The sequence below is a fragment of the Chiroxiphia lanceolata genome, chromosome 1, assembly GCF_009829145.1.
Source record: "Chiroxiphia lanceolata isolate bChiLan1 chromosome 1, bChiLan1.pri, whole genome shotgun sequence".
Lineage (NCBI taxonomy): Eukaryota > Metazoa > Chordata > Aves > Passeriformes > Pipridae > Chiroxiphia > Chiroxiphia lanceolata.
Genome location: NC_045637.1, coordinates 113,430,866 through 113,491,937, shown reverse-complemented (window position 1 = coordinate 113,491,937; position 61,072 = coordinate 113,430,866). Strand labels below are relative to the sequence as shown.

At 41.2% G+C, this 61,072-nt stretch overlaps 1 protein-coding gene across 1 annotated transcript; it reads right to left on the bottom strand.

Moving 5' to 3' along the window:
- Positions 1-6,035: 6,035 nt before the first annotated feature.
- On the bottom strand, positions 6,036-60,566 carry TRIM71 (tripartite motif containing 71). Its single transcript, XM_032698624.1, has 4 exons — positions 59,676-60,566; positions 19,283-19,450; positions 10,627-10,761; positions 6,036-7,899 (listed from the first exon to the last, which is right to left on the bottom strand). Exons 1-4 carry the CDS (start codon positions 60,564-60,566, stop codon positions 6,448-6,450), a joined length of 2,646 nt encoding a protein of 881 aa, XP_032554515.1. The 3' UTR covers positions 6,036-6,447.
- Positions 60,567-61,072: the final 506 nt, after the last annotated feature.

Below are 61,072 nucleotides of genomic sequence, written 5' to 3'. Positions count from 1 at the left end.
TTTTTTTTTTGTAACCCCACTTCAGTATTTTTCCCTCTCCCCTTTCAAAGCAGATGCTTCTGGTTAAAGTTTTCAGCAGTCACTATCTGGAGATAGCCAGGTTCAAATTTAGGCAGAGGTTTTTCTTTTTTGCATTCTGACAGAAGAGAAGGCTTTGTCTGGGTAATACTGAAACACACATACACAGATTTGCCAAGGAAAAAACCCCTCACATTTATTTGATTAAACAAAAATAAAATAAACTGCATAGGAACATTTTAAAGTCCAGAGAGACACTGACTTTGTTTTAAGGCTGCCAGTAGCTGATACATTGTCTCCTTGCTACATCCTTCAGCCTTCCCTATGGACCACAAAGATACATTCAGAAACCTCCATTAACACAAGGGTTCTAACAGTTTGCTCACTTATTCTACATAAAAGTTTGCACATAACCTGTCATGCTTTCTTTTCTGCAATACTCAACATCTGTCAACTAAAAATTATGTCACTTTTTGTCTAAGTGGAAATGTGATGCCCTGTTTGCAGCATAGTGGTTCTTGCCACAGCCTGTCTCATTTTCAATTAGATACAAAAGCTCTGAGAAGGTCATTAAAAGCAGAGCACTGTCTGTTCTCCTGAGATATTTTATTATTAGGAGAGCAGCATGATTAATCTACTAAGGCAGAAAAAATCCAACTGCAACAAAGGAGGAAACTACAAAACCAAATCAACTCAAGACATCCAGCATCCAAGGACTGACAAAATCATCCTGGATTCCAATGCAATCCTGCACCAAGGCAATGATTCTTATAAATAAGCAGTGAAAATTTTGTAAGATGGGGCCATACATCTACAGTCAATTAAATAAGGGGAGAAAATGCATGTTTTACATTGTTTTCATGTGGATGAGCTTTACTTTGTTCAAGGCTTCCAATTTCTATTTGAGTTAAATCACAGGCATGTGTTCAACACCCTCAACTACTGCAACAAACTGTGCAGGAACCAAGCAGTGCATGACAGGTAATGCACAGTACAAACAAAAGAGTCACATACATAAGAAACCCCCACCAACTCAGGTGACTACGCAAACCTTACAAACTAGTTAAAAACTTCTTAGTCATATTAGGAAAAAAACCTAAAAACAAAACCCAGAAACAGACATCTCTCCCTCTGAAGGAAAAACTACTACATTGTCTGAAAAGTACTCTACAAACCTATAAAAGGACTTTTTTTTAACTAGTCTGGTAGTTCAAAAGGAAGTTACTTAACTACATCAGTACACAGACACTTAACATTCAGTCAGTAAGGCTCTACAAAAAGAGCTTAACAAATTATCTACCTGAGTTTGTAAGTTGATACAATCATTAATAGAAGGTCTAAGACCATGCAGGTACACAAAGCATTTTTAGAACCATTACTGGTTGAACAATGATGGAAAAAGATGCCAGTCTGGCTTGTTAACCCGTAAGATCACTTAGAGACATCAATGTATATTTTCCACCACAACATTTACCAAACCCAGCACAGCCTATTGTTATTAGGGTACCCTGTACCCACTTTGCCACCCCTTAATGTGAACTGGGGAGGAAAAAGGATTTCCCCCCCTCAGTTGAGTAGTCTGAAAATGTACTTCTGCAACTCTACTCCACAGGTAAAACACAGGTTATGTTCCACATCACTACTAAAGTTGCATAAACCCCCCAAGACAGTGGTTTTAAACTGCCTCTCCTGAGTATGTTTGAACCTAAACTGCCCTCCTGGAATAGGAACTTGGTTGCTTTGTCATGGTGGAAAAAATTCCATTGAGTCAAGAAAGCTAATACAATCACCAAAGTCAATTAAAAAAAAAAAATCAGGATCTTATTCCCTTCAAGCATTTGGTACAGCATTGTGTTTACAGCAATCATAACACCAGTCTTTCCCAAGCAGGACACATCGGTAGGCATGCATAAGTTTTTCTCTTGTAGAGAGAAGACCTAAAGGTCTTACGGGCATAGGAACACTGCAAATGAACATGAAGTATGTCATGTCAGCTAGTAGTGTCATAATACTGAACAAAAGTTTACGCTTCCATGCCTCATAGTGAAACCAGAACAAACTTGGAAGTGTTTCGGGTCTCAGTCCAGTTTGCCTGAACATTTGGTTTTATTTACAGATTCTCTAGCAAGGGCAGCTTAATATCTCCATAGGCAGGCAGCAAAAACAAAAGCAAACAAAAGCAAGCAGTCACCACATAGTACACACTTAGCATCTCCATTTTAATTAAAATGCTTTTCCAGTAGGCAGGATGAATCCTTCCTCCAGGCAGATTATCAGCTCAAACCTGTCAGATGCTAAATTGAGGTAGATGATTTACTTCTGCTAAGTGAGGTAGAACTTCAAACAAAAGATAGTGGCATCTCTAGTTGTGCATTTTGTACCACAGCAAACTGGGTTTCAAACTCCCAAGGACTCAAAGACCAAAGGTACAATATTTGTCTAACTCAAGTACCAGTGTTCCTTTTTTATACAGTTCCAAACTGTTTGTTAAATATCTCTACTTTTAAATACCCTATTACCTTTTGGCACCATTTGGCTTACACTCCTTTAAAAAATAAACAAAACTTTGGCACAGTATTTTTTTAACCTAGAACTGAACAATGAAATCTTATGATCAAAGTTATGGCAAGATGAGTCTATAAACCTTCTCTCTTCAGAAATTAATTTTGGTTTAACTGTAACATAAACAGACTGGGCCCACTTTCCTGCAATTCCAAGGGAATGCCACATCCAAGTGCCTCGCTCTTTCTCCCAGCTTGATTATGTCTGGCCCCAACACATATTAATTTTCAGGTGTTGTCTTCCTTCCCTTGCTTTCTTTAAACATTTAAGGTTTATGGGCTTCCTTAAATAAGTTATATTTAAAAGGTACTAAATAAAAAGGAGTGAGTTATCTGAAGGACCTGTGTTATCAAGTACTGAATCGGCTTCAGTTTGCTACTGAAGTTCCTGCTTAAATAATTCTGAGAAAGGACAAGATTGCTCCTAGGCTGAACACCCAAACCAGCCATACTGACTGCCGATAACATTTTGTCAAACAAAAGGTTTACCTAGAGCCACTGGTTTAACCTGGCATAGTGAAAATCCTTTGGGAGTTCTAGCAGACAGCTCTGTCACCCACATTTGCTGTTCCCCAATGGAGAGGCACATGCTCACTTTAACCTTTCTCCAGGTTATTTCCCCTAGCTAAGAAGGTTACTCCGAATGCTTGTTTGGTTTGCAATCCAGCTTCCAAGCCTTACTTTTCCTTTCTGCATGTATGTTATGATACTTGGGCATTAACCTGAGAACATGCATGGAAAAGCACAGCAAGATTTGAATCTCATTTAAGTCCATTATTTTTTAAAGGCCCCTATGGGGCAGCTGATGTTGGCATTGTATATTAGCACTACTTCTTTTCATTGCATATAAACCACTCCATTTTATAAGCTACACTACCACTTTTCAATGAGACCAAGTGTGCTTAGCACTATCTATGACAAAGATAAGAAATGCTTTTTGGGTAGCTAAATAGTAGTGTTTTTAAAACGAAAAAGCTCCTCAATACATGAGGTCAAACACTTGAGGTTCAGTTTGCAAGCAAATCCCACTGAGTTAAATAGACAGCAACTTATAAAGAGTTCAAGTCACTTCTCTTCCTGACTGACCTGGACTGGGGGTTTGTGCGATGGCTCCATACAAAACAGCAAAGGGCAACTTAAGTGTCTGCCACCTTCTACGCTGTGCAGGCTGGACAGGGGCAAAGGGTTCCTCCAGTCCAACACAATCCCGACTGCATGCTTCTTTTTTCAATGTCTGGAAAAACAACTCCCTTCTAGCCCCAGAAAAGGGTGAACCTGACAAGCATTAAAGCACAAGAGCATTTCTACGACACTCCAACACTGGCAGCCACTCTGGTCAAAGTATTAAGAGACCTGGTATTTTCATTAAGACATGATAGGATAAATGTGAGGACACTGCAAACTATACATTAAAGCTTTTTTAACCAGTTTTCTTTGGTATCTAGATCTTGAAGGGTATTAGTTTTCTAAGCCCATATTGCTGAATTCTTGGGCTGAATAATACAAGACAAACATGGACATCTGTCACAGCTGTAGGCCACCTCCAGGAAGGGAGGCATGTTCACAAGCAGAACTTGTAAAAGTTGATGGTAAACTAGCTTTCTCTCATACACATATTTTGAGTGGCCACAGAAATTTAATGACAGACATCCACAAAAAACATCATCCTTTAAAGACTGTTTTTAAACCATGCCATCCTAAAATTAAGCCTAACTGAAACACACTGCTTTGAAGAGTTTGTTTCCCTGAGGCTTTGGCTGAAAGGTAGCACGGTTGTTTTATCTCATTTAATTTAGGTGTTTTTCCTCACCCTTCTTTTGAAAGGTTTTGCCATCTCATTAATCTTTGTCTCCTTCTGGTCCTTTAGTTTAAACCTCTTCTAAAGTGGCAGCTATATCTGTCTGCACACATCCTCAATATTTCTACAAAACCCAGAAAGTTAATGCTCCTTGGAGGGAAAAGCAGCAAGAAGGAAAGTGCACCTTGTGATTTCTCACAAACTTGTAAAGAGCCTTTCAATCTCAGGTCACTTTTGTGCAGGGTGGCTGGCAGAGAGATGAACCCTTTCCTTGGAGGATGGTTAAGGCTCTTCAGACTTTTTGACAATGACCATGTTTATGTTTCAGAGATCTCTTGCAAACAGTAAGGTAAATCCCGTGGCATTTCCAAGCCTTAAGAGTACTGATACAAGAGTTTTTCCACTGCAGAGAGAAAGAAGAGCCCTCTGTTCCCTACTTTAACCATTCTTGTTTGCCAACAGAAGGTGAAGCTACACATCTGTAGAGGTCGTATCTGCATTAACAGCTAAACTGGAATGCAAGAAATTGAAGAATAAAACCAAATCCTTCCGGGGACTCAGTCACATTTTGCTGAAGAGATTTCTATTTTCCCCAAAGGTTTCTGCTTTTCACAAAATGTGTTTTTATATTCCCAAAAGGGCAAACTTCCCGTGCCTCCAAGCTTTTAAGGATCATATACATGGATCTTACACAGAATTCTTTGGTACTGCCCTGGAAAAAAAGCAGCAAAGTTTCATCTTGATGCAGTTTGCCTTACGCTGGTACTGGTAACTCTTCACTTGGATCTGTAGCAAGAGATCCTGTAGCAGGGAGCTACAGGCCCACCCTAAAAGCTACAGCAGACATTCCCAAATTCTTCAGTCCAGCTCTTTGGGGAAGCCAGAATACAAAAAAAAAAAAAATATATTTTTGTCACTGATAGAGTTATTGCAATCCTCTTTAAACAACAACAACAAAAAACCTCGATCAGTTGACTTCTCCAAAACACACCCTGAATCTCCAAAGCTGTGCTTATTTCTTACTTTTGGAAAAAGGTACCACTTCTGTTCTAACAAATTCAAATGTTATTTCCCTTAAAGTCTCTCTATGGGGAGGGGCAAAAAAAGCTAGTAATTTCAAAGAAAGTAAATCAAAAGGGTTTTGATTTTCCCTGTTTCAATGCTCCTTGTAACCTCTTGTTACCCAGATTAGGTGCACTGATAAGAAACACTAACTTTTTTAAAACTCATTTAGCTTTCAGGTGAAAAGGAATAAAAAGAAATACTCAATGACAGAATACATTAAAGGAAGCCTTGTTTTTTATCTAACCTTTACAACAACAGCACTAAGTCACTAAAATGAACAATTTGGTTTAAACTTAAAGAATTTTTGTGCATTTTCATCAGCTTCACTTTGTGCTGTTATATTACTGTCTTTCAGAAAAAAAATATACAGAAATGCCAAAAAGATGCAAACTTGCTCTTCCCGGCGAGTGAATCGCACTCACTTTCACAAAACGTTCAAAGTCATCTGGGAACAAGATGCTGTGCTCGCCAGTAAATCAAACACACTGAGGTATAAAAAGGAGAACAGGAAAAAGTTCTCTGCTGCAGCAGCAATTCAAAAAAAAAACCCCAACAAAACAAAAGTTCTGCCCTCCCATATCCCCACCCACAGAACTGCAGTATGGTCAAAAAAAACAAATTCTCTACAAACACCTACTACCATTTTCTCCACTTAAAAACTTACATAGCGCCTTTTTTGGCTTAGTCTAACAGAACTCACCACACAAACCACCTAATGTGCACAGCAACACTTGTTTGTGCATGAAACCCCATTGGGGGGAAAAGAGGTAAAATGTTCTGAACTATGAGTGTGTGGGGATGGGGAGAGGGCGAGAAATTGGGGAGGGAAAGGAGGACGATGAGGTAGATAGAATTCATTTTTACAGGCTCACTCCCTGCAGAAAAGATAAGTACATTCATCTGTAAAAAAATTAAAGATGAGGTAGGTTTGAATTAATGTTGTATTTTTTCATTTTCTCTTAGAAGAATTTCCCTGAGACAGTTTCTTCCTAATTCAAACACAGATTAGAAGACGAGAATTCGATTGTTTCCAAAGTCGACCACAACAATCATGCCATCAGGGGTGACAGCTATACCTGAAGGACGGTCCATCTGACCAAAGCCGCTTCCCTGAGTGCCAAACTTGCATAAAAAGCTACCATTTGACTCAAATATCTGCACCCGGTGGTTTCTGGAGTCAGCCACGATGATGCGCCCTTCTTGATCCACCGCCACTCCCTGCGGGCGCAGGAACTGGCCATTCCCGGTGCCCTCCGAGCCCAGAAAGCGTGCTGACTGGCAATCTGGATGGATGACCAGAAGGCGATGGTTGTTGAAGTCTGTCACTACCAAGTGGCCCTCGTGATTGAAAGTCACACCTCTGGGGGAATCAAAGTGCTTCCAGAGTGCCCCTTCGAAGCCATACTTGTTAAGGAACACGCCGTCGGGCCCAAATAGCTGAATGCGATGGTTCCTCGTGTCAGAGACCAGAATCTTGCCCTCTGCGTTGACGGCCACATCCCATGGGTAATTGAATTGCCCGTTCTTCGTTCCTTTCTCCCCAAACTTCAGAATGAACTGCCCCTCAAACGTGAAGATCTGGATGCGATGATTGTCCTTGTCAGCCACAACGATCCTACGTGAAATGTCACAGGCCACGCCGGCAGGGCGATCGAACTGTCCTGGCCGGCAGCCCAGCGTGCCAAACTTGTGATGGAAGGTCCCACATGGCTTGAACACCTGGATGCGGTTATTACTGCGGTCGGCAACAATGATGTAGCCTTCTTTGTCGACGCTAACCCCCCAGGGGCGGCAAAGCTTGCCGTCGCTGTCTCCCTCGCTGCCAAAGGAGAGCCCCGGCAGCCCAATGCCTATGTAGCTGCGCCCAGACTTCACCACCACTTTGAAGGGGCTGTTCTCAATGTGTTGGTTGCACATCATCACGGACACCAGGTGCTCTCCCTCGAGCTGTGGACGGTAGCTGACTAGGTAGGTCCCATTTTGCTGATCGCTGACATCTGCCCCGAAAAGGTTTCCATCTGGGCCCATCACCACTGCAGAGATCATGTCGCCTCCTGAAAGGCGAGGCTCACCATCGTGGTCATAGCCGATCACGGTGAAAGAGGCCACTTTGCCCTGCAGCGCACGCTTGAGACCTTCCCCAGTGGCTTTGGTCAGAGGAGCAAAAGCCCCACTGCTGACAAAGCCCATTGATTTAATGGCCATATACAATGCCTGGTCAGGGGGAGTGAACATGATCCTGTCGTCTTCCTGTGGCTGGAGAAGGCCTCTCACATTCTTCAGCTCCTGCACCTGAGCCAGCATGCGGTCCCGAGCCAGAAGAATATCCATGGTACGACCCTCCTCCAGGACCTGCTGAACAGCACTAATGGTGTTATCCAGCTTGTTTAGGTTCTGACGTAACTTTTCAACTTGCAAGTAGAGTGACTTAGCCTTGACTTGACGAATCTTTTCCACCTTGCAGGGGACAGGGGAGAGAGAAAAGCACACTTACATTAGGAAAGACAGCCCACACCACAGACATTACCTAGTGTCACCCTTCTACATAAAAACAGCTGACCAGGTGTTAGAGCATGTTGACACACAGCTGCAGAACAAACCTCCAAAAGCCACAATGTAGACAAGTAGAAATGAGGAAAAGGAACTGATTATCCAAATTCAGGATTATTACTATTTCCTACCCTCCACACAAAACCATACACTCTTATCCTGCAGATCTGCCGCAGAGTGCCAGTTGAAAGGGAGAGTCACTTGCTTACTAATAAATATTTGCTTCCTCAAATGCTATTCTGTTTTCTAGTTGCAAGGTATTTGACAGATCAACTGAAAGCACATCTCATTTAGCCCCCAGGGAGAACAGAGGTTACTGCAGGCTCTCAAGAAGGAGCAGAGGCTGAGGCTTCGCTAACCAGAATTGAGACCAACCTCAGAAAGTGGGCTGTTATCACACAGAGCTGAGGCTCAGAGTCAGCATCAGCTAACGCATGTGGGCTCCTGTCATTCCCCTGCCCGCCAGCAACGTTTTCATCTGACTAGCAATACCAGACATCTATCTCCAGGGATTTTTAGGGTCCTGTTATTTTAATATTTTCTTGTAAATACTGGCAGTCATACTGAGCTCATGCTCTACAACGGGATGCTTTGTGTCACTTCAAATGACACAGAAGGTTGCTGCCAGTCCCTGTTTGGGGGACTGAAGTTTGTGCAAAAACGATTGGCTTGTAACTCCTTTATATAAGCCTCTGTTTATCTTTACTTGTGAAAAACCACTTTGGACCATCTGGCAAAGACACCTGCTTTGTGAAACTAATGAAATGCATTTGCTTTTTTGTTGCAAAAATACATTTCCTGATGTCTGAATACCTGCTTGGCTGCAGAACAATACCTGATATGTATTTTAATGAAGGAAGATTAAGAGTCTGAAGACTCTTTGGTTATGCACTGTCTAGATAACATATGTACAAGCATACTATTTCATTTAAAGTTGAGGTATGCAGGTTTTACCAAACTATTTAAAAAAAAATTAGAGAGGCTTCCTCCAAGAGATTTCCAAGACCAATTACTAATCTTAGGTCTCAGCTCAATCCTTAGACTCAGCTTTGGTATCTGAAATTGTTCATTAACACACTTGATACAAGGGCTTGGATAGCTTGTTTTGCTAGAATCATTTACCACCACCACCAAGTTTCCATCTTAAAATAATGTTTTATAACTTGAAGAAAACTTCTGTCAGTGCAGATATTACAATGAAGTGCATTTATACAACCTCTTGGGATAAAAATAGCTTAGGGGTAGCTCTTACTCCTCCTGTACTAGGAATACCTCAAAAGAGAAAGCTGCCAAGCTTCTTGGAGAAGGTTAATAGTGGAAAGTGAACTTGTCTCCCTCAATACAAAACCTCAGAAAAAGCAGTATTAGAAGTACAGTAACTCTATAAAGTGTATTTTTAATCTTGCCACTGACACTTATAAAAAGAACTGCAGAAAAACAAAACTTCTCCTGTAGGGGATTAGTCTCACTGTAGCTAGACCAGTTCCACACAATAAATTCTTACTAGACTAGATTAGCCATTTTGCTGACAACAGATATTAAACCAGAAAATTACTGTTTCAGTTAATGTTGATGGAGAAGAGGGGAGAAATGCTTTAGCAGGACGGCACTGCTTCTGGGCAGCATGTGCCTCATCAAGCACATGTACAAGCCATCCTGCCTGGCCCTGCTAGTACAGACAGCAGCCACACAGCACCTGGTTTCCAGCCACACTATGTGATGTGACTGGAGCATTCTCAGTTTACTCATAAACCTCTCCCATCTTGACCACATGTTTTTTGCTCCCCTTTAATAGTCCTAGCAATCATGTGGGTCACAGGACAAGTCAGCTTGATTCACTTATCTAAGAGTCCTAATCCTACAGTAAAGAATGTTTCTGTTCAGTTCTGCAAGTGGGACCCACAGGGCCTATCCAAGCTAATTTGTGCTAAACAAGCAGAGAAGAGCCACGACCACTAAGTTACCTTTCCAGAATAAGGAACTTGGCTGTTACTTCCTTTCCTCCTCTCAAAATACCACACATGGATCATGGTTGAAATTAGGCCATGAGCTTGGGATTGTGCAGATACTCTTGCTGGAAAGTATTCTTTTGTTATATTAGTTTAAAAAAATAATCAGAGAGAAGACACTACCTTGATTAAGAGTAAAGGTTTGTAGCTATGGGCACAATGAAAGTTAGTCTCACAGAATTTCTACTAGTCTTTTTTTTAAAAAAAAGGACAACATACACAGCTTTGCTCCTGTCCTTTATGAGAAGTGGACTGGAAAACTCAAACACTATATACCTAATTCTACAGCAACACATTAAAGATGTTTTGAAGAGTTTCTTTAAACATGGTGTTTAAAGAGGATCTCCTCCCTGGTCAGCTGCTGAGCCAGCAGGGGGAGTGCCCACCTCATGTGTGGGGCTGCTCTGAGGATACAGCAGCCTCTACAAAAACCTCCAGCACAATATCAACCAGGGCCAAAACCCAGCACCCTGCTACCTACAGAAAAAATAATTCATGGTAAATTGTAGTGTTTCGATTCAGTTTTCCTTGGATATCAGATTCTGACCATATACTAGTTTAAGTACTTTTTCAGTTTGAAAAGGCACTTGTCAGCAGTACAAGCCACAAATGTAAGGGTGCATACCTTCCAGAGCAGCTCACACTCCCGCTCTTCCAAGGCCTTCTTATGTCTAGTAGTCACGACTTTGACTTCAGACTGTACCACCTTCGCTTTCATCTCAACCTGCTCCGCCACAGCCTGGGCCTGTTCAATACTCAGCTGTGGAGAAAAAAAAGACAAACACACTTAAGGCTCAACCAAACCAATTAAAAATGCATCAGAAGACTGCTGCTTACATTTCACTACACCTTCAAGTGAAGGCATAAAGTGACAACTCTTACTTTCTTATCAGGCCTTCACCTTTGTCATACACTGGAGCCTAAAGACTGACATAATTTTTTAAATACATCTATTACATGGAGTTTACACCTTCGATGTATCATGGATCAACACCCTAGGACTAAATTCCCTGTGCAATTCCAGCAAGCAGCTAGTATGGCAAACAAGAGAATGGCACAGAAATTCATACTAATGTTTTACTACATATAGAGAACCCAGTTTGTCTATTCCCTCCAAATAGTTTAGACTCTCACTGTGTGATGGGTCTGCTTCCAGTAAGAAATTACACTGTAGGGGAACAGACTATGTTGTCTATGTATCTGAAATACCCGTAACAGAACCTGAAGTTAATCAATTTTAAAAGAAAAAACAAAGATCAGACGGTTATCATTAAAAAGCAGTTATACAGTTGTTTACAACTGAGAGACCAAATTCTTTCTAGTGTAACCTCACAATACTAGTATTTGAAAAACATTCTGTAGTAGTATTTTGCAAATATGCATAATGCGCCTGAAAGGAATACATCTCTCTTCTCCTCTCAAACTAAGAACTGTTTCCTCAAAAAATCCTTCCCAAACTACTCCCAGTTTCATAGAATATTACAGAAAGTGGCATAAAATCAAATAAAAAAGCAGGCAAATCCTATCTTTTTCTTACTCATCTGAGGAATTAGTCCATTTCATAACTAGAGGTAGACCTCAACCTGCCTTCTCACAGTTTCTGGCAGGCAAATTTGACTTAATATTTAAAGTTGACAAAAAATTAAAATCTCATCACACATTTAGCAAATGAAGTCAGAAATGGCCCCAGATTAAGGCTTTGTAAGAGCCAGTAAGACTCAGGCCTAGCTGGAAGAGTCCACATGTAAGAACACTGTGCCTCTATCACCTCTGCTTTGCCATTCAAATACAGAACCTGCTTTTACTGCAGGGAAAAGGTATGCACTTCTTCCAAAACAGACCTGGATTCCCATCAAGTAGGGCAAAATCTCCCCATTCTCTTACAAAGAGAAAGATGCATCTCCTTGAGAAGTGTTGTGCTATCCAGTCATATTCCAGTTCTAACAAGAATGTCTGTGAAAGCATGAAAGTCTGGGTTACTTATTTGTGCTTTGTGTATAGCAGTACCCATTAGAACCATGATCTGTGTATATGCTTCCTTCATACCTTACAGATAAGAGCAATCCCAACTTCCCTTGTGATTCTCTACTAAAACCAGAGTCCACCTTTCAAGAACTCCACCATAGCAGGAGAGGTAGCAATTCCCCATGGATGCTGCAATCTTTCAACTTTAGGAACCAGTTATGGGTAGGGCAAGTAGCTACACTCAATAGCACAAGGTTGTCCATCAACAATTCATCTCATCATCTGAATTTATTTTTACTTGCCCAAGTATGAACAGCTCAGATCAGTGAGAGATGCCCAAAATACTAAAGCTCTAATATTGTCCAGGATATTAGCAAAGTTTTGGTAAAATTCAGATGATTCTGGACTCTGCCCATTTAGGCTAGAACAGCCTAGGAAGGATGACCAGCTGACCAAATATGTAGAGGTATGGTGGGGGGAACAGCAATAGGTAAGTTATCTATATTTGAAGCAAAAGCCAAGAGCATTAAGTATAACTTTTGGGAGCCTACTTTACATGGAAATCCCTTGTTCACTTTGATTCCTGTAAGATGTCAGAGTTCTGCCACGAAAACTCACTCCTGCTGTTCTGCAGGCATTTCCTGTGTGGAACTTGTCTCAGAGAGGTCAACTTTTTAGGAAACAAGCTAAGCAGCAGTGTTTCTTGTTCTGGTTAAACACCACAGAATCTTTTTAATAACTTCTTGTAAAGAAAAACTGCTTTTATGATGCACTCTCCTCATGGCATGTCAGGATTTTTCCAGCGCTAGTGAATAAGATGGTCAACCAGTTCACATGCTTGGGAGATAGAAGGCAAGGCCTGTGTTTAGCCAAGAATTGTGCTGAGTTATTGAATCTGAGATGGAGAACAACTGCTTTGTTTATTGCTGTTGGCCAATACAGTAAATCGCCTATCTGCAGCTGTGCCTATTCACTTGTGGCTTCTCGGGGTTCCAAAGACAGCCAATACCACTCCTCATTTTGTTAGAGATGTCACCAGTGCCTTGTGTTTGTTAAAAACAAGTAAAACACTTCGCAATGTATCTTGTAGACTTTAGGGTTGAAAATGGTATTTCTAATTCCTCAGAGTAAAATTTAAGTAGCAACAGTGCTTATGCAGGTGATATGTTCCAGAGGGCCACAACACAAGGAAACTTCGCACACGGAGCTTCCGGTGGAGCCGACAAAACTGTTCTCGTGAAGGAAAGCAGTGTGGACATCCATTACTAGCTATTGCTACCAGCACATTTCAGTTTTGAGTAACAGGTGAAAGGCAAAGTTGTATTGGAACCCAGGCATCCTTTGCAAGCTCCCTTTAGGTGGGCACCTCTGTGAGATCCCCTTCATCTACATTTTTTTGCCTGAGGGAAACAGTAGTAATGATCTTACTACAGTGACTCTGACACAGCTATTGATGCTACAACACAAATCTATGAATAAACCAACTGCAAGAGTCAGAAGAAGAAAAGTAGCATTGTAGAACTTGGCTGCTCTTCTGGATGTCTGTCTGGGCTGACCACAGAAGGGACCAAATCAGGATTTGCCAGTCAGTTTTCACACTTCCTGTCTGCTGTTGGACATTAGGAAATGGACCCTCAAGTTACAAAAAACTTCCTACAATTTCATGTTAACTTCAACATTCCCATGGAATATTTAGTGTTCTAGAAATATCGCTGCTCCAAGTTTTTGCTACTGGTTCTTTAAATTAAAAATTATGATCAGAAACATATAACACTTCAGGAGAAGGAAAAAACTATTACAAAGCTTGTGCTCTGACAGACTACAAACAAGAACAGAGTGACTTTGAGGGTGCTGATGCTCTCACTGCATGGTTTCCACTGTCCAATACTCAAACTAAATCAGTACGTCCACAGTTACGTCCACATAGCACACAGTTATTTGAAGAGGCTACCTCAGGTCTCTGAAACAGCAGAGCCTGTTAATCCAGATGCTGAGCCATGATGATAGATTACATCAATTCAGTTCCGAAAATTATCCAACTGAACAAACTGCAGCACAACACGCCACTGTACCAGCACCGTGAGACATGTTAAGGCTGCTTACAGTAACTGTATTGCAATGCTGGCTTGCATGAACATTTTTGAAAAGGTCCCTAGGGTTTTTTTATTCCATCCATCTGGAGAAGGATGCATAATTTCTCACGCATGAATTCCTATATTTAAGTCTCCTATTTTAAGTTTTCCAGCAAAGGTGCAAACACTGGAGAGAAAATTCAAACTTAAAAGCAGATTTTGTTTTCTTCTGAGGAATTCTTCATTATTTCAGGGGTGAATGGACCACAGGTATTGGCTAAAGAATCTTAACTATACACTTCACTACATCACTAGGGAGGATTTACACTTCAAGGAATTTAAGACTAAGTTATCCCTGCTTAAGGGGGGAAAAAAGCTGAGATGCCTATTCATTAACAAACTCCTCTCTGGCTTTTAAAAGCACATTAAATAATAATAAAAAGAAAAAAAAAACCAAAACAAAGAACCAAACCACTCAAGGAAACCTTTTGGTATGTCTCAAGCTATCCCTCTTCCACCAAATGGAAGGTGTTCTAGCCATAAATGGTTTGTTTTCAGTTCCTTATGGTAACAAAAAGATACAATGGGCTTGTTTCACTAAGTTTCCAGTTACTTATCACTGTTTCAGAGCAGGGTAAAACCAGGACATAACAGCAGTCTTCCTTCAGCATCAAGAACTGGATATAAATTTCCTAATGTTCTTATACTAGAAAAATTAACTGGAAGATCCTACAGAGTATAGTTACAGTAAAGACACTAGTATTAACAAGTTTAGCAGTGCATTTGCAGTAATACTGGTGTAGATATAGCACAAATCACAGTAGCTGGACCAATTTACATGTTTCAGCCTAATAAGCATTAAACACTAAACCATTCTTAAAGTTCCCCACAAAGACAATTTTAAAAGAAGCTTTGATGGAGGGACAATCATTTTGGTTTGTATGGCAAGAACAGACTTTTTGCCTACAGTTTTAGGCAGAACAGTAGTTTGGACAGTGAAACACATCAAATTCATCTTCCCCGATAACCATCTGCTCATATGCTGCACTAAGGAACCCACTGAAATATAACACAAAACAATAACTAGAAGTACGAAGAAATTCAGCCTCTATTGATAAAAATCCCAGATTTAGAAAAGCACAATTGACTCCATTTTGTTTACAAAGTTTCATTTCAGATTCTCAAACCCGCAAACCTGACTTCAAAGCCACACACAAGGGGGCCTGAGCTAACTCAAAGTGACAACCCAAAAACGATCTCTTGCAGCACAGCAGTGCCATCCTTCTCAGGTATCGACCTCCCAGCAGCACAAATCCATATGGCAACCCACAGGGAAGCTTCCACTGAAGGGCAGAGGCTCAAGGCAACAGATCAGCTTCCTCTTCTGGCTGGCTGAGTTTCTTACAGTATCCCCTCGCCCCCCATAAAGACATTAATCTATTTCATACCACCTCCTCCACAATTTGGGAGGGAAGAGGCATTGCCTTAATGTCTGACCTGCCTTACCACCCGCTCCTAAGCTTTTCATGACGGTAGATAAGAGAGTAGCTCCCACTATGTTCTGCACATGACCAGTCTCACTGGTCAGTGAGAAGCTTGCACTGTCAAACATCCCAGCAAAACCAATTATAGGCTCAGCTATAAAGGAATTTGCTTGTTTTCCAACAAAACCACTTTTAAGACAACTGAGATGAATAAATCAGATCTTACTGTAATATGTTCACCTGGAAAATTAACCCTAAATGGGAGTGAGTACTCAGTGCTTTACTGTTAGGCAAGTGCATTAGATTACACGCATACATACATACATATATACAGTTACACATGTATAGATGTATTTTAAGAACGTGACATTTTGAAGAAGCCATCTATCTTTCATCATAACAGATTTACGTTCAGTTTGTGACCTAGTCCTTGGAAAAAAATCTGAAAGAAGACAGCTAAGTGTGCACTTTCATGAGGTAAAACAAGGCAGCAGGACATGCTCCCTGCACAGAAAGGCAGCAAGCAGTCCTGATTCCTCCCACCTCATTAATCCAATGTCAGCTTTGGCTTTCATATCATCCTATGAATCCATCTGAGTCTCTGAAAAGGCTGGAAAAGTATCCCAGCAAGGAGGATAGTTTTCCACTGAGATAAGAAAGAGGTCCTACAAGCAACTGAGTTGGGTGTTTCTGCTTCATTCCCTGGCACCATCAACAGTCCTTGTAGCACTACTGTGAATCAGCCAGGGGGCTGAACCAGCCAAAAATTAATCCCACGGAAAGGTTACCCATTCAGCTGGATCAACTCACCACACAGGCACACAACCACAAATTCTTGTGTTAGGGACAGGCTTAGAAATGCATGATTCTGACCATCGTGGTACAGGGAAGCAGAGAAAGCTTTCCATTGCTACAGAATTTCACTGAGAAAAAAAAAGAGCAAGGCACTTGCTATCAAGGCTTGCTATTTCTTACAGAGGACTTCAACTCCTTTGAAAAGTGAGGTTTGGACTTTTCTGGAGTGACAGACTACATCAGGCTTCAGTGGATCAAGAGGCTGAAATGTATCCCAACTCACAGCAAATTTTTTAAGTCTGAAAAACAATCTTTCCTCCAAAGCCACAGGAAGAGTTTAAATAAACATTTCTTCCTAAAAGCCTTCAACTTTGGTTAACCAGATACTCTCCAGCCAGTTGACTCATGGCTTGATTTCCTCTCTCCTGCAACGCCCTTCAAATTCCACCTTTTCCCCTTTACTCTCAACTACCCCTCCTCATCCATCCTCAACATCTCATGTCAGGGGAGCTATCACTTTCAGAGCCTATTAAGAGTTTCTAGTATAGCATTATGAATCAGTCAAACTAAGAAGTGTTACTACAACATATTACTTTTCAAGCCTCTTAGAGCTCCAGTCTAAGAGGAGCTCTAAAGTAATATGTTCCTCATATTACAGCTTGTACTGGCATTTAATTCTCTGTTGACTATTTCCATGCTTTAAGAAAACCACACAAGCCAATTTCTTTTAATTTAGAGTCTAGTTAACTTCAGAGTTTGTTTCAAATTCATGTTGACATGCTGTCTTCCTCCCTAGGATAAACTTATAGATTCACAGTCCTGTTGTCCCAACAAGGAAAGTTCTGCTTTATGTAAACTTGATGCAGTTTCATTGCATCAACCCTTTGAATTGGGCACCCTTGATTTTAAGTCACATGCTCTTCTAGTTGCTGCTGATGTTGCTTCAGCAGTAGCTGTCTAGAACTGAACAATATTCCCATTCCTGCATATGCACATACAGATTACCACCCCCTCAAATTTATAATGATCTGTTTGCTGACTACCCTTCTTCTTTACAGTGATCCAGATTAAAAAGCCCACTAAACCAATAAAACAACTCAGCTCTTGAAAGCATGGTTCATTTTACAGATCTTTACAAGACGCCCATTTAACACTTCCAAGATAGCCTCTTCACCTGGATGGGCTGTAGTGACACCAGGGCAAAACTGTACAAACTTAAGTTCAGTAGAACTGCTTGTTCGAGTTACATGAACATAACCAGTACCTTTTATCTGCCCCATCAATGCAATAATCAGCTCACCACAATGGCAGGAGCCTCCACCATAAAAGCCAGAAGAAAATGGGGAAGGACTGTGCAAAGTAAACTCGGTAGGAAGGAAACCAGGCACAAGAGCATTCATGCAATACTAGCAGAGTGGTACTCAGTGCTATCCCTGCTCGTTTTTACTCCAAGGCACAGTCCCTTCTTCAGGGATTTAGCCTCACCTGTTAGATGATTATAAGCCCTGGAGGTCAAAAGCCATAATTTAATTACTAACAGACAAGCCCTTGTCTAGGACAGCCTGGAGAAATTCAGAACACTGCACCACTGCACTGAACGCTGATGGTCTTTAAACTAGCACAATCCCTTCCTTCTTGCTCATTTTGGGGACATGTGGGATATTTTGGGGACAGTATGGATACTGCTGGCGAGCCTTATGATTCAGATTAAAACAAATCTTGGAAGAAATTAAGTTTTGCAGGACTCTGCCTTAAGGTGGAGTTTTAAATTAACCACCCACCTGCAAAAACTTGGTGTTTACTGTTCTGTTGTAACAAGTTAACATTGCAAGCTAAATGGAGACACCAACAACTGTTTACTATCTATACCATCAAGTATTATTTCATTCCACAGAGGTAAAGACTAATGAGCAAAGTGTTAGCTGCTCCTGTCCCATGGAACAAGTTTACTTCCCTCATCTACTAGAAAGCAGTGGCAGGTGGACAGTGAGCTTTGGCCTGTTTTAATTATTGTTTATACCATGTATGTGCCAGGAAAGCACACCTAATTCAGAAAGTTAGTCTACTTCCTATCCATGACATTCTACAAATGTTTACTCAAAAAAATCTTATTAGTTAAAGCACATAAAACTGTTGAGTTTTGTTATATCCAGCTCAAGTTTAGAACATGAGATTCACAAAACTACAAGGCAGTAGGTATGAAGTTTCCCACTATGCTTTCCAGATCCAAAGTGTATCTATACAAAGAAAATTACTGCTAGTATCATAGTAGTTACTGCTAGGTATTACTCAGCAAAAGTTAGTATCTACACGCCACTGCAGTTTAATTCCCTGTGTAAATTCCTTTTCTAGTTTGAAGCACTATACTACTCTCATTCCAGATATTTATATTTGCATTATTAAACATAGTTGAGGTAGAATAGAATAACAGGCATGCTATGCGTCTGTGTGTGCAGAGTAATCCTTGAACGGAGATAGCTCTAGAGGGTCTCTGCACATGCAGGTTAGAAATTTCACACTAATTCCAACAGCTGATTAGTATTTCGTATTTGGTGGCAACACTTAAGACATAACCAGTCAAAGGTAGTTCAAGTGCTAGATGCTGTACAGGCAGGAAAGATGTTAAAAAGAAGTCTTCGTGCTAAAAACAAAACCAGGTTTGGCACCGCTATACAAGACCAGAGCTTTCTTCAAAATGCTTCACGGCCAAGTGCATTTGTACAGAGCTTCATATATATTGTGATTTACATGACAGGATTATGCTGCAAGAATGCAAAACTCATAACAGCACTTTATTTTCAGCTCCACCACCACTTCTGTCAGAGATCTGAGAAAACAGAAGGGGTGAGAAGACTGACAGCAGAAGCAGAGAGCTTTTTGCCTTGACACCTTGCCCTGTAACAGACAAGCTGTGGTGGGGGGAGAAGGAGGGGGAAATAAAGTACTCAAGTTGGGAGTATCTTACTTGAATAGCCTGTCGTCCTTGCTGAGCATCTGCCAGGAGCTGAATGGTGAGAGTCCTGGAATCCTGCAGGGCATCTTGGAGGTAGATAAAGCTGTGACCCACATGACGTCCCATGGTACATTCACGACATATGGGGACAGAACAGGTATCACAGTAGAAATGCAGTACCTGTAAGGAGGAAAAAAGAAATCTGTATCATTATTTAATGAAGAATTAAAAAGAAAACAGAACCAGAATGTAAAAAAATCCAAAAGCTCAACTATAAAGGGGATGGTTAGAGCCAGTAGCAATAGGCAAAGACCTCACAATAGTTCCTCCACAGAGGAAGAACTATCCTTCCCAGTAAACTCCAAATCATACCCTAACAGTTAGATGGAAGTATCCTTGTTTTCTTTGCAATACAATAGTAGGAAGAGTGTCCACAACAGCTCCACTTAAGAGCGGAAGCCATCTGCCAACACTTGCAGATTGGAGATGCCATCTAAGGCAAGTTTCAGGTGAAGACTTTTCCTGCATAAACAAACACCACAGTCTCTTAAGTGGGTCATTCAATAATCAATACACTGGAGAACCACAGCACCAGCACTCCCACTCCCCAAGAAAGAGAAAACAAAATCATGCATGCAGAAAACCATCCTCTGTGTTTTCAAAATATGCAAATCCCTTATGTCCAGGGCAGTGACAATATTAGGCAAAACTGCCCCCCTGCCACTCCCAACAGCAATGATGGTGTTTCCATGCTAGTGATGCTTCAAGATGCTCGAGTTGGAAGAGACTGGAACCTTAGCATGCCCATCATTTGAATGCCACAGTGAACTGTGGGTAACCACTAATACCCTATTCTATTCAAAAAGCATTTACAAACCCTACAGTCAAATTACAATGAAAGTCTTACACCAAGAATCCAGCCCAGAAAGCTGGATTCATTCATCAGCTATAACTGCTTCCATTCCATCCAGTAGAGGGAAGTAGCACACAGAATTAGCATCTTCCACGGACATGTATTTTCTTACAGGGGAGCAGAAGCCAGCTGTATTGTTTTTTGTTTTCAAAGATGCAAATGAACGAGTACAACACTTCAACATGAGAAAGTTCTGTATTGAAGTCTTGCCCTTAACTACATACACTGCTTTTCTCAACAGCGTAACGTCAGAAAATCTAGATTATCGTGGAAGAGTACAATGTTACAAGGTTTTGTTCTACAAACAGCTTTTCCATCACCAGATATTTCAAGTCCACCTCACAGAAAGGAGCAAGAGCAGAACAAAGATTGGACATGTGTTTGATATGCCTGTCTTCTCCCAGCTGTCATCCAGACACTCCCAATTCCAGCTAGCAGTTTGTGATATGGTGCATAACATCCCCCTTTCTGTTCTCCCTCAAAAGGAAGGGGAAGGACAGGACAGGTGATTCTCTTGGACTGCCTGTGCTGCATAAAGTGACATTTTAAGCTCCTGTAAGTGCAACAGCTGAAGTGGTATATGGATTAATTTCTCAAAGGGTTATGTGTGCGTTTGTGCACATATGTCAGATTTTACTAAAACTCCTTGTTTTTCTTAAAGTTAAGTTTTACTGTAGGGAAAAAGAAAGGACTTATGTTTTGCTTCTGTTCAAATAGTAAACCCTCAAGCAGTATCTCCGAATCTCTGACTTTACCAAGTAAAAAGTTGCCTTGGCTCCAAAATGCATTGCTCAAATGCATCATCTTCCTCAACTAGAGGCCTCCTTGTCTCTATGTGGCAGTTGTCTAAATCTGTGTACAATGTTCACTTGCACATGTAGTTCTGTAATTTTTCTGTTGAAATTACAGGGAACTTCTATTACATATGCCCAAATAACTCCACTTAGACAACTGAGAAGTTGAGAGAGAATGAAAACCAAGACAGGGTATCAAGTTAAAGTCATATGAATCTGATATACTTTAAAAACATACAGCAGGGATTTGGGGCCTCAGTCAAATAGAGCAGCTGAAAGGAAAATGGTGACCATATGATAGAAGACCAGAAGCAAATCAAATCTGTTATTAGTCCTCCACAATAGTCAATACCAGAAGCAAAAGCTTGGTCACTCCTGCTGCAAGGAGTCACACCAGGCACTCCTGCTGAAAGGTAACAGCATCCACTGGGACAAAGAAAAACCGAGTTTTTGCCTCTTGTCACCCACCAAAATGTGGTGGGAAATATTACTCTTAAATTTAGAATGAAGAGTGACAAGAGCCATAATCTCATTTCAGAAATATGTAGATTACATAGGACATGGCAGGGGAAGGTCTTGGGTAAATACTACAGAGCCATTGATAAAGCCTCACATTTGTTTCTTTGTAAAACAAAACCAGTAAAAACAACCTAGATTTAATCTAAGAGCAAAAGAGTTAACAGGCAAAAAGAAGCATACTGTGATGGATGGACCTCCATCATTACACTGTTACCTTAAACATACATAGGCGAAAGCACAAATGCGTTACCCCTACTGCTCTCAGTGGGGTAGGGAGCTAGTCACCAGAAGAGAATTTAAAGCCAGCCAGCTTCAAGATGAACTAGCAACTCCTCAGAAACTCCTTTCTGCACACAAAGACTACAACAGAATCCCCAAACTTGGCAGAGGTACAAGGGCAAGTCTCCTGTGGTCATCTCACATACTTGTCAGGAGCATCCAACATGCTGCACATCAGCTTTACCCAGCAAAGGGGGCACGCTCCCAGAGAATAAAACTGCGAAGTCCCCAGATGTGCAGGGTACAACAGGGAGGGAGATTTGTGCCAGCTGGGCTAAGGGGCTTGGGCACAGCATCCAGCTTGCCTGCGCTTCCAACCACAACCAGGCACTTACTGTTAAACTCAAGCCTGCTCACATCCCAGTCCCTAGGTCATGGCCACAAAGGTCACATACTGCTAGATTAAGTTTCTGCGCCTGTTTCTAAATGGGGGGAGGGGGAAGGGAAGAGGGAGGAGAGGAAGCCAAATCTCCCCCTTTACCCCCCACCCACCAAACAAGCAACTCCCTGTAAAAATCATACCAACAATATATGTAGGGCAATCCACAAATGTGTTCTCAGCTCAGATCTGATGCACGTACAGCGTACCTAAAATGTTGGCAGAGTTTCCCCTTCTTCCAATTTCAGCAATGTGAGAAGGCCACCCTACATTTCATTTGCACTGTTACTATAGCATCATCCTGCTCTTCCTATGCTCATTGTAAGACAAATAACAGGACTCATATTTAAGTGTGGATAGGCAGGAATAGTAGGAGGAAATGGAAGAGTAATACTAGGCCTTCCTTAGCAGACATCAACTTATAATACTCAGCTTTAAATAAAAAAAAAATAATCCCCAAATACCCTAAAAAAAAAAACCACAAACAAAAAACCAACCACCCAGAAAAGACAAAACAAACAAACCCCACATAACAGTACTTCAGAGGAAAGTCCTGTAAGTTCCCCCCTCCATATCTGAAGAGGTAAAGATGATACAAAACAAGAGATCTATCAAGCTGTAAATTAACTATTGTCCTGTTAATTTCACTATTTACCCAAACGTATGAAAAAATGGTTTATAAGCAAACACCTTCAAATAATGCTTGTTTTTCCAAACCATGCAAATGTTCTGATGGGCAGCAAGGAAAAAAAGGAGAAAGCAGAGACAGACTTCTCCTTTCAAAAAAATTAACAACAGTGTGAATTGCATTTCATGAATTCTTTCTTTCTGTAGTATTCTTAAGTAATTAAGTAAAAATATAATTAAGATAAAAACCGCTGCCTTTCCAACACCCATTTTGTTAACGATCCAGTAAGGTGAAGAAGATTAATAAGCAAGTTAAGTAGTTTTTTTTTTTTAAACTGCTCCACTACATTAATTAGTATTTTAGAATTTCCAACAGAATTAAATGAAGATAGAAGTCAGAAGGAAGAGGGGACTAGTTTTAGAGATAGTTAAAAGTGATTTATTTTAAAATAAATCAGCTGTGGGTTGATTACTTCCCAAACAGGAAATATTTCCTGAATTGGTGGCATACAATTTTAGACACAAAACAATAAAGGGAGCCTACTTCAATTTAAACAGAATCAGTGAACCATGTTACAGGGCTATTCATCTTTTACAGCCACAGCAGCCCAAGAAATACAACAGCAAGGCCATAAATGTGATTGCTTCAGGAAAGGCTGTACAGTGCACCGTAAAAACATTTTACAACAGCAGGAATTCCTGGGTGTCGCTCTCCCCATTTTTTGGTCCATCTGCTTTCAAAGGGGGCAGGGGGATGGGCGGAGATGTTGTTAAACGTCCCCCGGGACTGCACAGCAATCAATCATCATCTGATGAATGGCCACTAAAGTTAAACCCTGACCCCACTCCACAATTCCCACACCAGCCCTTCTCTCCTTACTGTTGACCAGCTTCCAGCATGCCCCTCCACCTTCCAGCCCTCACCAAAATTTCCCAAATACCAAGCCCAGACAAAAGCAATGGAATGTAGTAGGCACCATGACAGAGGAGAATTCAGCAGAAACAGCATCTGAGGAGGCTTATCCTTAACCTGTGTTTAAATAAGTGTTCTTTCAGCAATACTCACAGTGCCCTTCTCCTCCCAGCTAGAAAACACTTAATTTCTCTCATTTTCAGAGCTTGCATGCAACCAATCGACAGTAAAGCATGGGGAATCTAGTCACGTAAAAAACATTTGTTTCTGTCATGACTTTTCAGTGTCTTGCAAGGATTTTATTTAAGCCTACAGTGTTAAGAATTTGTGTAAGGCAACAACACATAAGGTCACATTACTTTTAAAATGCAAGTCTCATGCTCTAAAAAGCTACCCTGTAATCTTAACCAACAATAAAAAAAACCCTACAGACAAAACAGTGGCCTCTTGGTTTCTACTTCTGGAAAAGTTTCAGTATGGCACTTGTAGGTTAACTTAGTTTTATTTTATGATTCCCCCCCAAAAAAGAAGTCATACTTACCATAGCTGGTTTAAAGTTTTCCATTACTGAAGGTGTTTTATTATCAAGTTCCCTTGACAGTAACTCAAACACCAGTGGCTTTGTTAGGTAGTGTGTAAGGCTTAGATGACTGGGTTTAGTAAAAAGTAGTGTTCCAATGAATTCTGGTCCTACTTCCTTAGCACTTTGGGTGTTTTTCTGCTTCCCTCCCTGGAGAAAAAGCTGCTTCCCTGCATGCAGCAATTTTTTTTTTCCCCCCTAACAGCATATAAATGAACCAGTCATCCTGGGCCGCGTAGAGTTTGGTACAGATAATTGTTGCAGGTTTAAGTGAAAATAGGTAATATTTTCACTCTGTAGGAAGCTGGTCCTTAGCTTTCACTTTAAATGGTAATTTGTGACAATTAGCTTGCTTCACACCACAATGAGAGTAGTATTTTAGGAACCTTAACTTCTGCACTGATATAACTCTTGAAATTTTAATGCTAAATATAAAGACTAAAGAGATGAACAAGTAATGTGATACACATCACAGCTACAGGCTGTTTCCCAGTATACCTGAAACATGTGGTATCCAGAGATACCTAAAACCCTCACATTTCTGTGTACCAGTTAGTGATCAAATTGCTCTTAGAACTTGTATTTTAACTTGATGCTCTGGTGTAGAAGAGACTGGCTTAACACCAATCTTCCTCATTGCATCCAGTGGTAATGGGAAATGGTATACCATCTCCAGAAGGTCTCCACAGCAGACAAGAGAGTTACTTCTCCAATTCAGCTCAACATTCTAACACAATTTCTACAAAAATACAGGCACCTCGAAGCATTACAGCCCTACACTACACAGGGTATGCAGCATGCACAGAAAGTTGTACCAAGTGGGAATAGTGAAACTAGTTTACTATTACCTTCCTTTGCCACTTGGATGAACAGAGATGGGTTTCGGTCCATTTAGAAGTTCAAGTGCAAGAGGATCATTCAGCCCTCCCGTTAAATTCACCTTGATTTCCTTACCCCACCCAATAAAACAATAAAAGCCCAGGTAACAGATAAATAAGACTGTTTGTAGGAAATAAAGCTGTAATTCCACATGCTTTTTTTCCTCACCATAACCCTTCCTTCCCCACATGCTCCAGTGGGTTCTGTTCCTTGTTTCTCAGCCACATAGGTATTTCTTGGCCCAGCAAATGAAGGGGAAGGAAGCTCACAAATAAACCCCAAATGTGAAACCACACACAGCTCAAGGCTGTCCTTTCACTTCACAGTTAAACTGACAGCTGCTCTACAAGGAAGCCCTATACTTCCCCTGCCTTGCTCCTTGCCTCCCCTTTACTGCTCCTCCAGTCCCAGTGAATAGATTTGGGTATTATTATGAACAGTAGAAAATTAATTTTTGAATAAACTATTTTTAATCAGTTGAGCCTGGGATTAGAAGTTCAGTAGGACCAGCACAAGGAAGGAGGAAGAACCCATAATTAAGGCCACAGAGACATTTGATGACAACTATCTGGTACTTTGCCAACCTCACAGCTGGAAATCAGTGTAAATCTTTCACTGATAGCATTCGTCTCATGTTCTAACTGGAAGAATAGTATCTAACTGGAGCTGAGTTAAATAGGCTGTTAAATCAAACAGACTACTATGCTCTTAAAATTCTTAATTTTTACCTTCTTTAATCCTGCTGTGAGATCATGAATCCAGTAAAAACAGCTGCATATTTTAGAGTGGTGACAAGATTGGGTCAGTCTAGGTTAAAAGTAAAGTTTTTTGAGTGACACATAGTCCTATTAATCAAGTTTAGAAGACCCAATAGGTATTAACAGTCAGCTGGACATGGAACAGAGACCGTTTAAGCTGTCTTTGCCAATGCAAACAGCATTTGCAAATTCAAATGGATTTGGGTTAGAAGTGATAATTAAGATCCACTTCACTCTGAAGGCCAAAACATCACTGGAATGGTGCAACAACAGGCTGCTAACTGGGGCTGGGAGACAGGAAGTCACACCAGTGACAAAGGTGTTTTAAGGATCTGCTGGCTTCAGCCCACTGTAGAATTGCACCCTCTGTGTTTTAAGTTTAAAATCTTGTAAATAAAAATTCATGTTACAACAGTCGCTCCTGGTTATAGGCACCCACCTGGAATTGCAGCATCCCAAGAATTTCTCTCAGCAGCACCTCTGCACACCCTGTTCATCCACTCTGAATATGGGGAGGGACCGCCACAGCACTTGCCTGGACCTTGCCCATCCCATCCGCCAACTTTCTAAAAGCTCTTGGGTACAAGGTAACTTGGTCATCTCATCTAATGCACTACCTCAGAGATTCCAGTTACTAATGGACTGGAACAGACATCTCAAATACAATTTAACTCATTGGTCCAATTCTTCCTAAACACGGATAAGCAAGGCTTAATTTTCTTCTAATGTCAATACTGAAGAGATGCAGGTATAATTATCCCACTATGGGCTATCATTAAATTACTACATAACAGTAAATCTACATTTAGCAATTTTCTTTTAAATAGGTTGTTTGGGGTAAGAAAAAAATCTATATTTTGTTTTTAAAAACTCACAGCATCTGTTCCTTCACTGAAACAGGTAAAGTAGCCAGTTTACAGAAAGATGCAATGGTATCAGTAGCTAGTAGATTACTCAGCCCAAGATAAGTCACAGCTCTTTTATGGGATTTCAATAGGGGAGACCAGCCTGTGCTTCAACATGCAACTCATTAGCTGTTTAAATGCAGCTTCTGTGCCAAATCTGCATGACACGAGTAGCAGCAGGGTGGTCTTGGCACAGGGGACAGTGGGTGGATCTAAATATTCAACAGTTCAAGCATGCAAGCTAATAGTCTGCTGTGGAAGCAGACAGAGTGTGTCAGGACCCAGTTCTACTTTCAAGCCCATCTGTCTGAGTCACTGCTGTAAGTCCCTGCAAATCCTTCCCTGAGCTTTCCTAACTCTTCAGCTCTCTGAAAGCCAGAGTGTTTTAAAGTTCTCAGCCAAAGTTTGGCCATGACTTCAGTGATGCTGTAAATCAAAAAGGGTTGATAATTTCTTTGCTGTTGCACAAGGTGTTCGGTATTTTGCAGAGAATCAAACTTTAACAATTTCTACAAACTCCTTAGGTAACGTGTTTTCCCCTTTCCTGTACAGTTCAGCATAGAGCTTCTGAAATTTTTCCTTCTGTGCATAGGAAAGGTTAAGTCTAGGAGTCAGGGTACACTCAAGGCTCCTACATCCTCTCTGTGACTACAGGCCTCACTTTTTAAAATCCATATTCCTCAACTCCATGCTGTTCCTTCACCACGGTAGAGAACACTACATCCATTCAGGTCCTTGGTAATTGTTGAACTCTGCATGAAAATATGATGGCAAGGATGCCATTACACATTGCAATCAAATATCTATAAAACATTTTTCTCTCTGAATACACTGGAGACAAACCTTACTCTTTTTTTATTTGATGGGGGAAGGGAGTGGAAAGAGAAACAAACAACCCTAAAGTTCCCAGTTTTCACTCAAGGGCAGCTCGGCAGAAGACAAGCCAATTGTGAAACATCTTAAGCAGATGGGCTGTGTGCAGTTTGCCAGAGAGGTTCCCTGATCCCAACACAAACAGGTCTTTTGTAGGATTAATTTTCTTATACAGCTACTCTATAGTCAAAATACCACTACCTATGAAAATTCACTTTGGTGCAACCGATTTCCATTAATATTGTTAGAAGGCTTCTCTGTGTGTATTTGAAAACTCCCACAATTGAACCACCACATAAAAAACCTGTAACTCAAACTGCAGTAGCTAGAGAATACTGAAAAACTAAGTACCAGAAAACTAAGCAAGCATGAATTCTGAGTCCACTTTGCAGCTTTATTGTCTAATTGTTCCCACTTACTTAAGTGGCCGTTAACAGGGGAAAAGCAAAAGAACCCAGAGTCAAAACAACTAGTATAGAACAGCGCTCAAAAAATAATAACTTTCAGATAAAGATGATTTTATGTGGAAGTAACATGAACATAAAACCAGCAGTAAAAGGCAGCTCAACGTGTTTAATTTCTATCTTCAATGTATACGTTATTTGGGGAGAGTTGTCTCGGTACTGACTGTTTAAAATAATTTTAATAACAGTACATAATCCCTACAGAATTAAAAAAGCATCTCTTTATACATTTTAAAGGAATACTTCTGTTAGGATGAAAGAAAAAATATCAACTTCTAGACTAACGAAATCTCAAAGCCCTTTTACCAAAGAGGTTGTTAGCACACATTTAGCAAAACAAAGCAGTGCAGATATCTAACACCACGACTACTAGACTCGGGTAATTCCACTTTGAGTAACTACCTGGTAAGCAAAAATCAGTCCACTTGTACAAGACACTTTCCCTCCCCCTCTTTTCAGTATCAGGTCTTCCAGAGAGTTAGCTAGTATTATGCAAGTTAATATCACCACAGAGATAGCACAGCAATTACTCAAGAGGGATTGGGCTGCTTACTATGAGATTTGGAATTTTACATATACAAAACATTAAATACCTCTATCAGCTTTAAACTTAAACCATAGCAATCCTACAGCAGTTTCTATGTGGAATAAAAGAAAATAACAGCAAAGGAATTTCCCCATTAGGGCATAAGCTGATCAGTTGGGACACTTTAGGACAGAATTCCTCCTCCCCAATATGCATTTTCTCAGTGGGAAACTGCCCAGTTAGCCAAGTGTGTGAGGCAGACCCCAGAGAGGGGAGAAGTGCCATCCTTTTCTCTTCTTCTCCCCACATCACCCCAGTATCAGTCACTGGATACTGTTGCAGCCCACATATCTAATGGGGCAGCACAGTTCTGCTGTTCCTCCCATTTCTGCCTTGAATCTCTGTCCTCAGAGAAAAGCTGTAACAGGAACAGCCATGGTACTGAGCCCCCCACAGCAGGAAGTGTTAATTCTTCCTTCTTTAATTGTGAAACAATCCACTCCTATTAAACAAGTCCAGTTACTACCAGTACCATATGCACATCAAACTCATGTCAAAGCGAGTATGACCAACTATAGCCTTTTATTAGGAAATACAGCCAAGTCTGCTGTCTGGGAGAACTGACATATAAACGCACTGCAAGTGTTTTATACTGCAATGTTTTTAGTTACTGCTTATGTGGAACAGCTTTTGTGGAAAGCACAAAGGCAGCACTGAATTGACCCACTCTGTTCTTTGCCTTCCCTTCTTCTCTTAACTTACTCTGTCCCAAACACTATTTTTACAACAACTATATACCCACACACCAAACTCCTTCCAGAATAAGGCCTTTGATGGAACTTCGCTTCACCAAACCCCAAAAATGGCTAACGTGAACATTTGGAAGGTTATCTTCTCAAAAAGCGTTCAAGCTCTACCCCTTTAGCATCATCCTCTTAGACGCTCACACACCAAAAATATGCAAGTGTAAAATTTTTACTAGCTTAACTGCACATGTTTCAGAGCAGGAAGAAAAGTTACAACAGGTTGAGGTTTCATTTGGGATTCCCCATAAATGAGGAATCTTAATTAAGCAAAACCAAATTTGGATAGCATTGAAAGAAAAAACAAAATTGGTTTGCTCCAGATCCAAGCAGTAGTTTCTAAAAGTGTATTATATGCATACTGTATCAGGCTTCCTCAGCTAAGATCATCAAATTGTACTATCCACATCAAAAATAATCATTATCTGCTCCCAGCATAGGATTTGGCACATACACTGGAGTATCTTATTCAGAGAAACAATGTTGTCCTTGAGGAGCAGAGCTTTGCTGCTTGTAGTAGAATGTCAGACTACATTTGTCATATTAATATGCTTGTTATAATTCCTCTTAATTTTAAGGAGGATTATACAATCACATTTTATGAAAGATACCTCATTAAAGTGTTATCCTATGGGTGCTAGTGCACTATTACTTCCAACTGAACTCTAGTATTTAATGTTTATTTTGGAAGACCTAGCTGTCTTAAGAGCCACAGGGCATTTCAATAATCATATAACAAACACTACTGCAGGTTACTCTTTAATCCCTTGCGAGTGAATGAGTAAATTCTTGTCCATCTATCATATAATTACACAGCTCTGTAGTTACTGCCAGAAAGGAACTGTAAATCATAAAGACATTCAAGAATAAGAACTGTTCCAGGAAGTCGAAAGTGTTTACTCAGAATAATTTTTTTTTCCTCCATTACCATAAAAAAACAAGAACAACAGACACTTTTTGTTTACAAGCCATTAACAGAGAATGAGAGACATTTTTATTTACATATGAATATTTAAGCCAAGTCCTGGTGGACAATTTAAGTGTGCCTTCATTTATCTCTGTTTTCCTCTCTGTATGTTTCAGAACTCTAAATTAATCACTTGCCTCTCTCATACTTATTTCCAAATGGGTAAAATACAAGTACAAGCAAATTTAAAAGTCTGTCATTTCTCCTCACCCCCACCTTCCCGAGTGGTCTCTTGTTTGTGATTTTTTTTTTTTTTTTTTATTTTAACCTCTCAAAACATACTTTCTGCCCTTCCGTTGTAGATTTAAGAGTTGCACATAATAAACCCTTTTCTTCACAAAGAGGACTTAAGATTGCTTTTGAATTTGGGAAAGGTGGGAAGAGGTAAGCATTCCAGGATGAATATTCAATTAAGTGGAGACTGACAGCACAATTACTACTCTTTCAAACTGCAGGATAGATTTGAAGTGCTTACAGATAATAAGAAACTCTAATAACTTCACTTTGTCATTGTGCCATAGATGCTGTTATTGAGTAGTAGGTTCAGTTTTGGTAGAATGAGGATAATCTTCTATCCCAGTCAAGGTTTGAAGTTATGACTGATACACACTATTTTTAATCCATTCCATGGTGCTCCCGCAGGTCAAGTATATAGCATACACACTCATTCAGCCACCAAAAAGATCCTGTTGTAGAGCATTATAGCTTTGGTCTAACCAAACTACAGTGGTTTGATTCCACCCAGTCATGGTTCAGCAATACATTTCAAGGACCTTTCAAGAATTTAAAAGCATTCTTAATTTTTAGAATGCTTAAATGATTTGAATCCTTCAGTGAAAGCACCAGCCTTTTCCATAGCAGCATCCATCATTCTACATTACACTAGCTTTAGATTGCTTCTGCATTGTGCAGACAAGTTAGCCTTACCCAAAACTTTAACTGTAGCCTTGTTTAAGCTTTAAATCAGGGTAAATGTAAATACAGAAGACTTGCTCAATCATCAGTGAAGGGAAGAAAAGCTATCCAGGCTGAATTAGAGGGGAAGATTTAAATGTGACTCACTTTACCAAAGGAAGAAAAAAGAGGGTAGGGATGGCTAAGAAGGTTAAACCCTTGCCCAATTCTTGAAGAGAAAAATACCCATTAGTCTTAGGACAAAACAAACACCCCCCCCCAACCTTTTGCACTATCTTATTATATACAATTCTAAGGAAGAGACCATACTTAAATGGTCTTCATCATGAATATCTAAATTAGAAATAGGTCCCTTCTGACAAGGATCAGCAAGAGTTTGACTGCAGTGTAGGTATGTGAAGTAGCCAAAAGGACAGATTTACACAAGGTACGGTCTCACACACCACACACACATCCTGAGAGAGGAAGCAGGTAGGCAAGGCAGAAGAAATTTTATTATCTCTGCACAATCAGCAGGTTGTTTTCGTGAATACTCTTCTGTACACAAGTCTTGCATGTTATGCTATGATCATTAATTTTTTATGTATTGCCAAACAAGTCCTACACGTCCCTTGTCTGCTAAGAAGAAAGTCTGAGCAGGTTATAGATTAGATTTATTCTCTCGAAAGAGGAAAACTACTTTCTGCAATCCAAGCAGAAGAACAAAACACGCTTAACTAGATTTCTAAGCACAAGACAATTAACGTATTGAGTCAAGTCTGCTTGGTCAAACAACTTTCAATGGAGCTGTCTGCCTGCCTCTAGAAGATTCTTTTATTGTACTGTTTTCTCCCAAAGACAGTTATGCTTGATTAAAAAAGAGAATGGTCAGGCTCTTGGGCAGTGTCGTCATGTAATTCTCTCAGCAACTATGTACGCAGTGCTAAGCTGGTTTCCTATATAAGTTACAAGGTTAATTTACTTTAAGACAGAAATGAGTACTGGGACAGTACAATAGGCATGTGTGATCAAGAGTGCAAGGGAGAATTTAAACACCCTAAGTTAACACAATAAGGAGTTCAGGAAATGCTGCATTTCTACCTTTGTTCTCTACTAAAACGTTAACTTCTTGCACCCCACATACCACCTTTGCTATCAAAGTAAGGGAGCAGCTTTAAGAGCCACACACAGGCAAGTACCTCTGGTAGCTTACTGCCAAGACAGACCTACTGCATCAGGAACATCACTTCCTGTAACACTGCTTTCAAGTAATAACCAGACCCACTGATTCACTTAAGATTTAATGAGATTACAGCTTGAGGTGATTTGACTGGAAACCATAAAAGTTTTAGGAGCCCATCTGCTCTGCAAAACTAATCTCACACACAAGCCCGGGTACGAGCTGACCTTTGAGAGCTGCAGTGTAGTTAAGGCAGGAATCAAGTCCTGTGATGGGTGCACAGACCAGGCAAAACAAGAGATTTGCACTTTCAGGCAAAGAAGAGTTTTCATATGCATCACTACCCAAGGGGGAGCTTCCCAAACAATCAGCAGTCTTTTCATTATGAAAAGGAGAGCCACCTCAGGGTTCTTTCCTTGCCATTATCACACCATTAACAGCGAATGCAAACTGTACTGACAATGCTTGCAAAATTACCGGTATTGCAAAAACCTAATGCAATATTCACCTTGTGTATACACAAGAAATCCATGACAAAGTACTCTGGAGCAGTGCTTTTAAAAAAAAAAAAAAAAAAAAAAAAAGGAACTTCCTAATCACACTAAAAGGGTAAGTCACAGCTGCTTTCTAGCTCACTTAACACTTCTTCCAATTCCCCTACTCATGACAAGCACACACATTTTCAAGAACCAACTGGTTATTATTCTGATATTTCCCAGAATCAGAGCAAACACTGATTTTTCTTCCAAGGGAAAAAAAAAAAATACCTATTTTGAGAGACTGAGGGAAGAAGAAGGGGAAGGAGCTACTGTTTTAACTCTGTTACTTTTTACAGACCCGTAAAATAACAGCATTTCAGCGAGACTTCTGTTAACATACTTTAGGTCTAGATGTGAATATTTGTCCCAACATTCACATGTTGTTATTCTAAACCTGACCTTGCTAGCTGTACAAGAGTCGGTATCATTGGACAGCTGTATTTTGTTGAATAAAAAGTAGGTGCTGTTATTTTTCCTTCCCCTTGTAGGCTGAGATGTTTTGTTGTTTTGTTCTCACTTGAGTAACAGGCCTCAATATGCAAGTTACATCTGGAAACAGACAAAAGCCAACTGCCCAGCAGTATTGGAAAATTAAAACATTGGGTCAGACTCAAACGGACTAAGAAGCCAAAGGTCAAAGCAGCATTAAATCATTAGTTTCCCAGCTGCCACCAAGGCATGGAGTTGACCTTTGATTTTGTAAGAAGTGGTCCAAGCAATTTTCTGGTGGCAATATGGGCAATCTGGCACAGTGGAATATTATCCTTGAAAGGGGTGGGTGGGAAGGAAAGAGTTTAAAGTCTTGCAAGCAAAGATTAAACTAACTTTAATCTCTCTAAACCAAATTTACACTGTGAATCTGTAAGTGCAAATAATTCATATTAAATTATCAAGCTTTAAAGAAGAGATTCCAGCATTTGAATCATTGAAGTATCTTTCATTCATCCAACCGGGAGAGCAAGCAGAATTTAAGAACATAATGAATTCACTTAAAAGAACACTAGAATATTGTATTTCTTTCCTGGAACGAGTTAAATTTTCAGAAATTACACTGGAAAGCAGTTAACTTAGTTCTATCTTTAAAACAATACATCTGAGATAGAGCTCATGCTTCTTCAGATGAAAGACCAGAACACTGCTTAGTCCACCTGTATCCCCATTAATGATTACTTTTTTACATCGTTGAGGTAGCAAAGGCAGACAGAGTAAGAAACCGGCGTTTGCTTTCTTTTGCCTCCATGATCTTAAATGTCATCTGCTAGTGCCCTCTGGTAACAGTTCCCAACTGGTCCTTATAAACTGTTCTGCTGAATGTTTGCGTTGTGCATGCAGAATTCTGGTCTGGCTGCTTCCAAGTTCCTAGAAAGGGGTTGGTTTTACTGCTTGGCAAAGAGCAGCACAGGTATCAAAGGGGTTTCCGACACAACCAAGGTACATCTGAAGAGCACGTTTGATCCTCCATTAGCAGCTGAGCACATGCACACCCACTGAAAACCAGTTTGCATGTAATCAGCTGTTATTTCTACGTGGATTTAAGACACTTCTGTGAATATTTTTTAAGCAACTTCAAGTAATTTCTTTAGTCTAAAAGGGTCACACAAACCAGGCTTTAATGCAAGGGCAATAAAATTATAAGCTACTGTTTTACTTTGTGACAACAGCACAAGTTGTCCAAACAGAACATAAAGAGCTCCCCTCCCCTTCCTATGACAGTGTCCCAGAATTAGTCATACCAGATCTTCATGTGAGAAACCAACTTGTAGCAGTGACTTCAGGCATGGACTAAGTCATATATCCAACACCTCTGACAGGGAAGGGGGAGGAGGAGAAGTATTTTCAGAGAACCGTAATTAGGCATTAACCACTTCAGTAAAATACATTCCTGTGCTGCTAGCCACACGGATGTGTTGGCCAGGTTTTTTTACATACAATCACTATTTTCACCGGCATGGTAAAAAACACACTACCTTTAACACACACCTTAGAGAATAAGAATGAGCAGAAGAACCTCTCTTCTCAGACCCTTTCTTTCTAGGAAAGGTTCACCATCACATAGCCAACACAAACATAACACGTTCTGAACACATAGACTGTTAGATACAGGTCACAGAGCTAACCACAAGAAATAAGACTTTCAGAGAACCTAAAACTAGTGAAAGAATATTCTGCTTTAATAATAAATACTACCAATAGAACACAAAAAGACCACACTGGTAATTGCTTGGAGGAAGCAACTTCAAACTTTACGTAGTTTGAAATCAAAGAGATACAGATGGCACCAATCTCAATCCTTTCTGCAGGTACTCAATTCAGATAGAAGCAAAACAAGTAACCAGAAACCTTCTATTACAGTGACTTAAAAGACACACACTTTCTCATCAAGACCATTCTGAGAAAAATAACTCTTTTTTTTTTTTCTAGGTTAGTGTTCTGGTTTGCTCACATTAAGACAAGCTAAAATTCACTACTGAGACACCATGGAAGTATTACACACTCATTTCATGCAGCCTGCACATGCTCACTATTTCTTTCCTAGACAGAGGATAGGTTCTACCATTGCACACTTCCCTCTTACAGAGAAAGATCAAAGCCTGCATCAGGTCTGCAAGCTACAACTTAACTCTTACAGTTGTTACTGCACTACCCTTCTATGGTCCCAAGAAGGGTATAAGACATCACAGAATCATAAAATGGTTTGGGTTGGAAGGGACCTTAAAAATTATCTAGTTCCAGCCCCCCTGCCATGAGCAGGGACACCTTCCACTACATCAGGTTGCTCAGAGTCCCAGCCAAGCCAGCCTTGAACAGTTTCCTGGGATAGGGCATCCACAACTTCTCTGGGCAACTTGTTCCACTGCCTCACCACCCTCTGTGGTGTACAAAGATGTACAAAGCTAAAAAGAGGTCTCTCTAAAAATAGCTATTTCTCACATTTCTTGTTTTAAAAAATAGTTCTCATACAAACATGCCAGACATCAAATTATATTTGTTTCAGAGTGGATAATAAGGTTCTTTCTGGAATTGGATACTGCACTGACACAGCTCCTGCCACAAAAACTTATAAAATCCAGCTACCTGGATACCTTCTTTCCTGAAAAGATAGTTCTGTTTATTGTTTGAGCTAGAAATAAGACAGGACTATGCTCTAGAGTTCTTTGGGGATTCATATGTACTCTCTGGACTATAACTAGCCAAGTGCTGGCCTGGCACTGCAGGTAGTCACGTGCTCTTCAACAGAAGATGGCATGGGAGTAGAACAAGATACAAATCACACAAGTGACTGACTGACTGGCCCCGATCTTGCCTCAGTCCTATTCTGACTGCCATGTGAAACTGAAAAATCTCTTTTCTGCTTATACCAGAAAAAATATTTTCCATTAGACCTCAATTTTCATCTCTGTAAATGGACTAGTGCCAGAACTTTAAGTTTACAGTGGAAAGACAGCCTAAATCTTGAAACCATTCACAAGAAACTCTTGGAGAATCACTGCAAATTTTTTTTGCAGGCATCTAGTCTCACTGATTAAAACAAATTTATGTATGCCCACACAGCTAAAATTTGAACAAGTCAATAGACCTTTTTTTTTTCCTGATTGAGCAGGCTAGTAACTGCCAACACAGTCCATCAAGATAACACACAAAAAGAGTAAAGAGTATTATGCAACTGCCCCTTTCCACAGAGCAGCTGCACGGGCCCATTTGATATCAACCAATGACAGTAAGGGACCCTTGTAGCCTTCTACAGGAAGGCTTAGTGAAGAGGAAGACAGACCTCTGGGGGCTGGACCACGGGCAAATAAGAGGCCCCCGTCTGTGACTGCACAGTCCTCCTCATCTTTGCTACTGTGTCCCTTATCACTGGAGCCAGATGCTAGGGGAGACTGTGGAGAGCACAACAGCCAGCAGCAGCAGCCAGGGACAACAGCCTAGACATTCGGGTGTGGTGGCCAACAGCAGCTAAAAACAACTACTTAATGCAAAGTCTTGGGCATGGCTGAAAGCACCTCCACCCCACAGAGAGGACAAAGCAGGAAAGATGTGTGGCTCCCTGCACCTAGTGCCACCCCTCCCATGCACAATGCCAGAACTGTCAGCCTGAACCCTCCTTCAGTTTGTTTTACTTTGTATACTACCAAGCAGACAACAGGCCCACTTCCATCTCCATAGAGGTGTTCTTGTGAAAGATCTTGCCTACAAAAATTATGTTAGTAAAGACAAACATGGAGCTGTATCTACTAGGAGGCATCCTGTATTATCTCAGAATTCTTGCCTCCAAATCCTTTGTGATGCACACAACACAACAAAACGGTGTTTTGTGATGTGGCCTTTTTGCTAGGTCCTAACATGCGGCTCTGGGAAGTGAGAAGACATTACTAGCCATCATAGTTTTTTTACTGAGAGGACAATCCCAGAACACTATTTCAGGGCAGGAAACAATGGAATTTGGAGATTCCTCCAAAACCAGCAGTTAACAAAAGCTAGTAATTCTCACAGCTTCAAGAACAAAGAGCTATTGTGTATCATGCTCAGACTCCATGGGCTTAGTGGATGGGGTTTCTAAATCAGAGATCTCACTCCACAGGACTATGAATTTATTACTAGATAAACAGATAAGAGTTTCCAATCTGTTTCCTTTTGATTGGACAGCCACAACCAGTTTTACTTTCCAGTGCATGGTCTACTTCTAGCTTTGTCATTTCTGCTATTCAGTAATCTGTGCTCAGGTCTATGCATTGTCAGTCACATGGCTCGGTGCCCTTTGGAGCCATTCTGAGTCTCAACTGGGGTACAAAGATGAATCCCAGGTAGCCCAGAACAGCACAGAAGTACTCCTGGGAATGGGTACAGCCATTTAGCATTCCTCTGTTCTGAGCAAGGCCATTCACCTATAACAGTTTATCAGCCAGCACTACTGTCCAGAGATACAAAGCAGGTTAAATGATTTATTTCGAAGAGATGTTAAGTCTTACACATGGCCAAGAGTGGAAGACATGCAGCCTCACAGAAAGAGGTTCTACAAGAACAGGAAACAGATCTCTGCTTTTATCCCATAGGCTTTCTTCAGCTTAACTCTCTCCCTTGGAGCTGCTGTTAACACCTTAAAAAAAGGAAGCACAAGCCACAGCAGGCTTCTCAAAAGCCAGATCACACTTGCACACACTGTGTCAGAACAACCAAGGCAAAAGTGAAACTTGATGTTTAGAGAGGTCTGCTCCTGGGAAGTTTGGTTCAGCTGACAGTGACAGGTAGTAGGGGAATACAGGGACCCATGGGTAATTCGAACAGAACAAGTATTCCTTTCTGCTACTGATATAATCTGGGACTGGCTGGCAGCAGACCCTGGTACCTTAAAGTCAACAGCTCTCTTAAAGGCATAACAAAGATGTTGTCAGTGAAGACAAACACAGAGTTTTCTCTACTAGGAGGTACTCCATATGATCCCGTAAATACTTTCCTCTGCTAGCATTAAAAAAACTAGAGGGAAATTAAGAGTCACATGCAGTATTCTTGACACTGCCTTACTTATGATTTAAATACTGCAGATAAAGATTAATATAGTGCTCTAATCTGGCAGATCAGTAGCTGAAAACCTCAGCTAGGTAAAGCTTTAAATGTGACCCTTATAAGCAAAGCTGATTTTGCAGGAAGTCGCATGCCCCAAAAAAGGTAATTCCATTGAAACAGGCACTCAAGATGCTTGAGATCTGGAGCTAATACATACCAGGAAGGGATTTCTTTTCTTGGGAGAAGGGAGGAGCCAAGCAGGAAAAAAGGAATAAAGCTTACTAAGAATGTTAACAGCAGACATTATATCTAATTTCTTTGCATTCCTTCCCCCCTCCTTTTCCTCCCATTTTTAAAAAACAGGAGCAAACTTGTGAGTTAAGGATTCTGATCAATGCAACATGTTAGGAAAAGAGAGCAGGAGGTCAAGAGGAAATGATTAATCCTGTGCAGAAGACTGGCAGGATGGGTCCTGGAATGGCTTACCAGAACAATGCCCCCACTAATAAGCAGGTCAAAAGACCCTTACAGTGAACAGAAGCCCCAGTTACACTGTACATTAATATTCTTCCCTTAACACTAAGTTACATTTGTTCATTAAAGCCAGATTCAAAAAAAAAAAACCAAATACTGAATTAGAAGACAGGTGAAAAGTTGTGGTGCCAGACAAAAGCAGCAAATCTGACAGATAAAGGATTAAAACTTAAGAACTCCAAAAGTGTTAAGAGCCCCATTCTAAAATGGTATTTGCAGAAGGCTTTTGTAAACTGAGGGACAAGGCAAGATTTTACACTGACTTTGTGCTCAGCTCATGCAGCAGGCCAGTGCCTCTACTTGGTAAAGACTGCTCTTCTGTTAGCGGCATAGCTTAATGTGCTGAAAAAAAAAAAAGAGCAACTTCATTGTAGGCAATACTTTGGACTTGAAGGCACATATGGTTCAAGGTTTACTGCAAGAGATAGCTGTTAGTACTGTGGTTATGTGGTATCAAACAGAAGCTACGGAATCATGCGAGATTCTAAGTTTCAGGTAATTATCCCAATGCCACACCATTTCTCCCCTCTAGTTCAGTCAGCATTACAATCTCAGGACTGCACTGTGGATGCAATAAGGGGAAGCCAAAGATACTTTGCAAGTATTTATCTATTCCATGATGCAGCATCTTGTACAACCTCGCAGATTTGTGTTCACAAATACACAGTGGAGGTTTCACAACTGCTTGAAGCGGTTTCCTTGACTGGCCCAAGCAAACCCACCTTTTCCAGAACAGCCACCCCATCAGCATCCCCCCAGTTTAGACAACTCCCTCATGGAAGCATGAGCACTTTGTAGTGCCACCAGAGAACTCATATGAAGACTATAAAGAACGAAGTCATGAAGTCAGCTCAGTTGCCTAATAGAGCTTGTTGTACTGATGCTGGTGAAGTGACAGGAATACCGCTACAGGTGTAAAAGCTGGTGCTGATGCACAAGCTGTTGGGAAGAGCCACGCGGAGAGGGCCGGCGTGCCCCTCCTCCCCGGCGCAGCAGCAGCATCGCCCTTCGCTCGCCGGGGCCACCGCAGAAACACCGCCTGGAGGAGCCAAGCGGTGGGGAGGGAACGCCCTCCGGCAGCAGCAGCATCGCTGATTGCCTTTGTATCAGCAAACAGCCTCCATTTTGAGGAGCTGGAGGCGTTCTGGGCGGGCTGGAGAGGCCCTGAACTTCAGCTGCCAATGAGGAGGAATAAAAATGGCAGATTCGTATTAGCACTTTTTGGCACAGGGTATGGTTAATGCCCAGTGTTCCCCCCAGCTGTACACTACTCATGTAGTGAATATTTATCCTCCCACCCCATGCCAGAGGAACAGGGCTGCACACAGATCTACGTATAGGCCAAGTACAGGGTTTTGGCAGTGAGACCAATTCTCACAAGCATGATATGACAAACTCACAATCCCTCAGTTTCTACCAAATGAAAATTGAAGCAAGGGCTTATCATTAATATATTCATCTCCATCACTACCCTCTAGCACCCCGTTTTTTTGAAGGGGAAAGACATGGGATGTCAAACAAGACACAGGTTCCAAAACAGGGAGGCCTTTGGCATTAGCAGGTCGTTTCAGGCAGGAAAACCCACACCTCTCAAGAGCAGTCTAAAGACAAACCTACAGCTTAATCACAAGAGTGTTAGGACTCAGCTCTCTTGGTTAAGACAAAATCTTGATAGTGTACACGTCAGCTTGTGCCAGCACTGTTAACCCCACCTGTATAGGCACAGTTAAGCAGGCACAGCCCATTTCAGTTTGTGACCTCTCTCAGGTCTGCTGTGAATCAACAGACATTGGGCCACTATTTTTTATTAAATCAGTGAATTAAATTGAAATTTACTCCTTTAAGTCTGGAGGAAATGGAGTCAGTTATTAAATTCATTTTTTGCAAATCCCTATTTAATCCACTCTTTCACAGGGAAACACATTTTAAAAGCACTCCTTTAGTTTTAGGCCTAAGTTACCCGTTCTACAACAAATCCTGCAGCAGTATTAAGAGCCTGCCTTGAAGTAGAGACTGTCCCTGCAATGCATCCTAGACCCATGCTTCAGAATCTTTGTTCCCCCACACAGGTTGAAGTCATCTCAGGGCTGGGTATGGTTATACATCTCTGCACAGAATCATGAGCCAGTTTGCAGCAACACAAGGTTAATGGAAATTAAAGCTCCAGCAAGCTATGTTACTTCCTGCACCTTGTGCAGAAATACACAGGACAACCCCAGGTAGCTGGTTCAACATGCCAAATACAAGGATGTTAAAAAGCCAAATAATTGTTATCTGAAGCTCAGTGCACGTGCTGAGTTCAGCGCAAACATCCATTTTGCTCTGCCTCCCCACACAAAAGCCGGTAAAGTGGATTCCAAAGTTCAAGCACTGTTACTACAGAGGAAACACTGAAATGAAACCCAGAGAGTCTCATTCTAGCAACATTTCCACAAAATTTAAAGGGCAGAGTTCTTGGACACCCAAGTCACACCAATAACATGCCAACTATCCAGGTTGCATCTCCTACATACTTATTTTTTCCTTATTCCATGACTCTTTAAAATCATCACAGCAAACAGTAAAATAGAGGTCATACATGCATAATTGTTTACTGCCGTACAGGCCTATTAAAAACAAAACGGTCAATAAGTTCTTGAAACAATTAAAGTAGCAATAACCATTACTTAATCAAGGGGTAAAATGAACTAATAAAAGAACAATTTCTTCTGCTGCTATTTGTTTCTCCTCTGTTCCCTGAAGTTCATCACAAGAAGCATTTTCATGGGTGAGGGGTGGTAAAGGGATTACTAACTAAAAGTTAGCACCTCCACCTTAGACACACAGGTTGTGATGCAAAATCATCAGCATGTTCTCATGCATTAAGACAGTCTCCTCCTATTTTGTGTGTAACAAGATATTTTCACAAGGGCAAATCTATTTCAACTGTGGCTGAATTTTACAAACCAGGATCAAGTTGCATGGCTTCCCCCCACCCAGCTGATGAACCTTTAAAAAACAGAACCACCACCCCACAAGTTTATAACACAGTTCTTGAGTGGCATTGTTCCAGTCTTCATCCTGCACTTGAAAAATATTAGAAAATTCCCCCAAAAATAGGAACTACTTTGTCCTCCATCTGCCCCACATAATTACTCTTTCCTTGACAGTCATCATCTTTTTCACCCAATCGCCACAAAACATCAAGCACTGCTCAGGCCTAAAATCAGTTTTTAATGCTGTCCCTTTTAATGCAAGCACAAAAGCCCAGTCTGCTGTCAGTGCAAGCATTTTATGGAATTGCAAACCTCCAAATTCCACCCAGAGCCACAGTATCCTCTTTGAAACTTTTCCCAATAGCTGCCTCAAAGCAAGAGCCCATAAAGAGTTTATTTCATCAAACTGGAAGTTGTATGAAGGGAAACAGTCAGTGAACACCACCATATTAACTTGTTAGACTTTTCAAATGCTTTGGATTTTGACTATTTCAGGGAGGGAGGGAAGAGAAGGCATTTACCAGCACTAGCCATGATTGATTTAAAAACAGTTTAGAGAAACAGGCAGAAGCAAGTGCAGGGCTTCCTTTCAAATTTGAAAAGAAACATATCTTGTTGTTGGCCCTCCGGTCACATTCAGTGCTGTTTTTCCTTAGGACCATCTAAATAAGACAGATGTAGCCAGTATCCAGGCAGCAGCTGAAGCCTGAGCACTAGAAAGGCACTCTGGGGTGGGGGATGGAAGGGAAAAGAGGGAGAAGAGAAGGAGGAAGCCATTTGGCTATAAAAAGGATCTTTCTTTCCTGTTGAAATGCAATGGTAAAGAGTGTCAAAATGGCTTAAGGGTGGGGAGGTCAAACATGTTTTGAGATGTTAAAAACTCTAAAGCTTTGTCAAAAAGACTGAAAAAAATCCTCAAGGTAGAGGTTTTTGTTCTTCCATTCAAAATACTTAGCCATTATAATAGCTGCAAGCAATTCTGAAATTTCCATTATCTGTTCACTTTTATCACAAATTAGCCAAAACTATTAACATTTTATCCTAATGAATCTGCCACTAAAGAAACACTTCAAAAAATTATTGTTTTTCAGTAATTTTTAGATACACCATATTTGCCAATCCTTCCACCCTCCAGCAAGCCTCCATTTTAAAAATCAGTACTGCTTATACAGGATTACTGACTCTGCAATAACAAGGATGCTGAAAAATAGACACTAAACAGTGCCTATTAATGCCACAGCACCAGCACAATACACCTTTAATCTGTATGCCATCAAAACTAAACACAACACAGGGGATTTTTTTCTGCTGAACAAAAATATTTTAGTAACTTCCGGACTGTCCTATTACTTGCCATTTAAATCCAAGAATGAAATTTCAGCTGTTCTAAACCTTGATTCATGAAGCTAAACAACTAATGGTATTTACTACATGTCAAGAAATGAGAGAAGGCTTAATGTATAGTTAGTAACTTCCACCTTTTTCTATTTCCTCACTCTAAAATGCAAAAAGGAAGCACATACCTTGCACAGTGAAGCCTTATTTGCTATGGCTACAGAAGGTCTTAAAACAACTGCAGCTTATGTTCTAGGTTATACTGCAGTAATACAAGAGTCTAGGACCTCTTTTTTTTTTTTATTAAACTCATGATAAGGAATTTATTTACATGAAATAAAAGCCACTGCAACACAGACTGGCACCCCAAACCCCCCTCCTCTCCTAGGAAGCTTTGCTCTCTCTCTCTCTCGGGCCAGTCACTCAGGTTTTGTTCTATAAAACGTTGAACAGCTCCCACAAATGACTTTAAACCATTATCTCAGAAATTAGATTTAGAAGTTCATTCACAGGAAACTGGATTTACACCTGCCTCATTTTTGAGGCATGCATACAACAGGAATACAAAAGTGCAAAGCTCCACCATGACCTCCCACCCCCACACCTGAAGGGGCTGGGGTATGGGGTGTAAGAAAGAGACTACTTTTGGGAAAGGGTTTTGAGCTGCAACTTATAAACAGATGTTGGAAACCCAGATCCTCTATCATCATTATGGAGCTTAAGTTACACATCAAGAAATTAATTCCAGTTGCTAATACAGAAGTCAGGACATTGTTAGCATCCTGACAATCCCCACTCAACTGCTGAAGTCCTCTCATGTTCTGTACACACCTTTGTCAACTTTCTATGTTCCACTAAAACTTGCTGCTTGAGGTGGGGATTACCCTAGCTTCTACTACAGCCCTTTGGGATATGAGTGTCACTGCTTTGCACCAGAACTGTTCTATGGGAAAAGTCCTCTGAGAGGGGCACATCAGACTTCTCTCTCATTTGGGCAGGTTTAAGTAAGAATTCTTCTCAGTACTCATTGGATTGGTTTGTTAGAGTAAAAGCCAACATCATGGGTCTTCTTCAAGGCTCATTTCATATCTAGAAGGTTAACTGGGCTGAAGAAGTCACCCTTCTGTATATATTATTAAGAATAAAGTTCACTGCACAACCAGAAACATGTGACCAGCAAAACACTAGACAGTTATAGAAAAAGACAAGGCTGCTTACAGCAATAAAAGGTTTTTGGTTGGAAGCATAAACTTCCCTCTTAACTGGGAAGTGTTCTGGAATTAACAGTTAGTTACTATAACCCCATACGATAAAGGCAATCCTTAAAACTGCAACATTTTAAACTACTCAAGCCAACTTCACTAAAACTGTTATCAGAAACACAGCCAGAACCCAGCCTTCTTTCCCCAGCTCTGCAGAACTCGGCATTTGATCAACTAAAATCAAATAAACAAAGATCAGTAGAAAATACTTGGTCACTCCCTTTTAAGGGCATAAAAGTTGAATCCCTTTGTGCCAGACATTACTTTCAGATGCCAATACTGTTGCCAAATTGTCTGGTCAGCTAATCTAATAAGGGCAGAAGCCCATCTCAGCTCAGCATATTTTTAAGGAAGGTATACTCAAATGGGTAAGAGTTGAGAGCCACTCAATCTACTCAATGAGTGCTACTTGCACTCCATCTTCCTTTTGTTCCAGGCTACAATAAGTAAATAATTAAGATCTCCATGCAAATTCTTAAGTCTAAAGTATGTTATATTAAGACTTTCACTACACAACCACCTGTGTTATTCAAAAAACAGAGTCTCGGAAAACATCAAGAAATTACAAAATTGTTTAAAAAGGTCAGGTGAGTGAGTAGCCAAGAGGTGGCAGTGTTTCTATCTGGTAAACAAGAAATGGACTAATTGTTTATAGCGTTCTAGTAGAGTAGGAAGTCCAGAGACATCAAACAGCGATATACTGCAAGAGGCATAGTTTTAAACTGCTTCTCTCCCACTTTCAGCTGCAGCCCAGTTAAAGTGAACAGCCTTTTCAGGCACTACATCCAGCTCTTGGTTAAAGCAATTGCCTTAAAAATCAGTAGTAGTAGTATAGTAGTACAGACATTCAAACGAGGAGTTGTTGATGCTTCTAGACAAGAAGGTGGCAGTATTTTAATACCTTACTAGGCTTCCATAAATTAAAACACTATAAAAGAGTCTGAGGGCTTTTTAATTGATAAAGAATTTTCAGATTTACAATATAAATTGTAGCTTAGACTTACCAAAAAAAAAGAAAAAAAAAGGAAGAGTAACTGCATAAATCAGTACTTAAATTTCACTTGGCATTTAAGCTAGCCTAAGGAAGTCCCAAGACTGCCTCACCTCTGAATTTTTAACATGGTTATTGAACACTGGAAGATGAAGTTTCAGTTCACATGTTCAGTGCAAAGGTCACAAGCTCTGCAAGACCATGATCAGAAACATTCCAGGGCAGTGTTGCTTAATTCATGGCAACAGCTTTATTTAACAAAAGCACTCGAGGAATGGTTTCCCTCCATAACTCCATATGGGATCAAACATGAAACAAGTCAGCTTACTCCAAGAAGTGGCTTCTCTGACCACATGAGAGCTGGGTGTTTTGAGAATTTGTTTTGGCTGGTTTTGTCTCTTTTTGTTTGTTTAAACTTTGTAAATCAAAGTTCTTTCATTCTGAAAGCATTTCCACCTCATTGTAGCAGAAAAAGAGCCATGGAATACATATTTGGCAGGAACATCTCCCCTGCTTGGAGAAAAACAGATACATGAAATGGGGAAAAACAACCCACACACCACGATATTCTGACTGTCACTGATCTAGGAAAGTATCTTCCAAGAACAGCCATTTGCTCCTAGTGAACGGCTGGCAACAGTTTGCTTGGGTCAGACAGGGGTTTCTGAAGATGAGTTTCTTTTCTTAGATAATTAGTATTTTTTATCATTTCCCATCATGCTGCTCAAAAACTTGTGCTATTTCATATGTGCATCTAAAACAACTTACTAGATTTAGAGCTGTGGAAGTCACCTTGGATTATTTCCCTTCACTTCCCCCCTCCTTAAGCAAGGGACTACAGAGATATCTGTTGAAGTATCTCTGCCACAGAAGCCAAATGGAAAAAACTGCCCATCTATATCCAAAATGAGAATCCACTAATACAGGTGCTAAATATTTCTTTACACATACCTTAGGAAAATTCATACAGGAAGTTTTGGAGTAAAATCATAAGCCACAACATAGGAGGAGATAACTGTTCTCAAAGGGAGGAATAAACCAAATTCTGGTCATTTCCTCAAGAACTGACAACTAAAACACAGTTATAACGAGGATATACTCATCCTGAGTACTTTGTCTGATTTCCATCCCAAAGTAAACCATATACAAGTCCACCTGAATTCTGCAAGAAGGTTAATACCGTATTCTCATATACTGAGGAACACCTGGAAAAAACAAACAAGACTTCCAAGACAGCATTCCATTTCAGTGAGTCTCATCTGCTGACAGTACATTGGGATAGCAGACAGTAATTTCAGCTTTTTTATTCTGGTCTTTGTTTTAACATGCAACACTTCCTCTTTCCAATCCATGCCCTAGCTAATGAAAAGTGTTTCCTTTTACATTTCCCCCCTGGATGGTATCAAAACAAATTTAAAATTCAAGCAATAAAGATATTGATGAAAATACTGTTTTCTCCTCTAGACAAGATGATATTAAATTTCATGCATTATATGGTACTTTAAGTTGAGATCATGATTTTTTTCTGTTGCTTATATTAGTAAAGTAATATTAAAATAGCATAAGACAGGACATCATCAAGGCTTTCCCTGATAATTTTAAAATTAAAATGGAAGGATACCCTGGGGACCAGTTACTTTAAAAATATATACTAAACGGCTTTCCTTTTTTTTTTTTTCCAAAACAGCTGTATTGAACATTGGTAAAGACAAAACAGCAGTTCTGACAGGAAACTGGTTCAATACATTATTCCTAGATTGATTAACTGTCAAGATTTATCTTTCATTTAGGAAAAAAATAAGTCAGTCTTACTATGCTAGCCAAACCCTCATAAATACTATATAAAAGTGATGTTTACATACATATACTGACAATAAATAACAAAGACAAATGAATAGCAACAGACAAAAAAGCACATTACTGAACAGCTGAGAGACATAAACACTTTCCATGTTTACACAGTGACTTGCACTAGATGTTTAGTCACAAGAATGCTTTCTAATGAAAAGCTCAACTATGGCTTTAACCAAAAATTCATTCAAAGTACACATGTTGTTTAATTTCCCTTTCAAAGTTTTGGTTGTTCAGTGTAAGGCAGAGCTGGGGAAGGAAAAGAGATGAACAGGTTTGGAAGACAGAAAGGGAACTTCAGTGCTTTTTCTCCTTCCCTATAGCATCTTCAGCTGCAGGATTTTGCTACCTCCATTGTCCAATGACTTCAGTGAGCCTGGCACTGGCTTCTTTTCTCTTAGATTTGAGCCAGTTCACCCTGCTATTTGTTGCTGATCAATGCACAAAGGGATCAGATACAGAACACAAAACTTCCTGAAGAAGGCTGAAGCAGAAAAGAAATGCACATTTAGATAATAACTGATACCTGTGACAAAGCTAGTGAGACAACTAGCTGGGTTTTGTGCAAGCACTTTGCTTTGCCTGCATAGCAAACACTGTCACCTCTCTATGCCTATAATGAACACAGTTTTCTGTTCCTGTACCCCACTTGGGAGAGTCCACACCACTGAGGGGTTTCATCAACTTAAGCTCCTTAGCGGTCCTGTTCTTTGCTGAATGGCATAGGCTGGCATTAAGAACAAGTTTCAGAAGTGATATCATATACAGAATAAAAATGCTAACCTTGAATTGTATTTACAAGGATGTTAATTAAGAGGCATGACTTCACTGTAAGAAACCGGTTGCCAAATGAGCAGCTGAGTAAGTCTGCCACACTAAGTTTTTTCAGCTAGGCAAGCAAATGGGAAACCAATTAAAATAAAGCTATAAGTAGTTTAACAACCTAAATTACTTCTATAACTACAAAAATTATGGTACTCTCTGAAGATAAATACAATTCAATCGCTTGCAGTATCCAAAGACTGAGATACGAAAATGAAACTTAACTCAAAAAATGGCTCAAGGTGATTTGTGTTGCAGTTTGTAAAAGTAAGTTTCATGTTAACACCTGCACTTTTAAATTAAGGTTCTCTTATTTGTTCTCTCAGTGTATAAAAGTTGTGGGTTTTTTCATTTTTGACAAGAGACCAAGACAGGAGCACTAGTAAAAATTGTCAGTAATCATGTACTACTTGAACTCACTTCACTGACTCCGAGGTATACGAAAAGTGAGGAAAGGACTGACAAGGAAGTGTTCCAGTGAAAGAAGAGCCTTTAGATCTAAGCCAAGCCTGAGTGTATAGTATGCCACTACAAGCTTAAGTGGCCAGCCACAGAACCCAGCTACTCCAGTCTTTACAAAGACATGCTGACCTAACCTATATCCAAGTCAATGTTGAAGTCTCCTACAAGGGGAAATGAAAGTGTACACATTATAATAATTTTAACTGTGGTGCTTCAGAACTTCTAGCAAAATCTCTCTAGTAGTTCTGTAGAAGATCTACCTTCCTATATCATAAAGAATTTTTAATTCTAAAAACAATGGAAAAGTACATAACTTCCATGTAACGATACGTAACAACATATGCAATCAAAGCATACAATTGCTCCCTGAAAATATTATTTCAAGGATAAGCCACTTGGAATGAAAGGCCCACATGCACCCCTTCAGGTTCAGGTGAACATTGCCTTAGAAGTTTTCCACTTGTCTTTGTACAGAGACAAAGAAGCTAGACTAACACAGCTGCTACTGTTTAGCATAATAGTTCAGATTCAGAGGTTCTTACTGAACTACTTTTTGACAAGATGCAAAGATGGGATAAACATTACCTTTGCTAGAAAGGCAATAACATGCAGATTAGGTCTTTTGTTTTGACAAATCACAATCGTCTAAAACTTGTGAAGTTTATCAGATATGTATGCATTTGCATGCACTGGGAAAATGCATACAAATGGGAAAAGCACCTCTCAGGAGCTGCTGGAAATTTGGAGTGGACAGCTCTCCAGCAGCATGCCAGCTATGCAGAGAAAGTCACCTCAAGATCCTCCAAGTCTCGCTTCCGCTAACAGCAAGTCTGCTTAGACTGCCCACTAAACCCCCTATGAACCATCCTACCAACAACCCTGCAGGATAATTCCAGTAAGGGAGCTATGCTTCAGCAACAGGAAGCTCAAGGGTCATATGTTAATTATCTAGTAAGAGGCTCAGAGCTCATGAAAAAATTAGTAATGCTAGAAGAGAGGAAGAGCTACAATGAAATAATATTGTCAATCTAAATATATGTTGTCTAGAATGGAGAAGGCAGATAGCACCCAAGAAAGGGCATGTTGTTACCTTTTTGGACACTGTCAACAGCCATCATTTATAACTGTAATCCAATTCCTAATTTGAATCTTATCAATGCTTTCATGATATTGGGGGAAGGGGGATTATTACATCCCCTCCCTCACTTATAATTGTATCAAGTACAAGAGGGGAAGAAGCAAGGAGAGCATTAAGTCTTCCCCATTACCATTTTACTATATACAAAAGCAGAATTAGAAGCACTGGGACCTCAGTGTTCCAGAATCCACTCCAGAACACTGTTTAAGCTTTCTACTACCAATGTCTTTGTTATACTAATTTTTGGTAAGTTCTTTTTCCACAAACTGTCCCTCCTTTCTTCCCAAAATACTTGGCCATCCATTTAAAAGCCTTTAACAGAAGTTGACACCAAATACATTGTTATGGGGCACCGCTGCAGCACTTGTAGCTGCTTCTACAGTAACTAGATAGGGGAAGTTATTTGCCATTTTTTCAGACTAGCGTTCAGTCTATTCAACTAATTTGTCTGTTGTATCATTATCTGCATGATAGTCTCCACAACTTACATGCACTTCAGTGGGAGAATCACAATTTTCATTTTCCCCTATAAATAACCACTCCCCTGAAGGGAGACAGTTCTCACAACTTTAGCTGGCTTGCTTGTCAGTCAGTCATCAGCTCAAGAAAATCTGGTTTCCAATTTGCTCATCTAGCCACAAAAGCTGTGTTTGGGACATTCAGCCGGCTCATTTGGCAACCAGTTTCTTACAGAGAAGCTATGCCTTTCTCAAGTAACATCCTTGTATGGATCAAGTATTCCTGAAATTTGAGTGACTTTGTCTAGCAGCCTGCAGACCCCCTTCACGCTCCAACTTCAATGTATTAAATCTCCAGTGCCTTTGGGCACACCATATATAGCGGTGGGGGCGGGGTGTGCTGCAGGGGGGTGGAATTTAACCCTTTACCAGCACTGTTTTTTAAGGGGAAAAAAAGGCAGCTTGGAGGCATGATGCTCCTTCTTTCCACTCTCTAACAAGTTTTTCCTCAAAGTAACAGACCCACTCTGCCTTACATATACACGCACTTACTAAAGCATTTTAGAACTATATAGTTGACCTCCAAACCACAGAAAGACACAGAAGCAGCAAGACCCCAGGAGCTCCCTGATCGCTATCTCTTACACCCCCCACCACCTGACATGGCATTATTCAAGGTTACAGAGAATCAGGAATAGTAACCTTGTCAGACGACTAGTACCGACTCGCTCCCTGGCGATTCACAAACCACACTACCAACACTCACACAGGACAGCAGCATTTCTCCAGTCTCTGATGCAGCACTAGGTTGGATTACTAAGCTTAAGGGCACAGCCTTCAAGCTTTACTTGCACCCAATATTTAAGGTTAGGTTCTTTTTATTATGGATTAAGTGACAGTGTGAATGGCGGAGTGATAAGAACCACTGAAGTGAAGGGGGAGGGAAAAGGGGAGGATTTGAAGTTTGATAGCTGACATTTTCCCATAAATAATAGTTTGCCTTTTGTTAACCAAGAGCAGCTGAACAAAAGGCTGTATAAAATTAGTCTTGTAGCATATGCCTGCCACTCTGGACAGCAAGTATATAGACATGCAGACTGAACCCACAAAACCCCAGACAACATGGGAGATGGGGAAGATACAGCAACAAGCTCCAACATTACCATTGAGAATCCCATTGAGATTTGATTCCTGTATTTCAGGTCCCTGCCAGCCTTTTAATCCAGCCAAACACAGCATTTGGTAGTTCTGTACATTTACAATACCTTAATTAGCAAAAAGGTAGATGGTAGTTTATAACATTGGCTATCCACAAAAATATATGGGATGGACATGTAATACAAGCAAAGAAAAGATAAAATTTAGCAAACTTGACAGGACACCTTTAAATATTTTGGTAATACGTGGAGACCAACTAACAGTAAAGGGAAAATGACGCCACACAAGCTCAGCTATTACTTTTAGCCCACTAAAGGACCCTTCTCCCCTCCCAGCACTGAGATTCAAAGGCAAGCAGTTGCTATTCTGACAACCCTGGAAAGCAGTGGTATGAAAGCAGCCTAGGTTTGCATGTGCGATCTTAGCAGAGATTATACTATAGTAACAAACAGGAGTAAAACACAGGAGGTTACAACAGCAGCCTCCGGTTGGATTAATCTATTTCAGGAGCGAGTATAAGAAATTTCACATGTTCGTTTGTTCAGTAGAGTTCATTTCCACTACAGCATTCAAGACATACTTCACAGTCCCCAGAATTTTAAGTATTCAACTCTGAAGAGTGACCTGCATCCATTGCCGGTCCAACAAGTTTAGAAATTGCCTCCCTGGTGGTGGGAGGTGACCCATTTTCTCCAACTCGGCACCAGTGCAGAGGCATATAGCACAAAGCATGCAGAACTATAAAACAATAAATATTCGAAATTCCCAGCTCAAGTCTTAGTCACTTCAAAAATATTTCAACTATATATGTAGCGAAACTGCTGACTAGATATCATCCTATCCAACAAATTCACCATCTGAGGTTTTAAAAATGCATGTCATACAAGAAAATGAAATAACAGTAATGGAGATCTTGTTTCTTAGAGCTGAACATAGAAGTATTAATTTATTCTTATTAATAAATGTCAGTATTGCACACACGGGTACCAAGTCTTACTCCTTTTCTCATTACACTATAAAGCTGGAGCATTCAAAGCTGGCCAATAGACTCTATAGCTGAAAAATTATTTTGTTGAGGATTGACAGAAAGAGAGGAAGAAAGAAGTAGCTTAGTGACAAAAGAACTTTAGGAAAGAAGTACTACTCCTGTCTTAGCCACATACGCTTTCTTTTCTTCAAGATGGGAGGGCAAAGGTGAAAGAGAGAAAAAGTTGTCCAAGGTGACACTGGCATAGTAAAAAAGTTTTTGAACTCAAGTTAGAAAACAGTTAACAGATAGTGTAGCTCCAATTCCTTAGCACATTTTTTATCTCTTCCCATGACTTTCAAAACTGATTTGGATGCACAAGCCTAATTTGTTAGGACCAAACCCATCTCACCCACACAGCCCTTCTTCAAGCACAGACAGGGAAAGCAGAAAACCCATGGAAGGAGCTGCAGCTGAGCCCATGAGAACAGCTAAAACAAGGACATATGCTTAACATATTTTAGGAACAGGGACATCCATTCATTACATTAACCAGTACTTGCATTGCCAAGCAGTAGTCCCATTCCCATCCAGTATTTCTACACTTTAATTAAGACTTAGAATTATAGGGTAAAAGCATTAGTAAAAATTATGTACTACATAATTATGATCCAAGATTATATACGTAACTGCTCTATTGAAATTGGATTACAGCTGAAGACAATAAACCCCTTCTGTGAAATCTTATCTGTGGCAACATTAGTCTTGCATTCAGCGCATTGTTCGTGCAGCTTAAGATCTGTGCTCTCAACACATCGTGATTCTTTGTCTGATGGAAAGACACCAACAACTTTGCAGGAAGGAAGGGAGTATGGGAGGAAAACTAGGAAGAGACAGGGTCAAGACAGTATTGAAAGAGGAATGATACCTCCTTAACTTCAAAACAGAGGAACTAGGTAGTTTTCCTCTAAGGAAGCATGGTCTAGCAAGCATGTTTACATGCGCTGAAGATTTAGCTGAAAGGAGAAACTGCTACACATGATGCAGAAGTTCATCACTAAATTGAGGCAAAAATTCAGCCAGACCTTCTCTCCCAGTTATGAGATACACCTCAAGACATTGGTTTTAACAGAACTGTAGTTAAAAAAACTAAATTATGGGTATAGTTGACTAGTTTCATGCCTATTTGTTGTATGCACATTTCCAGTCATATTTTCTCAAGAAAGTTACTATAACCTCAGAGGTCTATGCTGCAGTCTGCAAGCATTAACACTCTTACACATAGTAATACTCTTGGTTTTTCAGAGACATGCTCTAAGTAAAAACAGTCCACAATAGTTGCCTGAACAGCCATGGCATTTCTGCTTCTTTCAATTTTTATTCACTGAAAACTGTCTGAAATCATGTTTAATTAATGTCGTATAATATATCAGATTATCACCAGCAGCAAAACCTGACAACTTTGCTGTATTTACCCTAAAATTTAGTGTGTCTTTCAGCATTAGTCAAAGCAAAGCAGAGGAGGTTTTGATTCTGTCCAGTGTGGTATTAAAGCCAAAAGTTTTCATTCTCTTACTAAAGAGAATCAATTAAATAAAAAAAAAAAAGACTTCTGCATGCAGGGAAGAGCCAGGAGCTAAAGAGGTGACTCAGCTAAAAGGAAGGTAAGGCAGAGTAAACCAAGAGGTAACTGTTTAGCACCAAATACCTGAACATTATTGTTAAGTTAAAAAATAGTGTGAAATTAAAGACTATTAAAACCCCTTATCATTCTGAAGATGTTAACTCCACATTACGTAGATCACATATGAACAAAATAACTTACTCCCTTGCTTTTTTCACCAGGAAAAAAAATAAAAAGGAAAATACAAGCATCAGTAACTTAATCTGAAGCATTGTCTTCAGATGGGCACCTGTATGTGCATTTGCATTTGATATCAGAAGTAAAGACACAGCAAGTATGACAAATGACAGGTGCATCAGTACAAAGCAGAATACAGGGTTTCTCACATATACTAGAAGGATGAATTCCTCTAGTTCATGCACATTCTCCTCTAAGGCTGAAGCTGTAGCAGTCACAGCACCAGCAACACAGTGAAGTATTGCATATTAAGACCAGGATACACTCCTAAAATTTTTAATCATTTTGTTAGGAGGCAAACCCCGTAATCATTAGAAAATGGAATAGCAAAAGCCTGCATCACATTTATATAACATGTTGCAGTTTCATATAAGTAGCCCTTGAGCAAGAGACACAGAACTGGGAACACAGGCATATTCCCTTTGCATTAGCCAACTGTTTTGGTGAGACGTGGGTGACTGGCATTAAGAGCACCATGGAGTAAAGCTCAGCATTTGGCAGGGACTGTAAGACATTACACAAAAGCAACCATGTTTAACCTACCATTCCTGCCTAACTACACTATTCCTTTTTCTCGTACCAGTTTAGCTTGGGCCAGATTCCTCTGCAATTAAAATAAACTTATACCAACACTAGAAGACGGGAGAAAAGTTTTCTGGTTTGTCATGTTAAGTGAGTTAAATTGGCTCAGAGAAGCATCTCCTGAGTGCACACAGCCAAGCTTGTGAGAGGAGGAACTGAGATCCCCTATTCTCTGAGTAGCCACGAGATGTTAGACAGCTTGCTCCCTCCTATTGTGAAACCAGAGCTTTACCCCACATTAGAGCAGCTTAGACATAAATTTAATCAGCAAATTTCTCCAAGGTACCAGATAAGTAGCTTTCCATTCAGCTGACAGTTATGCATTTGAATGCCTTCCCCCATACCTGCACATTCCTCTGAAAGTTGCATCTTTTACAGTGAGTAGGACAATAAGAAGGAATGCATTTCATTTGTAACCTAAAAAGACAAAGAATTCAAGAATATATGCAAATCCAGAATTCAATAAAGCAATCTAATTTAACAAGTCTTGTCTACATGCATTGACAGCCCTATGAACCACTGACATGCACTGATCTGGTAATAAACTTAGGAGTTTGTGAATTAATCTGATCGGTTAAGATCCTGACCTAAGACAGAACTGATGCAAGCAAAAGGAAGGAACAGAGTGGTTCAGAGCAAGCAGAAAAAGACCTTACAAATCCTTTCTTGCAGTGAAGGGAGCCATGGTGCTACAGGGTTATGCCTCTGTAGAGCAATACGAGAAGCAGAGGGTCACACACCATTAGGTTGACTGAATTTGGCAACTCCACGCTTTCCCTACAAAGTGTTAGAAGTCTGCTATTGAAGTGTTTTGACCATCCACCACTTATCACCAAATGATGCTAAAGCACACAGCAGCTGAGCCTTGGCATAATGCAGGCATTACTTAATCTGCAACTTGTCGTGTTTTCCACTTTCTGCAAACTCACTTGGATCCAGGTAGTTTATCTACACAACCCAAGTGCCCTACAGTTGTTTCAACGTTTTCTGAGATTATGGTTTAGTTTGCAGCCTATTGATATTTCTAAGAAAAGAAAAACAGGTGCTCTTTCAGTCTGAGAGATGAAACAATCAAGCACGTTCTGCATTTTTGACTTATCAGTTAGCATATTTTATTTAAATACGAGTATGACTACAGTAAAATCTTTTTCGAGATTAAAGCCCTATTCTAGTTGGGTTTATTACAGTAACATCTAGTTACTACTATAGCATTGACAGTTATGTCCACACAACAAACGCGGCCAGACAAAAGAAAAATCTCGGAGTTGCAACATTGTTACTTTTGTAGAATGCTTTGAAACAGAGCTGAAGCATTTCCCCTGCTGCCGTGGTAGGATTTTACCTCCGACAGTGAAGTTTAAAGTCGTGAGCAACCAGACTAGGTTTCAATAGCAGCTCTATGACAAAAAATTGGCTTTTGCTTCCCTCCTCCCACCTCCCCACAGCAATAGTTTAATCACTTACTTTCATGCATCGTTGTAGTATTTGCAGGCACTGCCACTCTGAAAGCAGTGTTCAGGGTTCCACTTTCTTTAATGTTTGCCACTACTGTAACAGTCAATATTCTCTGTTTTAGAGACTGTATGCGCTCAGAACACGAGGCAACAGCTCAACTGAGACCAGAACCAACTCGACTAAAAAGAGACTGCTCCAGACATCCCAGTTAAGATATGAAATCTGCATTTCTCGGCATTCAAAGGATGACCAACTATCCTGATCTTGTCTGGCAAATGTGGATATGTAGTCTTGTTCTGAGACTTGGAACACCCAGTAAGTAACCACCCACAGCGTTATTTCCCTTCTCACTTGACAGCATCACAAAATAGGAGTGGAATAAGGAAAAATGATGGGGAATGGACAGTGACTCCCAGGTGGAGAGGTGGAAAGACCAGAGACGAACAGGACCAAAGGTAACAAATCAGTAGTGGTGTTAGGACAGGAATATCATGTTCTAGGCAAGAACATAAGGGAGCCAGTAACTTTTGTTGATAAAAACCTCAGGGACAGGGTCAAACTCCTTATAACTCATCTCAAACAGGGTGAGGAGGATATATCCTGAGGAAGGAGAAACTGCATCCAAGAAAACTACTCTTTCAGCAGCTCACATATGAGATCTGCCTGTGCTCAAATTTTATCTGCATGACATTGGTCTGAGGGAATATCCTGCTCACCAGCTTTTCTCACTTACACATGGAGCAGAGACAGAGTTTCTAACTACTAATATTAAGCTTTCAGGCTACCATTCCTGTCTTGCATTTTAGGTTTGTTTTTACACTATTAGCCAAACAAAGTACTTAAGTGATGCACTAAGTACTCTTCTGGAAGGCTGCCTTTCTATTATCGTTGCTTTTATGAGGCTATAAATAGCATTCTTAGAATTAAACAAGCAATAACCCTCGCAGCTTTGCAGCCACCCTTTCTCAAAAAAAGTTGTTCACATCACCCATATTTTTAGCCGAAGTGAGAAAGATTACAGTGTAAACTGTTCCCTACAGTCAGTCTCTCCCAAACAATTTCCCCTTGAGTGAATAATAAGTACTTGCAAATACTCATCAGGTACACCTGCATTAAGGAACCACCAAAACCCACTAATCAAGAACAATAGTAGATCATTAATTTGCAGAATAAAAGCTTTTCTCAACAGGAGCTGAAGGTTTGAAAATGCTTACTTGTTTTAACACAATTTCTAGGTCTACAGGACACAAGAACACCCAAAACCAATTCTATGAGCCATGCAATCTTTTCAAAGCACACTGTTGAAAATAAAATTAGGTATGTAAAATAAATTAAGCTTCTTTAGAAGTTACTTCTAGAAAAGCTGTAGGGTTTAAGCAAGGCTAGAATATCTTTGTTCCCTTTGCAATTCTAAGATTTTAAGTCCACAAAATACCTTGGAGCTCCTGTCCCAAGTACTCTTCACTAAGTAATGGAGAATACATCATTTTAAAAGACGGATATTTTATGCTATGGCCAAAAGCCATCAATTATTTCATTTTACACACTTCAACGAGAACTTTCATACTACTGAGAACACAAAAACTACAAGCTTTTCAGCCTGTACCACAAGTCCAAAGTTATACTCCGAACTGAATGCAAAAAGCTAGCTTTTTTACTGTCTTAAGAACATCATGCCTCATTTTATTCTGGTTTTCAATATTACGTGTGTGCTCTAGGAAGCCCACTAGCAGGAAGGTACTTTGATACCACAAAAAGCTGTAAGCAGCCCAACTACAATACCATTGCTGGGATGGATTTTTTTTTTTTAAAACTTCACTGTCCATCAAGTACACCTCACATTGTCTAAATGTCCTTTTAAGGTTTTTCTTTTTCCACAAAATTCGTACTTAGTCCTCTGACACTACCAACTTTAAGAAACAAAAAATGCTCTTCCAGACCTTCCTAGAAAAATTATTTCTGAGGTACAGCAATATTCGAGAAGACAGAAAAAGTGTCCCTGCAAACTGAAGACAAAGGCATCGCCAAATTTCCTAGGCTAAACACCTTCATCTATCAGTTAAGCAAGCATCCCACAGGAAACTCTTGTACTACCCCTGTCCTCAGGCAGATTTTCCCCTGAAGCCCCTTGTTGTGCTGTCCGATTTCATACTGGGAGGGAACTACATCCAACACTGAATTTACTGGAAAATTCCAGCAAAATCCCCCGCGTTGACCCCCAGAGCAGAAGGGGGAAGACAGCAGATCGCCATTTTCCAGCCTCAAATGAAAAATCAAGTTTCAAACCATCACAGCAAGAAACTGTCCCAATGAAACTTAAGACATTTTCAATACATTTTGAAGAAGCCGCTGTCTCTTTTAAGCTCTATGAAACAATAGTCAGGGTCACCAGAAACAAAATTTAAAACGCTTTGGTTTTGCAAGTTAAGACCACATTAAGCAAGTTTCCGTTTTTGTATCAGTAGATGTAGCTAGTATTCACAAGGGTGAGTACCTCTACTAACTTTTGGACTACTTTTTATTTATTTATAAATAAATAAGCAAAAAGGAGTCCTTTCCTCGATACAGTTATCTTCCTTTCCTATTTATTCGTTTTTTCTTTCTCCGATGGGTTACACGCCGAACACAGTTGTACAAAATAGACTCCACTTCGCATTAGAAGCGTTAGGAGCTCGGGGGGGAGGGGAGGCGCCTCTAAACTTCTCTCTCTTGCATCTCCACGGCCCCGCCACCCCTCGGTACGCGCCCGACAAGCTCCCTCTGAGGGGCAGCGCCCGCAGCAGCCCGATGCCCCCTCCGCAAACCGCGCACAGGCAGCCCGGAGCTCCGGCGACCGCCTCCGGGTACAGCGTCTCTCGCATCTCGCAGAGAGCCCCCCCCGGCTCACCTTCACCGCCTCCTCCTCCTCCCGGGCGGCGGTGCGGAGCGACGCCCGGTGGGAGCAGGGCGCGACCAGGACGCGACCAGGACGCCGCACGCCCTCCCCCGGTGTTCCAGCGGCTCCCGCCCCCCGCACACGCCGCTGGCGGGGCGGCCTTGCCCCCAACCCTGAGCCCATCTCCGTCTCCCAAGCCCTGCGGCAGGAGCCCAGCGCCTCCGCGGGCTCCGGGAGCTGTGCGGCCGGTCCCCACCGCCGCCCGCCCCCCGGGAGGCAGCGATGCGGGCGGGGGCCCTCTGGCGCCGGCCAGGGGCGGGAGCGCGGCCGCCCCCTCCGTCCTTTCCTCCCTCCCTCCCTCCCGCGCCGCGCACCGGCTCACCTCGTCGTCGTGGTGCTGGCAGTAGCTAGCCCGGTCGGGGAAGACGGAGAGGATGTTGTATGGCGAGGCAGGGTAGGGTGGGCTGAGGGCGAGTGGCGCGGCGGGGCCGGCGGCTGCGGGGCCGGCGGCGAAGCGCTCGATGAAGTGGTCCTTGGTGAGGCGGACGCGCTGGTGCGCCCGCACGCAGTTGTCGCACAGGTGCTCCTGGCAGTCGAGGCAGCGGGAGCTGGCGGCGTTGCCCTCATCGCAGGAGCTGCAGCGGGGCTCGCCCTGCCGGCTGTGGGGCCGCCGCAGCAGGAGCGCCGCCGAGCCACCGCCCGAGGAGGAGGAGGACGAAGACGTCGAGGAGGGCGCGGCCGAGGCGGCGGCGGCGGCGGGCGAGGAGCCGGCGGCGCGGGGTGGCCCCGGCGGCGGGCGGCCGTGGTGCCGGTTGTTGCCGCCGCCGCCACCGCCCCCCCCAGCGCCGGAGCCCCCGGCCGGGCCGGCCCCGGCGGCGCGGCCGTTCTTCTGCTCGTCGGCGGCCGCGGCCACCACGACGACGTCCAGCAGGTTGCTGAGAAGGAAGTTGGAGGAGGGCAGCGCGTCCATGCCCGAGGGCTCCGAGATCACCACCTTCTGGTCGCAAATGGGGCAGCGCAGCTTGAGCGCGTCCCCCGCGCCGGGGTGCCGCTGCGCCTCCAGGCACTGGCGGCAGAAGGCGTGCAGGCAGGGCAGGACGTGGAGCCGCCGCGGCGGGCCTCCGCAGGAGGAGCCGCCGCCGCCCCCGGAGGAGCTGGAGGTCTGCGAGGAGGACGAGGAGGTGGAGGAGTTGGAGGAGAGGGGAGCCGGCGACCCGCACATCTCCTTGCACAGCGGGCAGATCTGGAAGTCAGACTCGGGAAACGAAGCCATTTGCGACAAGCCTGACTCCCCGATGGGGGGCAAAAACGTGTCTCTCCTCACTCACAAAAAAAAAAAAAAAAAAAAAAAAAAAAAAAAAAAAAAGGCAGCGTGGGCGGAAAAAAACAGAGGCGCGGGGAGAAGGTAGTTCTGCAAGCAGCTTACGAGCAAGCTGGCATCGATCAGTCGTTTTGCCAAGTGGGATCGATTGGCCGTTTTTGCAAATACGGTGTCATCGATTCGGCGGTCTGCAGGGAGCTGGGTCCTCGCCTCGTACCTCGCTGCTGCCGGGCTGGCTGCTGCGGGGGTGGGGGGGGGCGGGGGTATTTTTGGTATCAAGGTGTAGCTGTCCCGTTCTCCCTCAGAAAATGGATCCTCTCTTCCCTCACACGTACTTAACCCCCGATCCCCCGTTGCATTAGACAAATTGTATCGATTCCCGGATCGGTCAATACCTCACACAGTCTTCTCATCTCCCCCTCGGGTCAGCAGTTTGACAACGTGGTTTGGTTACTTGT

What these genes read in the sequence shown, in the direction of transcription:
- TRIM71 (XM_032698624.1), bottom strand. Translation starts at nt 60,566, where the DNA reads ATGGCTTCGTTTCCCGAGTCTGACTTCCAGATCTGCCCGCTGTGCAAG. An exon ending in GCCAGCACCACGACGACGAG is followed by an intron (nt 19,451 to 59,675) that starts GTGAGCCGGTGC and finishes TCCTCCTTACAG; the next exon opens with GTACTGCATTTCTACTGTGA. An exon ending in AAGGACGACAGGCTATTCAA is followed by an intron (nt 10,762 to 19,282) that starts GTAAGATACTCC and finishes TTTTCTCCACAG; the next exon opens with CTGAGTATTGAACAGGCCCA.